The 72,089-nt window shown below is 42.7% G+C and overlaps 1 protein-coding gene and 1 non-coding gene across 3 annotated transcripts; one reads left to right on the plus strand and one right to left on the minus strand.

Moving 5' to 3' along the window:
• Window positions 1-2,939: 2,939 nt before the first annotated feature.
• LECT2 (leukocyte cell derived chemotaxin 2) lies at window positions 2,940-17,513 on the minus strand. Of its 2 annotated transcripts, XM_068980943.1 has the most exons (5): window positions 17,444-17,513; window positions 14,843-14,950; window positions 12,816-12,912; window positions 11,093-11,238; window positions 2,940-3,216 (listed from the first exon to the last, which is right to left on the minus strand). In XM_068980943.1, the coding sequence occupies exons 2-5, from the start codon at window positions 14,886-14,888 to the stop codon at window positions 3,050-3,052; spliced, it is 456 nt and encodes a 151-aa protein (XP_068837044.1). In that variant the 5' UTR covers window positions 14,889-14,950; window positions 17,444-17,513; the 3' UTR covers window positions 2,940-3,049. The 2 variants fall into 2 exon arrangements, with proteins under 2 accessions (XP_068837044.1, XP_068837043.1); XM_068980942.1 differs by lacking the exon at window positions 17,444-17,513 and having other exon boundaries at window positions 14,843-15,097.
• A 21,551-nt stretch (window positions 17,514-39,064) lies between these two features.
• Window positions 39,065-39,136, plus strand: TRNAW-CCA (transfer RNA tryptophan (anticodon CCA)). Its single transcript has one exon. It is a non-coding gene; the product is annotated as a tRNA-Trp (tRNA).
• The last annotated feature ends 32,953 nt before the right edge of the window (window positions 39,137-72,089 follow it).

Consider the following 72,089-nt stretch of genomic DNA (forward strand, 5'->3'; position numbering starts at 1 on the left):
AATATACTTTACAAAATATTTATATTAGAAACTAAGAGTACAATCAAAGTAGAGATACAGAGGCTGGCTTAATTGTACTCTATTTTTTAGCAGTATATAAGATCATGTTATGATTCAGTAAATAACTTGTAATTTCTAGTACATTTTGAATTCTACTTTGTTGTATTAACTTGGGAGAAAATGGGCATTAGATTAACATTAAATAACACTAATTCATTTTATAAAGGTACTGTGATTGTAATTGGTTAAACACACTACTGAGATAAAAAGTAAATTTTTTAGAGGGTGTTGTGAGGGAATCAGCATTTACTGGATATGTTTACTGTGTATCTGAAACTATGCCAGATCCTTTGCAGAAGTGGTTGTTTAATTAGTAACGCAGCCAAAACTCTCTAATGGGTATGATTAATTGCCTTTAAGATGAATATGGATCCTTAAAATGACCCATAACACCCTACAGGTTCTGGCTCCTGGCTTCTCCCTGCTTCTTTGACCTTGTTTCCTCCCACCAGGTGCCCTTTGCCCTTCTGTTCTCATCCTCTTTCAGTTCCTTAAAATTGCCATGCACCCTCTAGTCAGAGCGCATTTGTACATATTCTAGGCAGATTTTAAAGTCATATGTTATTAATATGCCCTGAGTGTGATAAATGTTGTCACAAAAATGTAATAATTCTTCCCTGTCCAGCTATGGCCTCTAAAATTGACCACTTATCTTGTTCTTCCATTAAATTACTTTCTTTCAGAAAACTCAAAACATTTTCTAAATAAAGATGGATTTTATAGTCATTTAAGCTAATATATGACACCAAAATTGTAAGTAGATGTTATAATCACCTTCAATAAAGAAAATTAAGTTACTCAGGGCTGTTACCTCCCTGTCATTTGAACCTGTGCAGTACTTTAGACTGAACATTTTAACACTCAAACCTAAAGGAAAAGCTTCTGATACAGTGCACCAGAGGGCGCTATATTCTAGTGATTCTGAGGAAAGAAGTCCTTTAGTCTAAAGTTTGCATTTACGTTCAACAGATAGGAGTGCCTGTGGGAGGCTAGGCAGAAAGCAGCATTTTTGCTCTTTGGAGAAGCCGTCTGTGCTGGGTAATGAGTGTGGTTTCTAAAACAGTCACTTCAGAAGGTTGATTATTTAGAAGGCTAAGTGTATATGTCATTGTTCAAACATTTTAGAGCTCCTTTTAAAATTGCCTTTGAAATCTGTATGCTGTTTCCTTTTTTGTGATCTCAATGGGAGCACAGGCTTTGCCTTTTGAAGAAAAATGTAATCTTTGGGAATGCCCTAAAGTTATTTGGCACTAGGGAGATGAATAAGGTAGATGATCAAACCAGACAGTGCCGGTGTTGCAGTTTTCTTCTTTTTAACCAAAACTTAAACTCTTAATTTTCTAGCCTTGTATAAGATGTTATGACGCAGTAGAGAAGGGTATCTAACTGGATATGAGAAAGTACTGATGGTGTTGTATAGACTCTAGACTATCTGAGAGCCGTCAGTGAGTCTTCTTCCTGGGTACCCACCTGAGTCTCGTTGCCTCCATAACATCTTATCATAATGATAAATACTCGTGAAGTCACCTCCCAACCATAAAACTACAGCATTGATAGTAACTTAAATTTTTCTATGTGGTCCTTCCCTATCCAGTCCTGAGATAACTAGTGTTGATTATTTGCTCGATTTCCTTTTTATATGTTTTTTATCACATATACATGTGTTCCTAAAAATTCTGTTTTGGCTTTAGTTGCTTTGACTTTATAAAACAGTATCATGCTATATGCCCTTGTGAGCTTTTTTAATGATTCATCTATTTTGTTATGTTTAGCTGAGGTTCATTTATTACAACTGCTGTATAATATTCCATTTTGTAACGAAACCACAGTTTATCCACCTTACTATTGACAGGCGTTTGAGTTGTTCTGAGTTTTGCTATGATAAATAGTAATATTATGAACATTCTTGTACACAGGTGCTAGTATACCAATGCAGCCCCTTCTCTTTAGTAAAAAAGTTCAGTTGACTGCATTTGTAATAGCATAGCTACACTAGGGACGGAGTCATTCTACTGGAGTTTTCTACATTCCAAAGAGTTTAAGCAAAAATTCATGAAAGTTTCCAGAAGGAGGAATTCACCTCACTCATTTCTTACTGACTGACCAAGATCTACAGAGCTGTATTATTTCTGGTCCTTTGAATAGTCATATGGTCTTATTTCCCTTTTATACTTGTTGTCAGCATAACCAGGAAAGAGTCATAAGGATATACAATGATGTGTAAAAATAAGTAGCTGTTACAGGCATATGGCTCGATGAGGCTGACGGGCTTGGTTGCATGAGATACTTCTGGTCAGGGTAGATCTCTTTCTCTTTTTTAGTATTCCTTGTAATGTAGACTTTCTGAAATCAGTGTTCCACATTACCTTGTATTACTATCATTCATTACCTGGAAGATCGACAACTTATATAGAGTGTGGGAATGTGGGGATGTAAAGACTGGCAAATTCTGTCTTATCCATGTAAACTCTTCACCCTCCAACCACTTCCAAAGTGGTTGGGAATACCAATACCAAAACCTGAGGGTATTCCTGAAATTCTTTACTGCCTTAACTCAAAAGAAGCCTTGAGTTTATTCACTTGGTAGTTATGAACTTTTATGTGTCTAGCATTATTCAACACTCTGATCTTGTGCCCTAAAAACACTTCAGGTTTTTTTTTTTTTATATTTTCAAGCAGAAAGCTAGTTTTAGAAATGTCAACATTGCTGTTGGCACCAGTTTGAATTTGTATGTTTGTTTTTCCTATTTATTTAGGACTGAGAAATCTTTCAGAAAAAACACACCCCTGATCCCATAGATTACGGATCAAACCTGAGAGATGAACTGACCCTCAAAACATCAAAGTGGCAATGAGTTGAAATCAAAATGCTTTTTTCTTTCTTTCATTCATCATGGTTCTCTTTGAGCACAAATTTATTGAAAAGCAGGATAGGTGCCTAGGTTTTAAGAAGATGGCTGTCTTTTTAGAAGATCGGCTTGTCCTCCATCTATAGGTACACAGTAGGATCACTCAAGTCACAGTTTTCAATATGTATGTGGGACTGTATTCCAGGGTAAACTTTTTGCAAGGGCAGCAGAGTGCCCAGTTTTTCTCCCTTCTTGATAGAACCTTTATATTTAATTGGCTTGATGTAGAACATTTTAATGCAGAAACCTAAAAGAAAAGAAGAAGTAAAATTATTCATTTTCTAGGTTTTAGTAGCTTTGAGTCAGAAGGTTTTTTTTTTAAAGAAGAGCAGAAATGAAAAAAAAAGACAAAAAGAAAAGAGGATTGATTGAACTCAATGAGCGAACAGAAGAAAAATGACAAAATCATATCAGAAATGAAGACTAAAATTACAAGATGCTGAAGGAAGAATAGGCTCAAATCAGTAGTCTAAAAAGCCATTGAAGAATAGCTGAGAAACACCAGCTAGCTGAAAAAATTGACCCAGACCAATGTCAACTTCAAGACAGATTCTGATAAAACAGTTAGACTTTTAAAAACAAAGCAAAATAGAAATAACAGGCACAAGAATACAAAGCTTTCTAAATACCAGAAGAAAAAAAAGGCCTGTCAGAGAAATAGAAATAATACCATTATAATACCATAATTATAAAATAATAACAGTGTTGGGACCAAATATATGAGTTGTATCTATAAATGTTAACTCATGTATTAAAAAGATTTTCATATTGGCTTGAAAAACAAAATGAAAATCTGTGCTGTATACAATTAGATAGTCACTGAAAAGGTATAAAAATTCAGGGCTGGGAAAGATTTACCTTGCAAATGGAAGAAAAGGGAAAGCAAGGATTATGATCTTGTTATCTTCAGGCCAAAAAGCACTGAAGCAAGACAAAGAATGACAATTATAATGCTAAATCCAACCAAGATACAATAGTTAAAACTATCCAGGCACTAAATAACGTAGAAATCATCATATAACACAAAAATCCTATAAAGGAGAGATTACAGGAGACACAAGGAGAAATAGAAAGCCAGTGGTAGTAGAAGACTCCGACACATCTGGTGTCAGTGCAAACCGGTCGGGTGGACAGGAAGCATAAGCAAGGCTATAGGATCCTGTCCAGCACAGTCACTGCTAGCCACTGACTAGTCAGCACTTGAAATGTAGCTAATTTGAATTAGATATACTTTAAGTATAAGATACACATTGGATTTTGAAGACAGTACCCCCCCAAAGTTAAGCATTACTAATTTTATATTAATTGCATTTTGAAATGATAATAATTTGGAGATCTTAAAATATTAAAATTAAGTTGTAGTTTCTCTATTTAATGTGGATGCTGGAATATTAAAATTACATATGTGGTTACAGATGGCTAACAAACACATGAAAAGATGCTCAACATCACTGATTATCAGAGAAATGCAAATCAAGACCACAATGAGGTACCATTTCACACCAGTCAGAATGGCTGCAATACAAAAGTCTACAAGCAATAAATGCTGGAGAGGGTGTGGAGAAAAGGGAACCCTCTTACACTGTTGGTGGGAATGCAAACTAGTACAGCCACTATGGAGAACAGTGTGGAGATTCCTTAAAAAACTGCAAATAGAACTGCCTTATGACCCAGCAATCCCACTGCTGGGCATACACACCGAGGAAACTAGAATTGAAAGAGACACATGTACCCCAATGTTCATCGCAGCACTGTTTATAATAGCCAGGACATGGAAGCAACCTAGATGTCCATCAGCAGATGAATGGATAAGAAATCTGTGGTACATATACACAATGGAGTATTACTCCGCCATTAAAAAGAATACATTTGAATCAGTTCTAATGAGGTGGATGAAACTGGAGCCGATTATACAGAGTGAAGTAAGACAGAAAAACACCAATACAGTATACTAATGCGTATATATGGAATTTAGAAAGATGGTAACGATAACCTTGTATGCGAGACAGCAAAAGAGACACAGATGTACAGAACAGACTTTGACTCTGTGGAGAGGTAGAGGGCGGGATGACTTGGGAGAATGGCATTGAAACACGTATAATATCATATAAGAAATGAATTGCCAGCCTAGGTTCGATGCAGGATGCAGGATGCTTGGGGCTGGTGCACTGGGATAACCCAGAGAGATGGTATGGGAAGGGAGGTGGAAGGGGGGTTCAGGAGTGGGAACTTATGTACACCCGTGGCGGATTCATGTTGATGTATGGCAAAACCAATACAGTATTGTAAAGGAAAAAAAAAGATTACATATATGGCTTTTATTATTACTATTGGTGGACAGTACTGTTGTAGAAAATCTAAGCGAAATCCATAAACTGCATCTTGTATACATAAGTTAAACAGAATATGTCCAAGAGTGCTGCATTGGTACTAATACAACTACTAGTATAGCAGTTCAAGAAGACCTAAATAAATGGAAGATATAACGTGCTCATTGACTGGAAGACCCATTACTTCTCAGACATCAGTTCTTCTCAGTTTGATCTGTATAATCAATGCAAACCCAATCCAAGACCCAGCAAGATTTTTGGTGGAGATTGACAAACTGCTTCTGTAATTTATTTGGAAATTCAGATAACCCAGGACTTGCCAAGGCAATCTGAAAAAAAGAGCAAAGTTGGAAGATTTATACTATTAGAGATCAAGATGTATTTTATAGCTAAGATAATTAAGACAGTGCAGTACTGCTGGAAGATTAACCAACTGGCCAATGAAACACAGTAGAAAGATCGTAAACAGACCCACATATATGCAGACCCTGATTTATGACAAGATACTGCTGTGCAGTGAGGAGAAATCGGCATTGGCAAGTTAATGGTATGGAGTCGGTTATCTATAAGGGAGAAGAATTTGATTCTTCTCATTCCTTACACAAAAGCCAATTCCAGATGGATTATAAATCTAAATATGAAAGGTCAAGGAATAACGCTTGTGGACAAAAGCCTAGGGTGAATATCTTTAGGGCTTCAGGGTGGGCAAATGTGTCTTAAACAGGTGATAAAAATGTGTTAACAGTAAAGGAGGATATTACTAAATTGGACTGTATTTAAAATAATAATTTTGGTTTATTAAAAAACATTTGAAAAGTGAAAAAAGAAACTCAGAAGATGGGAGAAGATAGTTATAATACATATTTGGCAAAGAACTTGTGTCCAAAATACACAAAAAGCTCCCACATACCTCTAAGAAAACTCTAGGCACTTTGCAAAATATATGAAGAGGCACTTCACAAAAGACAGTATTGATGTTACAAATAAATATGAAAAGGGCTCAATACCATTAGCCATAGGGAAATGCAGATTAAAGTTAAAGGAGATACCATTACACACTCATGAGAATGGCTGAAACGAGTGAAGCAGGTAACGCCGAGTGTTGTGTATGGGGCAGCTGGAAATTTCACACACACCTGGTGGGAGTGTGAATGAACAGCACCACTGTGGGAATCCAGGTGGCAGGATCTGCCAGAGCTGCAGATACGTCTGCCAAATGACCTAGCATCTCCTCTAGCGTCTGCCAGTTGCTGAGTGTAGATTCCAGCTATGCATTCTGGACTGGGGAAGTTACTACAAGGGGGTCATGTGGATGCACTCGGTCCACTTGTAAGATGGACCCTAGCGAAAATCTGTCTTGATCACCTGACTCCATAAGCCCTAGTCAGGGACCACAGTGGCCTTTTGTGTCTTTAGGAATTAGTGTCAGTTTTAAGTGTCTTCATCTCCAGTGTGCAGTCATCCTGCCAGAAGGCTAGAGCTGGTCCCTTTGAGAGCAGCTACAAGTAAGGTTTATAGTATAAATTTTTGACTTTGTGACAGCCCTTCTTTAGAAAGGCTCAGCCTCCCTTTCATTCAAGAGAGCCCCAGGACTGTAAACTGACTCAAGTCTGGGAATCAATTGATAGCGTTGGGGGAAGATTTTCAGACCTAGAATTGACTGAGGTCAGAATTTTTTGTTTATCAGACCTAGAGTGTTTCCTTTTACACAAATCAAATAAAGCTTTAGAATGCTGCCCATCTATTTGGTTCTAGGTCACCGTGTTTAACCAGACAATGCCATAGATCCTTGATTCTGATGCATCTGATGACTGTTTCACCTCTGCTCCCTATTGGGTAGCCATGCCAACCTTGACTGCTCAGTGGAGTCCTTTCAATGGCAGTAGTTTCTCTTATTTCAAGCCTAGAGAAGATGGCCTCCAGATAGCTCCTTAAGGACGTGGCCTCCCTAGCAAAGTGTTTCTCATAGGCTTGGTGAGAGGAGTGTCACTGAACCCACCCCCAGCAGGAATGCAAATTTATGTTCATGAAAAGACGTGTACTAGAAAGTTCATAGTAGCATTTTCCTAATTGCCTAAAACTGGATACTGCCCAAATGTCCATTTAGAGCATGATTAAATAAACGAACATACATGCATGCAGTGAATGCTATAGGTAAATAATGAGTGAATCTCACAAATATGAATGAATCTTACAAACATCATGGTAATAAAAGAAGGCCCCCACTCAAGAGTATGCTGTTTAATTCTATTTAAGTCATTTTCAAAAACTAGGCCAAAAAAAAAAAAAAAACAACCCTAAAAGGTAGTACAAGGGGCCTCTGGGCTGCCGCTGTTGTACTTTTTCTTGAAATAGTGTAACCAGCAGGTTACACTGGTGTGCTTGCTTTGTGGAAATTCATAGAGCTGGGCATTTTTGCTTTGTGCACTCTGCTGTGTGTATGTTCTACTGCAGTAGATTTAAAACAACCGAGTAAGAAGCCTAGGGCCTGAAGTACCAGGAACTTTACCTGGAACATAGAGCTTCTGAAAATGTTTTTGTTCAGTTGCTAAGTTGTGTCCCACTCTCTGCAACCCTTTGGACTGTAGCACACCAGGCCCGTCTGTCCTCCACTATCTCCCGGAGTTTGCTTAAATTCATGTCCATTAAATTGGTGATGCTATCTAACCATCTCATCTTCTGTCACCCTCTTCTCCTTTTGCCTTCAATCTTTCCCAGCATCAGGATCTTTTCCATTGATTTGGCTCTTCGCTTCTGGTGGCAAAAGTATTAGAGCTTCAGCTTCAGCATCAGTCCTTCCAATAAATATTCCGGGTTGATTACCTTCAGGATTTGATCTTCTTTCAATGCAGGGGACTCTAAAGAGTTCTCCAGCACCACAGTTCAAAAGCATCATTTCTTCGGCGCTCAACCTTCTTTATGGTCCAACTATCACATCTCTACATGACTACTGGAAAAGCCATAGCTTTGACTGTATGGACCTTTGTTGGCAAAGTGATACCTCTGCTTTTTAATACACTGTCTAGGTTTGTCATAGTTTTCCTTCAAGGAGCAAGTGTTTTTTTTAACTTTATGGCTGCAGTCACCATCCACAGTGATTTTGGAGCCCAAGAAAATAAAGTCTGTCACTGCTTACAGCTTTTCCCCATCTCTTTGCCATGAAGTGATGGCACTAGATGCCATGATCTTAGTTTTTTGAATGTTGAGTTTTAAGCCAGTTTTTTCACGCTCCTCTTTCACTTTCATCAAGAGGCTCTTTAGTTCCTCTTCACTTTCTATCATTAGAGTGGTATCATCTGCATACCTGAGGTTGTTGATATTTCTCCCAGCCATCTTGATTTCAGCTTGTGATTCATCCAGCCTGGCATTTCACATAGTGTACTCTGCATATAAGTTAAATTAGCAGGGTGACAATACATAGCCTTCTCATACTTCTTTCTCAGTTTTGAACCAGTCAGTTGTTCCCATATCCAGTTCTAACTGTTTATTCCTGACCCACATACAGCTTTCTCAGGAGGCAGGTAAGGTGGTCTGTTATTCCCATCTCTTTAAGAATTTTCCACTGTTCATTGTGAGTGACACAGTCAAAGACTTTAGCCTAGTCAATGAAGCAGATGTTTTTCTGAAACTCTCTTTCTTTCTCCATGATGAAACAAATGTTTCAATTTGATTTCTGGTTCCTCTGCCTCTTCGAAACCCAGCTTATACACCTGAAAGTTCCTGGTTCGTGTACTGCTGAAGCCTAGCTTGAAGGATTTTAAGCATAACCTTGCTAGCATGTGAAATGAATGCAACTGTATGGCAGTTTGAATGATCTTTGGCATTGCCCTTCTTTGGGACTGGAACGAAAGCTGACCTTTTCCAGTCCTGTGGCCACTGTTGAGTTTTCCAAATTTGCTGACACGTTGAGTACAGCACTTTAACAGCATCATCTTTTAGGATTTTAAATAGATCAGCTGGAATTCTTTCACCTCCACTAGCTTTGTTTTTAGTAATGCTTTGCAAGGCCCACTTGACTTCATACTCCAAGATGTCTGCCTCTAGGTGAGTGACCATATCATCGTGATTCTCTGGGTCATCAAGACTTTTCTTGTGTAGTTCTTCTGTGTATTCTTGCCACCTCTTCTTAATCTCTTCTGTTTTAGCTTACCGTTTCTGTCCTTCATCATGCCCCATTCTTGCATGAAACGTTCCCTTGATGCTTCCTTTTTTAAAAAGAGATCTTTAGTCTTACCCATTCTATTTTTCCTCTTTCTCTATTTTCCTCTATTCCCTGGCATTATTCATTTAAGAAGGCCTTCTTATCTCTCCTTTCTAGTCTCTGAACTGTGCACTCAGCTGAGTTTATCTTTGCCTTTTTCCTTTGCTTTTCACTTTTCTTCTCTTCTCAGCTATTTTAAGGCCTCCTCAGACAACCACTTTGCCTTCTTGCATTTCTGTTTCTTTGGGATTGTTTCTGTCACTACCTCCTATATAGTGTTATAAACCTCTGTCCATAGTTCTTCAGGCACTCTGTCTCCAGATCTAATCCCTTGAATCTATTTGTCACTTCCACTGTATAATCATCAGGGATTTGCTTTAGGTTATATCTGAATGGCCTAGTGGTTTTCCCTGCTTTCTTCAATGTAAGCCTGAATTTTGCAATAAGGAGTTCATGATCTGAGCCACAGTCAGCTCCAGGTCTCATTTTTGCTGATGGTATAGCACTTCTTCATCTTTGGCTGCAAAGAACATAATAGATTTTCATATTGACTACCCAGTAATGTCCATGTGTAGAGCTGCCTCTTGCGTTGTTGGAAAAGGGAATTTGCTATGACCACTGCATTCTCTTGACAATATTCTGTCAGCCTTTGCTCTGCTTCCTTTTGTACTCCAAGGCCAAACTTGCCTGTTGTTCCAGGTATCTCTTGACTTCCTACTTTTGCATTCCAGTGCTCTGTGATGAAAAGGACATCTGTTTTTGGTGTTAGTTCTAGAAGGTCTTGCCAGTCTTCATAGAACTGATGAGCTTCACCTTCAGCATCAGTGGTTGGGGCATAGACTTGGATTAGTGTGATGTTGAATGGTTTGTCTTGGAAATCAACTGAGATCATTCTTTTGTTTTTGAGATTGCACTCAATTACTGCATTTCAGACTCTTTCTGACTATGAGGGCTATTCCATTTCTTCTAAGTGGTTCTTGCCCACAGTAATAGGTATAATGGTCATCTGAATTAAATTTGACCATTCCCGTCCATTTTAGTTCACTGATTCCTAAAATGTTTATGTTCAGTCTTGCCATCTCCTGCTTGACCACATCCAATTTACCTTGATTCACGGACCTAACATTCCAGGTTCCTATGCAATATTGTTCTTTACAGCTTTGGACTTGACTTTCACCACTAGACACATGTACAGCTGAACATTTGAAAATAGTTCACATCAACTCTTGCAGAAATGCCAACATTTTCCAGTTGTGGAACTGGTGAGTGAAAGCATCTCTTCATTATAGCTAATATTGCTGAAAGTGATTTTGCTTGGAGAATGTTAAGCAAAGCCATGTGGACCTCAGGAGGAAAGTGCCCCAGTCAGATATAGAGCTAGGTGGGGAGTGTATGTATAAAAAAGATGACTGTAGTGAAAGTGGTGAAATGTCTTGGAAAATGTGTGGGCTGTTTTAGGATAGTACCCTTGTCCTTTAGTTCCTAGGTTTTGTTCCTTTGAAAGAAGAATGAAACTTCTCTGTATAGAATACACATTAAATAAGCATTAGAGATCTCCACTATATGCCCCAGGTACATACACCACTTCTTACCTCTTCCAGAGATCCGAACACCATTATTGATGGCATTTTTGTTTTTATAAGGTTTCTCCTGGCCCATGATCTTTCCGGTGAAAGGTGCATAAACAGTAGAGCCATCTGAGCACAGGACATCTACACCCTGGTGAAGCTTCTGATTTCTAGGATATAAATAAGAATGAACAGACTAAAGAACTGCCCTGGGAATTTTATTGCCCAGGAACAGGGGTTAACCCACTGTACCCAATCCAGGGTATCAAAAATGTTGGGATGTCCCAGGTTTCCTCACTCTGTTTAGTCACTTTTCACCTCCCTCTTTGCAGATATTCATAATCATGTTGTAAAGGTTAAAGCATGTAAGATAGTATTTGTTACACAAGAAGTGCTTTAAAAAATGTTAGCCGTTATTAATATATGGCATCTGGGAGAGATGAGGCAATCAATATAAGTAAATGTTACCTGAATCTTTACATCTGCAAGACCACTTAGAAAAGAGTTGACTTTTTATGGGAACCTATTATATAAAAAGAATCATAGTCTTTTTTTTTTTTTCTCTCAGTGATCCATACAGATCATTTATTGTATATGACATTTTAATATAGTGACGGATACCTCCTGCATTTATTAAACTCTGTGGAGCACAAATGCAAAATGATCCCAGGTTGTAAGGTTTCCTGAGGTTGCCTCTAACAGTCCTCGCTCTTCCTGCTCTTACCAGGCTCTTCTCCCTTCTAATAGGCCTCCTGAGAGTCAGATTCACCAGGATTGTTGGCATTGTGTGTATAGCAACATAGAGCAGGCTCCACGTGAGGAGCCAGTAAGTTATTGAATGAGTCAAGTGCATAAACTTTAGGGTTTATGAACTAACTGAGCCTTAATTTTGGCAGTTCAGGGGCCATTCCCCTCCTGTGTCCCATTTCTCAGCTCTATTCCATGTATGTGAGGTTGCTTTGTGAATAGTATCTGTGTGAGTGAGAGTTCTGTGATTAGAGTGGTGATTGGTAATGCAGTTGGTGCGTGTGCTATACACACTTAGTTGTGTTTGACTCATTGCGACCCCATGGACTGTAGCCCACCAGGCTCCTCTGTCCATGGGATTTTCCAGGCAAGAGTACTGGAGTGGGTTGCCATTTCCCTCTCCAAATGCAGCTGGACATGTTGCTATTTCATCAGAAAGTGGCACTCCCTAAGTAGTACTGGGACTTGTTGAAAATTCATAGTATGTCCCTCACTGTCTGGAAGAGATTACCTGCTTAGGGCCAGCCTTTGGTATTTACCTCCCAAAGCCTGGGTCAGCAACACCATGGTCTGCTGGCAACAAGAGCTAAAGGCCTGAATCCTAGTTCCCCAGCCTTTAGCCACCTTAAACTGTGTTTGGCTGGTGCCTCAACCGTTTGGTGGTGCCCCAGTTCAAGTTCCTCTTCTATAAAATGGGATGGTAAAGTTTGGTTTTCACTTTGGAAAATCCAGGTGAGATGAGTCAACATATGAAAACATTGAGAGAGAAAACACGGCTCTCCTCTCTGTGGTCCTTATTCAGTGCTCTGTTCTCAGTTCAGAGCCCACAGCTGAAGCCCTGTTCTTGGAAGTTGCTCCAGACATGGTAATGTAACTGGTTTTGCCTCTGAATTTTCCTGCTGTCAGAAGGGAAAGGATGGTGAGCACTTGTGGGAACTTACAGCAAGGACACTGAGCAAAGAGGCTGAGCTGAAAGAGTGCATGTGTGAAACCCCATTACCTCTGAGCCGTGTACTGGCCACAGCCATGACCATCACATGTCCGGATCTCATTGGAAGACTTGCCAGCACAGATAACAGCCCATGGTCCAGCCAGTGCTGAAAAGGAAAAACACGAGAAGCAGCTTTCCCGACCACATATTCCCAATATCCATCACCCTCATGTCTCCCAGTAGATTCAAAAATTCTCTTTTCATTATACTTATTCTCTGATTTTTTCTGTAGTTTATGGGATGGCCTGCCTTCAACTCCTGATTCAGCTATAAAATGGCCCTTTTTTCCCTGGCCATGGAAGTTTGTTTTCTGACGTGTAGAGTATTTGTAAGTTTATTTACAAGTATTCACCTTTATTGTTATTATTTGTTTTATATTATCCACCAAACAATGTTGTAGATTGTGTTTTTTTCTTTGCTTATGACTTGGAGTGGGGACCTCTATGTTTAGGTTAAACAAAATAATTGAACATCATGGCTCAAAGAAGTGATTCTAGAGTAACTTTGAAATGTTCTTTATTTTTAGTCTTGATCCAAGAAGATGTTTGAATTTAAGGAAAAACAAACTATGAGTTAGCAAAACTTATTTAACACTAAATGGATCTCTTTCATATTCGCTAACATAGAAGAGGAGATTCTTAGAAATAAGAACATGTCAAACTAATTTAGCCTAGAGTGGAGTGTGAAGAGAAGGTGGGAAAGTGAGTAATAACAATTATTTGAAAAATTGAGAAGCCGTAACACATGGAGGGAGGGGGCTGGCTGTCTTCATGTATTTTGTGCAAACGTTCTGTGTAACTGCTCATTATTAGAGTAAGCACTTGATAAATGTTCCTTTAAATTGTTTCCTGGATTTCTAGTTATTTATATTCACAGAGAGTTGCATTAAGAAACTCATTGTTTTACTTCAAAGCAAACTAACAAAAATGGAAGCAAAAGCAGGAATCTGCTAATTTGGCTGTTGATTATATTTAAAGGTGTTTTGCTATTCATTAATATATGTGTTATGAAAAGAAGCTACAGGATATGACCGTTAAGCATATTCTTGAATATACCTCTAAAAGGTGGTTTCACAAGTCTTATGCCTTTGGACCAAGCTTCAAGTCACTTTGGCCCTAATAGTTATCCTTCAGAATTGAGGCATATAGTAGTTTATTAATGTATTCATTTGCTCTTTTGCTATGACAGGGGATGTTCCCCTTGTCCTAATCCATACCAATTTTTGTGTCAGGGGTTTTCTAAATCAGATTCTCATACAAACTCTATTTTCTAATTTTGTTCCAATTAATTCGAAGCTAAGATTGTTTTTTCTTTTCTGCTTCTCTCATTAAAGAAATAGAACATTCAGGTGGAAATCATTGATAACCACTCCTGACCTTGTGTATTCTTCCTATTCTGCTTTTTTTTTTTTTATTGTGGTAAAAGTCACGTAAAACATACTGTGTTAACCGTATCTAACTGTGCATTTCAGTGGCATGGAGTACATTCATATTGTTGTGCAGCTCTTCATCATCCATCTCCCAGCTGTTCACCTTCCCAAATGGAAACTCGGTCCCCAATAAACACCAACTCCCCACTCCCCTCACCGCCCCCCACCGACAGCATCTACCAGTATACCTTCTATGAACTTGACTATTCTAGTTACCTCATATAAGCAGAATCAAATAATATATGTCTGCACCTAATGTTTATTGGAATGCATTTTTAAAGTTAACAATGGATGTTCTGCACAGAGACAAAGCTGCTTTTTTCCCCTGTGCAATACGGTAGGTTCTCATTAGATTTCTGTTTTATACGTGGTAGTGTATACATGTCATTCTCAGTCTCCCAGTTCACCCCACCCTGCCATTACCCTCTTGGTGCCCATATGCTCGTTCTCTGCGTTGGTGCCTCTATTTCAGCTTTGCTTCCTATTCCACTGTTAATAACCAAATATACGTTTCTGTTGTGGTTGTAATGTTAATGCCTTTCAAATCTATCCTTGGAATCGATTTTTAAAAGTCAGCCAGGATTCTAAGACAGTAATTTTGACTTACCAGGTGAAATCAGAGCAGCCAGAAGGAGGGTTCCTGTGGAAAACATTTGTCTTTGTCTCTCTAGAATGCTTCTTTCTTCCTCTGACCCTTAGGCTTCCCCCACGCACTCTGTGAAGAATATTCCAGTCTGAATTAGTATTATCTAGCTATTTAACCTTAGAATTCTGCATCTCTCATATCTTCAATTTGGTACGAGACCCAAAAATTTACGAGAATGGAAGGAGTCAGATTTTAATACTCTGTGGACGGCTAGGTAGGACCTACGTAAAAGCTTTTCATCTGAAGAAGCTAACTTTATTGGAAATGCTGAGTAAATATTAACAGACGTGCTAAGGCTGGGTAAGAGTGGCTTTTCTCTGGGCTGTGACTGGTGGGGGAGGCTATCCACATGAGAAAGTGAGTAATTAATATTGTCTGCTGGTAGATCAGTCTTTCGTTCCCTGGATAGGGTGTATTTCAGAAAAGAAGGTGAATGATGTATGACCTTCTATAGTGTAGTCTTTACTATGTCCCTTGGGTTTTTTTTGGAGGATCAGTTAATTTTATCTGTGTAATGTTTGCAAATACTTTTATAATTTTGAGAAAATTATCTTTCTTTAAATATGTGATTTTAGATGTTTGCTAGTTTGTAATAATGAAAAATTAACATCCACAGTACCCATAAGTAGAGAAAAGGATTAATGATATAGTCATATGATGGAGTATAATAGCAGTTGGAATATATATTGTCATTCCCATTTTCCAGAAGAGAAAACAAAGGCACAGTTTGAGTAGGTGAATTCACTCAAGACCACATGGGGAGGACGTAACAGATTTGGGATTCAAACCTATGGGGAAGAGGGGAAGTTTTGCTGTGTTAGAATCATCTAAAGAGATTCTCTCTTAGGCATTGGTCATTTATCCACAGCAGTGGTTCTCACCCGGAATAATTTTGTCCCCCAGGAAACACTTGGCAGTGTCCAGAAATGTTTTTGGTTGTCACTGCTACACAGATGCTGTTGGAACATAGTGGGCAGAGGCCAGGGCTACTGCTAAACATCATACCAGACATAGAACATACCCCAGGGCAAAGAATTATCTGGCCCAAAATGTTCATCATGCCAAAGCTGTGAATCCTTGATAGGACGTATGCTGTGCTGTGCTAAGTCACTTCAGTCATGTCCGACTCTGTGCCCTATGGACTGTAGCCCACCAAGCTCCTCTGTCTATGGGATTCTCCAGGCAGAAATATTGGAGTGGGTTGCCATTCCCTTCTCCAGGGGATCTTCCTGACCCAGGGATGGAACCTGCGTCTCTTATGTCTCCTACATCGGCAGGTTCTTTACCTCTAGTGCCACCTGGGAAGCCCAATCTGAAGTATACCTAACAATTTCTTTGTAACGAGAATGAAGAACATGTTGAATTAAATTTGTCTAGGTGTTAACTGACACTTTTTAAAACATCATGATGGGAATCAGCATGTTAAATTACTTAAACTATATTCCTAAATTTACATAAAAAATTACCAGCTTCCAATAATTATAATGTTAGTTATTGAATACAATAATTAAACTCCATTATGTTTAAGGAAATAATATGGGAGTTAAAGCAAATATTGTTTATAAGCTAGCTAACTAAAGATTTGTTCTGAGCAAAGCTGGCAAGTGTCCATTTAGAAATGGGCTCTCAGGACCAGAAGGCACCGTCATTGTTCTTTTTGTATAACCAGTGATTATAAGGTACGATCAGATGGTTGCTACATGGTCGAAGCCTTTTGATTAGAAACACTGATCTGTTAATAGACAGCTTTATCTTCTCTAAGCTATACTTCATAAAGAAATACATGTGGAATTACAAATTCTTGTTGGGCTACAATTATGGGTATTTAACTTTTTCAAGCAGAGAAGGCAATGGCACCCCACTCCAGTACTCTTGCCTGGAAAATCCCATGGATGGAGGAGCCTGGTAGGCTGCAGTCCATGGGGTCGCTAAGAGTCAGACACAACTGAGCGACTTCACTTTCACTTTTCACTTTCATGCATTGGAGAAGGAAATGGCAACCCACTCCAGTGTTCTTACCTGGAGAATCCCAGGGACGGGGGAGCCTGGTGGGCTGCCGTCTCTGGGGTCGCACAGAGTCAGACACGACTGAAGCGACTTAGCAGCAGCAGCAGCAACTTTTGCAAGATGTAGTCAGCTATCAGCACTGTAAGTTGGTTTCACATTTCTCTCCTACTCACCCCCAGCCCCCTGACACCACCCCCACCTCCACCAACTGTGCCCCGACTTGTACCTTATGCCTTGATCTTTTTATTTTTTTTCTTAGTGTTTCACTCGCACAGAGTCGGACACGACTGAAGCAACTTAGTAGTAGTAGTAGTAGTAGTAGTAGTAGTAGTAGCAGGGAGACCCGAGATGAGAAAAAATTCAAAACTGGCTATAATTCAAATTTGAGGGCAGCAGTGATAAAACTGTTCTTTTCCTATATTGAGATGAACTAAGTTACTTTCAGCACTTTCGTCTCCTCTCTTGTTAGAAAAGCTTGAGATAAAGTCATGTAAGTGTGCTCAGTCGTGTCCAGCTCTTCGTGGCCCCGTGGACTGTAGCCCGCCAGACTCTTACCCCGTTGCACGGCTCGACTGTTTCCTGTCCTGTCTCTGCTTCTCTGTAACTCTGCCTTCTGCTTCCGATGAGGTAGGTGGTGAACGTGTGCTGAAATAGCAAAGTGACAATGCTGGCCAATGGCAGGAGGTTATGAACAGATTGATTCTGATATGTTAATAGTTTGTGTTCATCTTGGTCTGTTTGGGCTTCTGTACACACCATCAGAGACGGGGTGGCTCATAAACGTAAGAAATTTATCTCTTACAGTTCTAGAGTCTGGAAGTCCAAGATCATGGTGCCAGTATGGTCGGTTAGCGTATAAAAACCTACTTATCGTCCTTGATTGGAGTAAATTTCCCTTCATCCAGAGTCTGAACCTTAGTCTTTTTGTTGTCTAAGACTTTGACTCAGGGAGAATGATTCGAGTTCTTCAGATTATAGCTAGCTAGCTATCTTAATAGATGATTTTCAGCAGAGATGACTCCTCTCTAATGGGAGGATGTGCTCTCTTCGTGTTAAAACCCTTGGGAAAGTGGCTTGATGAATGTGGAATGAGAACAGAAAAGACAGAATTTTAAGTGATTCTCCAACCAACCATATGGTCTAGTCAGAAATCTTTCCTTTTCCATGATAAAATGGACTAGAAAATGTATCCTCCTTGAGTGACACCAAATGGGTTAATAAACATCTTGCTCCTTGATTTCCTTCCTGGCTTCCTAGGCCCATGTTTTTCAACCAGGATTACTTGTAGGGGGGCCAGATAACAAAAAGCCAGAGGATAAGCATGGTGACATGGGTTGTCAATATTTCTTTCAGATTTGGAAATGGGGCAAAAGGAAGAGGAATAAAACAACATACTTTTTTCTATTTACATCATTTCTTTTACATTTATTAAGTGTAATTCTGTGTGATACACAGAACAACTCCCTCTCTCAAATTTAGATACTAAACCCTAGACCCTGTGATTTATAATGTTACATGGCAAGCAAGAAACAAGAGTGCGAATGAAATTATAGTTGCTAATCACCTGACAACTATAGTTTAGTGTATATTTATATACATAGAAATATGCATGTTTTATATCTGCTAACATAGCTTGATCTTATTTTAAATTGAGACTTTACATATCATAAAATTTACCCTTTTAAAATGCACAATTCAGTGGTTTTTTAGGGTATTCACAAAATCATATATCCATGCCTCTATCTAATTCTAGAGCATTTTCATCACCCCAAAACACAAAACCTGACGCACGAGCAGTCACTCCTCATTCCCTACTTTCCCCAGCCCCTGGCAACTATTAGTCTACTTTTTCACTCTCTGAACTTGTCTGTTTTGGACATTGTATATGAATGAAATCAGAGAATATGTGATTTTTCATGTCTGGCTTCTTTCACTTAACATGTTTTCGAGGTTCATTCACATTTTACCATGTGTGAGTACTTTATTTCTTTTTTATGACTCGATGATATTCCATTGAATGAATAGACTCTGTTTTGTTGCTCCATTCATCAGTTGATGAACAGTTGGATTATCTCCACTTTGGACTATTAGGAATAACACTACTATGAACATTCATGTACAAGTTTTTATCTGGACATATGTTTTCAATTCTCTTGGGCATATACCTAAGAGTGGGATTGCTGGGTTATATGGTATCTCTGTATTTAGCTTTTGAGGAACTATTAAATGGTTTTCCAAAGTGGCTGCATCAGTTTACATTCCTACCAGCACTGAGTTGCAATTTCTCTGCATCCTCACCAACACTGGTTATTATCTGTCTTTTTAATCATAGCTACCCTAGTGGATATAAAGTAGTATATAGTTGTGGTTTTGACTTGAATTTTTCTCATAACTAGTGAACATCTTTTCATGTGCTTTTTGCCCTTTGGTCTATTTTCTTTGTTTTTTAAATGTCTATTTAAATCCTTTGCCCAGTTTTAAAATGGATTATTTATCTTTCTATTGTTGAGTTGTAAGGGTTCTTTATCTATTCTGGACACAGAATCTTTGTTAGACAGATGATTTACAAATACTCTTTTCCCATATGTGGGTTGTCTTTTCATTTTCTTGATAGTGTCCTTTGAATCATAGAAGCTTTTAGTTTTAATGAAGTTAAATATATCTTCCTCCTGCTTTGGCTACTCATGCTTTAGATGTCATATATAAGAAATAGTTATCTAATCCAAAGTCATGAAGATTTATGCCTATGTTTTATTCTAATAATGTTATAATTTTATCTCTTGCATTTAGGTTTTTGATCCATTTCAAGTTAACTATTTTGTATGGGATGAAGTATAGGGTTCAAATTTATATTTTTTTGTATGTAGGTGGCCAGTTCTTTCAACATTATTTATTAAAAAGACTGTTATTCCCCCTATTTAATTTTCTTGGAACCCTTGTCCAAATTAATTTGGCTGTTCTAGACTCTCAGTTCTATTTCACTGATCTATATGTATATCCTATGGAAGTACCACACAGATTTGATTTGTAGCTTTATCATAAATATTGAAATCTGGAAGTATGAGTCCTCCAGCTTTTTCTACTTTTTCAAAATTGTTTTGGTTATTCTGGATCCTTTGCCTTTCAGTGTTACTTTTAGAATTATCTTGTCAGTTACTGAACCAAATTAAAAGGTAGATGAAATTTTAATAGAGATTGAGTTGAATCTGTAGATCAATTGGGGGAATATTGCCATTTTAACATTATAAAGTCTTACAACCTTTGAACATGGCAGGGAGGTCTTTCCATTTATTTAGGTTCTCTTTAATTTCTTTCAATAAGTTTTGCAGTTCCACGGTATATATCTTGCACTTCTTTAGTTAAGTGTATTACTAAGTGTTTTATTCCTTTTGATCCATTATAAATGAAATTGTTTTTTTTTAATTTAGTTTTTAATTGGAGAACAATGCAAATAAGCCATAATTATACATTATCACCTCCTTCTTGAGCCTTCCTCACCTCACCCCATCCCACCCCTTTAAATCATCACAGAGTGTCTGGCTGTGCTCCATGCATTATATCACAACTTTTCACCACCTATGTATATTGGAGAAGGCAATGGCACCCCACTCCAGTACTCTTGCCTGGAAAATCCCATGAACAGAGGAGCCTGGTAGGCTGCAGTCCATGGGGTTGCTAAGAGTCAGACACGACTGAGTGACTTGACTTTCACCTTCATGCATTGGAGGAGGAAATGGCAACCCACTCCAGTGTTCTTGCCTGGAGAATCCCAGGGACGGGGGAGCCTGGTGGGCTGCCGTCTCTGGGGTCGCACAGAGTTGGACGTGACTGAAGCGACTTAGCAGCAGCAGCAGTGTGTGTATGTCTGTGCTACTTTCTCCATTCGTCCCACACTCTCCTTCTCCCACTGTGTCCACAGTCTGTTCTCTTTATGTGCATCTCTATTCCTTCCCTGAAAATAAGTTCATCAATACCATTTTCATTCCTAATATATAGAAACACAACTGCTTTTTGTATATATGTCATGTATCCTGCGAGCTTGCCAAATTAGTTTCTTAGCTGTTACAGATTTTTTTCATGAATTCCTTAGAATTGTCTATATACAAGTTCATTTATTCTGAAGACAGTCTTTTTTATTTATCTGTTTACTGCCTTCTTTTGTGTTCAATAAATATTTTCTATTGTACTTTATAATTTCCTTGTCATTTCTTGTTGCAGCATGGGAACTCTTAGTTGTGGCATGTGGGTTCTGGTTCCCTGACCAGGGGGTTCTAGTTCCCTGCTTGGGGAACATGGAGTCCTAGGTGCTGGAGCACCAGGAAGTCCCATCCTTGTCATTTCTTTTGCTGTATACTTTTGAGTTATTTCCTTAGTTCTTGCCCTGGTGATTATAAATTAACTTACAATGATCTAGTTCAGGTTAATACCAAATTAACTACAGTAGTATACAGAAACATTGTCCCTATATGGGTCCACTTTTTCCCTCTTTCTTTGTGCTTTGTCATATAAATTATACCTCTATACATTGTATGCTCATCAGTATACAGATTTATATTCATTGCTTTATTTACTTTTGTAGTTTTATCAGTACACTCTGTTTTTTCCACAAAGATTCAAGTTACTGACTGGTGTCCTTTGATTTCAGCTTGAAGGAGTTCCATAACATTTTCTCAGTTAACAAATTCTCATTAACAAATTCTCTCAGTTTTTACCTAGGAAAGTCTTAACTTATCCCTCACTTTTTTATCCTTCATTTTTTAAAAGGATCAGTCAGTTCAGTCGCTCATTCGGGTCCAACTCTTTGTGACCCCATGGACTGCAGCACACCAGTCTTCCCTGTCCATCACCAACTCATGGAGCCTACTCAAACTCAAGTCCATTATGTCAGTGATGCCATCCAACCATCTCATCCTCTGTCGTCCCCTTCTCCTCCTGCCTTCAATCTTTCCAGCATCAGGACCTTTTCCAATGAGTCAGTTCTTCGCATCAGGTGGACAAAGTACTGGAGTTTCAGCTTCAGCATCAGTCCTTCCAATGAACATTCAGGACTTATTTCCTTTAGGATGGGTTGATTGGATCTCCTTGCAGTTCAAGTGACTCTCAAGAGTCTTCTCCAATACCACAGTTCAAAAGCATCAATTCTTTGGCACTCAGCTTTCTTTAGAAAGCTGGATGTGAGAGTTGGACTCTCACATCCATACATGACTATTGGAAAAAACTATGGCTTTGACTAGACAGACCTTTAAAGTAATGTCTCTACTTTTTAATATGCTTTCTAGGTTGGTCATAGCTTTTCTTCCAAGGAGCAAGCATATTTTAATTTCATGGCTGCAGTCATCATCTGCAGTGATTTTGGAGCCCCCCAAAATAAAGTCTCTCACTGTTTCCATTGTTTTCCCATCTATTTGCCATGAAGTGATGGGACCAAATGCCATGATCTTAGTTTTCTGAATGTTGAGTTTTAAGCCAACTTTTTCACTTGCTCTTTCACTTTCATCAAGAGGCTCTTTAAAGGATAATTTTGCCAAATACAGAATTCTTGGTTGACAAGTTTCTTTTAGTACTTTCGATATGTTTCTTCTGTATTATACCACTGCCTCTGGCCACCGTGATTTCTGATGATAAATCAACTGTTAGCCTCTTTAAGAATTCCTTGTTTGTGAAGAACTCCTTCTCTCCTCTTGCTTTCAAGAATCTATTTTTGGCTTTTATTTTTGAAAGTTTGATTATGATGTGTTCAATCTTTGCATTTTTGAGTTTATCTTATCTGGATTTTGTTTATCTTCTTGGATGTGTAGTTTAATGTTTTTCATCAAATTTGATAAATTTTCAGTTATTATTTCTTTAAATATTCTTCCTACCCCTTTCTATCTCTTCCCTGTCCTCCTGGGACTTCCATTATGCATATACTGGTATTCTTGGGGGTTCCCCACAGTTCTTTAAACTTCTGAGTTCATTTTTCTTCACTCCTTTTTCTTCCTGTTTCTTGGACTGGATCATCTCAATTGACCTATCTTCAAGTCTCTTAATTCCTTCTTCTCCCTGCTCAAATCTTCTTTGAGCCCCTCTAGAGAATTTTTTAATTCAGTAATTGTGTTTTCCAACCCTAGAATTCTTATTTGGTTTTCTTACATATAGTTTCTGTTCTTTATTGAAATTCTCTATTTGTTGAGACATTGTTATCATACTATACGTCTTTATACATGATTTCCCTTACTTTGATTATTTAAAGTAGCTGATTTATAGTCTTTGGTATGTGGGATGTCAGGTTTTCCTAAGGGCCTTATCTATTGGTTATTCTCTGGTCCCAGTCCCTACATGAAGTTGTATGGCCATGACCCCAGGAAAATGCTTATACCTGTGTAGGATGTAAAGGTCCTCCTTTTTTCTGTCTACTGCGTGCTAAGGGCAGAGGGTCAAAAATGAGAAGGCTGCTCCTCACAACTCTCAATTTACCATGTCTGCCTTCTCTGCTCATAGCCATTAATATTTTACCTAAGATTGCTCTCAAGAACACTTGCGAACCAACTGATTCTCTGTCTCTCGCAGACCTTTGTAGCTAAAAGACAGTGGTGGTCATCTATGCCAAACAAGATCATTCTAGCCTTTGAGATTTAAATTGGACTTGAACTTTTACCAGTGAAGCTGTTCTTTATCTCACTGGATACAAATATGCAAAAAGCCTATTTATTTAAATCTGCTTTTTCAAATGAGAGTCTCCTGATTTTAAAATCCTGCCAGAGAGTTTTGTGTTGGAACTGACCATTTGATTTTAAGTTTTCACAATGTACTAAGCCCCGTCAATAGACGGTCCTTACTCTATCAGATACTTACAGACCCACAGTGGGCATATTTCCTCACTCAGTTTCACCATCTGGTAGTACTTTGACCAACAGAAAGCAAACATCCCAGGGCCACCTAGGGAAACAAAGACCGAGATTACCCCCAAGCAATGGTAAACAGATGCGACTGGCCCACTGAGCTTTGAACCCTGAAATTGCACCACACACAGACATAGAGTGTTGCCAGAGGTTACAACACACACATTCTTGGCGCCATTGCTCAGACTGACTCAGAACAGCTGAACATCTTAAAGTGAGTAATAAATGAATTATGACAATGGAAGAAATGATGCTCTCCTGTTTGGGGAGTACATTGCCTCTCCAGCTACTGATACCTTCTAAAAAAGGAACGGTCAATATAAATAGCTGTCAGAGTTACAGCACTACTTCACTGTTCAACAGCTCTGGCTCGTGCTTCGTGAGTGGTTTGTACAAGGCACTCAGCTAAGTGCTGTGAGAATGCAAAGATGATTAGGGAGGCAGGCAAGCAGGAAAGACAGAACAGGGAGGGGTCAGCCCTGGATGTGAGAATGAGGGGGGTGCAGGTGTGGCTGGAGGGAAACAGGTAGGGGGAGTGTTGATGGTCCTGTCATCGGCCGAGCCCATGAGGCATTTCAGACGGCCTTGTGAATCAAGACTAATCCCACTGTTTGCTTATTTCTAATAAAAAAGGTGGAATTTTAAAATTTCTTTTCGTCCTAGGGAGATCTGGAATTGCTGCAGGAATATTTGTGTTGGATGCTGTGAGAGAGGACAGGGAAGTCATTGTTGGGTGTTTAGATATTTGTGCAAAGACTAGATACACTTGTGTTTTCAAATTTTACTTTTAAATTGTTTTATCAGAATATATACCAGAGACATAAAACAATTTTTTCCTGTTATTGCTAAATAGGAACTATCAAAGAAAGGAACTTGGTTGGACCTGATAGAGAGTGTGACCTTCAGACTAGATGACTCTACCTAAACCTTTGCCAGACAGCACGGTAAATAGAACTTTTCAGGGAAAGTATAACAGTCCCAGCCTGGAAAGTATCCTTTGTAATTCCAAATCCAGAGAATTTATTTCTGCTGGAGATGTTGTTTTCTCTCTGCAATTAACAAAATGATTTGCACTTTTATTAGGGTTCTGCAGAGAAACAGCACCAGTAAGGGGGGAGGTGTGTACACAAAATAACAATATATTTTTTCTATATATATATATATAGTAACCCTCTGTATACTATGGGCTTCCCTGCTGGCTCAGTCAGTCAGGAATCTGCCTGCAATGCAGGAGACCCGAGTTTGATCCCTGAGTCGGGAAGGATCCCCAAGGATGCGAAATGGCAACCCACTGCTGTATTCTTGCCTAGGCAATCCCATGGACAGAGGAACCCTGGTCGGCTATAGTCCATGGGGGTCACAAGAGTTGGACATGACTCAGCAGCTAAACCACCACTACCATACTATATTCTAAAAGAGAGAGTGTATGTTATTTTAAGGAATTGACTTATGTAGTAATGGAGGCTGGCAACTCCAGAATCTCCAGGACAGGTGGGCAGGATGGAGACTCAGGGTTGAATTGATGCTACAGGTTGGAGTCCAAGGCAGTCTGAGGGCAGGTACCTAAGGTACCTTCTTTAGGTACCTCTATCTTTTTTCTCTCAAAGTCTTCAACTTGATTGATTCAGACCTTCCCACATTATAGAGTAAGTTACTTTACTCAAAGTCTGCTGTTTCAAGTGTCAATCTAAAATATACCTTCACAGAGACATTTATATAGTCTTTTGACAAAATATCTGAGTACCATGACCTATCCAAGTTGATACACAAAATTAACTAGCACAACATTGTAGCACCTTTTCTTCAGGAATTAAAAAATTAACTCTGTGGTTTGACTTCCAAGAGTTGAACCAGGACAGAAGGAAAGCTTGGCATGCCATGGGAGCTTTCAAGGGACTTCAGAAAATTTCATTCTGTTGGTTTAATTTATGGACACTTTATATACTCAATTACAATCTCACTGAAAACTTTTCTTATAGTCTGTTCAATTTAAGACCTTTGATGAGGAGTTAGAGAAGAAATAAGACATAATGAAAATAATGGAGCCAGAGGGGGGAAAATCCCTAATCCCCACGTTTCATTAGCATGTTTTTTTTGCATTTTGTGAGCACGCCACACATCTTTCTATTTTACCAGTGCCAAATCATACAGAAACAGAAGGGCTGTTAGAGCAAAGAGTGGGTGGTATGTGGAGCAAACAGAGAATCTCACAAGGGAGGGAGCGTGCATTGAGGTTACCCTGCAGCCCCTGCGTTTTCATAACAAATAGCAAATAATACACAGTTCCAGTTTATCATTTAAGAGCAAAAAAAAAGAAAAAAGATTAGTTAAAAAAAGATTTTCTACCCCATAGTTTTTGAAACAGAAATCTGCTACATGAAACCAAAGTGAAGAAGTGAAGTGAAGTAGCTCAGTCGTGTCCGACTCTTTGCGACCCCATGAACTGTAGCCTACCAGGCTCCTCCCTCCATGGGATTCTCCAGGCAAGAATACTGGAGTGGGTTGCCATTTCCTTCTCCAGGGGCTCTTCCCGACCCAGGGATCGAACCCAGGTCTCCCACATTTCAGGCAGACGCTTTAACCTCTGAGCCACCAGGAGCAAAGAACCTAATTATAGTCTAAACCTGAGGATGTGATGTGTGAAGGTGAGGGGGTGATCTGGAACATGGAGGGAGAATAAGTGGCAATAAACATTTTCAAGGGGGACAAGTTACGCTGGAGCCCATGTAGAAGGGCCTCAATCTTCTGAGATGAGAGGCATAGAAAATGTGAGGGTGGCAAGGAAATGTCCGCAAGAATGAGATTGAACGTGGTTTGGACTGGTCACTGATAAATGGGAAATGAAGAAAAGGATCGCCAAGCAGCCGGGACTCAGGAGCTCCGTCTCTGTGATGCCCCACGAGTGTCCGACTGGCCAGGACTGGGAGCAAAGGGAGGCCCCAAGATAGCTAACGCGTAGAGTTGACAACCTTGATTGGAAAGGCTGACTGTGAGATCTAGCCTGGATAGAGAGGCAAGAGAGAAGCCAGCTAGGGATTGGGAGAGGTTTGGGAAACTAAAGTCACGAGGCGATGAGCCATGAGAGGACTGCTCTGAACACCCTCTTTCTCTCTGTGGAACTTCCTCCTGCCTCGGCCCCCACCCTGCATCCTTGTGTGTTTGCCTTTTCTGAACACTTGTCTTCCTTTCTTTCTACTTCAGTGCCCGTCCCAACCTTAAAGGATGGACCTGTCTCAAGTTCTGTCTGCTCCATGAAGTTCTAGCTGTTTCCAGATTTGTCAGTAGCCCTTCTTGAGACTCCCTCCAAACTTTTTTCTGGGGCATTTAATTTATTTCAGAATTACAGTCACATACTCTATACACTGTGTATATCTCATTTCCTTGTGAAGATGTGCAGCTTCTCAGGGTATAAGAGTTGAGTCACATGCTGCTTTTATTTTCCTAACATGGTTAAACACTGTTTGAACACAGATACTCTTAACGTTTCAAATATTGTTAATTATCCAGAAAATAAGTGGCATTACTACCATCATACTTGGGGGCTTCCCTGGTGGCTCAGATGGTGAAGAATCTGCCTGCAACACAAGACACACAGATTCAATCCCTGGTTGGGATGATCCTCTAGAGGAGGAAATGGCAACCCACTCTTTCCCATGGACAGAGGAGCCTGGCGGGCTACAGTCCATAGGGTCTCAAAGAGTTGGACATGGCTGAGTGACTGACTAACGCACACACACATACACCATAATACTTGAAATGACTTGCTGGATTTTGTCAGATTTTTTATACTTGAGAGTTAGTACTATGCTCTCTGGTCACTCATGAGAAGTTCAAAGTATCTGTCAAGTAATTCTTACTTCCAATATAATTTTTCTCTCTGAATGATTCTGATTCCAATAAAGTATTCATGGGGGTTCTGATTCCAATAAAATATTCATTAATAAAATATTCATGGGATCCCAAGCATTTATTTGCACAGCTATTAAATGACAAAAATCAGAAGACCTAAGACTTTGTCCAGACGGTTTATGTTTTCTTGGGTTAAGGATAGAGCAAGTTTCTACTTTCTTTTCATATGGCGATCGGGATCTTACAACAAGCAAATATGACATGGTAGGTTATGACAGAGAACCATTGGTTGTAGTAAAAAGATAACTTCTCCGTGTTGACCAGAATGGCTGCCAGAAGGTCGGCTCTGTCTCTAGCTAGCTGATGGCCTTGGACAAGACACTGCCTTTTTCTCCTGTTTTCCTAGTCGGGAGATGCACGCGTGGACTTTGGGCTTAAACAGCGTGGAGCTGTTGGAACCCCAGCAGCCAGCAAGTCTGCCTCGCCACCGCGTGGCCTTCCGCTAGTGGGCGCCATGGAGCAGACTTCAGAGCTTCGGCCTCTTCCCCCGACAGAAAGCCTGCATGCGATTCCCATCTGGACTGACTGACTTGGGTCTCACACAGAGCAGGATTGTGAAAGTCGTTGGCATAATTCGATTCCATCAGCTCTTCTAAAGGTCTTCCCTGGCCCTCTGGTTCTGAGTCATGCCCACTCTGGAAGCTTGCAGTTTTGCTACCACAGCCTGTTGCCATCGAAACAAGAGTTGATCCTTTGTGGAAAATGCTGATCCTTTCAGTGCTTGGCTCTCTTCCTTAATAGGGCAATTAATCTTTTTCTACATAGTGAAGGAAGCTTTCAGCTTCCCTGGGCTCCTGGACTGGTTTTCACAGGCAAAATCTTAAAGGTGACTTAAATTGTAGAAATTCAGAGCAAAGGGAAAGTTTAGGAATCATTCCAGCCAGAAAAATGTCAGTCCAGAGAGGGTAAGTGATTAGTCCAAAGCCAGGGAGTGATGCAGGGATGCTCCCCGGGGATAACTGTGAAGCAGGGGTAGAACCAAAAAGGGACCCTTGACCAGGTTATCTTTCATTACCTTAACTGTCTTCTCAGGCACCTTCAGTGATGTGGAAGGTATGTGAGTTGCAACTTGCTGTAGTCTGTTTTTGTGTAAATATCCTTCATTTTACCTTTAATGGCAACTCATTAGATGCCAGGTGCGTGACAGTTACCGTAACGTAGTGTGTGTGTCTGACTCTTTGCAACCCCATGGACTGTAGCCTCCTTTGTCCGTGGAGATTCTCCAGGCAAGAATACTGGGTTAGGTTGCCATGCCCTCCTCCAGGGGATCTTCCCAACCCAGGGATCGAACCCAATCTCCCATTTTGCAGGCGGATTCTTTACCATCTGAGCCGCCAGGTAAGCCCATGAATACTGGAGCAGGTAGCCTCTCCCTTCTCCAGGGGATCTTCCCCACCTAGGAATCGAACGGAGGTCTCCACACTGCAGGAGGATTCTTTACCAGCTGAGCTACCAGGAATGGCTCAGCTCTGACTACTGTGATACCCATAACACAATATGTTTCATTTAATCCCAGGCTTACAAGGATGGGCTCTGGAGCAGGCAACCTGGGCTTAAGACCCAGCTGCACTTCTCAAGGGCCATGTGGGTTGGGGCAAGTGACATATCCTTCCTGCACCATACTTTTGTCTGCTGAGCCTGGGGATAACTGTAGGACCTCTTTCTGTTTGGTGAGATAAAGCATACTAACCGCTTAGCACAGGACCTGGCCCATAGAAAGTATCCCGCCCAGAAATGGAAGCTGTCACACGTTTATCAGCCTGAGGCATTCGTTGTCTTCATCCTGCTGCTCAACATAAGGACCATCTAAATGTTCCATTTCTTTTATAATGTGAATGAACTACTGTGTGTGTATACCTATCAATGTGTTAACAACCGTATTGTTTTTGCTTCATCATACCAGTGATGTTTTTGTGAGATGAATATGTAAAACCAAAATGATATAATCATCCTTAAAAAATCTATTATTCAAAAACAGCTTATTTTCTCACGATGCCTTTCTTTACCCTCAAATTTTAAAAAGAGAAAAACAAAAAGAAGAAAATATTTCAGATAAAGGTCATCATCACACTTTTTTCTGGTAGCTGTTTTTTGCTTGTTTGTTTATTCTTTTAAGGATTGGCACTCTGTTTATGGCTCTAACCAAATACCTTTCTGGCTTTGAGATTATATACTTTCTAATCTATAGCAGATAACTAATCACAGTTAACTTTTTTTCTTCATAGAAGAGAACAGCAAAGACTGATTTCCCACATCAGTTAATGTGGTGGTGTTGTCCAGAACCATGAGTAATGATAGACCCACTTGTTTACAAGTTACATAAGACTTTGCCTCCTGACAACCATCAAAGTTAACACCTCACTGCCTGAGGATTCTGCTTGAATTTTCAGTAACAGGCTCAGCATTCAAAGCAATAGCTGTTTGCAGCTTGATGCATTTTAAACCTGAAAGCTGGGTTTCTAGATATAAATAGTATGAACAGTTGGACAACAGCGTTACCATCAGGGTGAGATCACTTCCAGGAAACCACTGCAGTGTAGCAATGGGAATAACATCTGGCCTTCCAACAGTTGTGTTTGATTTAGACTTGGACATCCTACATGAAATAGAGGCTGTACTTATTAATGACTTCAGTTTCCGTGTAGTCACTCACTTTAACTTACAAACCAAGACCTCCACAGCCTATTTATTCAACCTACTATGTTTAGGATATCGATGCAAAGCTCCCTTAACTTAGTAATTGTTTGCTTGCCTGTTCCTCCTTGCTGTCCCCCTTCATACCATGCCAAAGGAACACAGACTGAGGGGATCCCAGAGGGCAAATTCTGTCTTTTTTGTTCGATGGTGATAGGCTGGGGCTGGAGAAAATGTCCATTAAATAAGATAAAATGTGAATCTTTTTTACCCCTCTCTATTTCAGTATCTGGATATCATTATAATTTTCCCTGTGTAACAATGAAATAAATCTTCAATTTTTTTTTTCACTAGGTACATGGCCAACCAAAATAAAGACTATTCCCAGCCTTTTGTGGAGCTAGGTGTCAAAGTAGCTAAGTTCTGGCCAATGAGATATAAGTAGAAATAGTACTTGCAAATTGTAGAAAGTGTATTTAAAAGGAGGTTATGAAATCCTTCTTCTCCTTCCTGTGTTTGCAGTGTGATCCTAATAGCTGGAGTTTTCAGCAGCCACTTTGGACTGAGGCAGCCTTCAAACTGGAAATATATCTATAGTGGAACAGCAAAGTAGAACAAGGCTGGGTTTCTGACACCATGAAGGGTCTTGATCCTAGGTGGAGAACCTCTAAAGTATTGTGGAAAGTAGTACAAAAGCAGTGATATAAATAAAACTTTCAATACAGCTCAATGATTGATAAAAAAGAAAGCTCTGTGTAATACCACTTGAGAGAATAAAAATGTATCTTGCAGTGTGAAGTGTAGGAAATGTGTCCATTGTGTCATTTTGCTCATGTTGTTACCCATCCTGTATTTCTACCAGCTTTTTATCTCCTTGCTCTTCCAGTTACTGAAATTGGTGTGCAATAGTTTCCACTATGACTGCACATTTCTGTTTCTCTTCATGTTTGAAGCTTGATTCGTGCACTAATATTTTGAGGCTCTTTTATTAGAGGCTACAGTTTTAGAATACTTACATTGTCCTCTGAACTCAAAGTGTTTTTGAAAGTATTCTCTTGATGTCTGGTAATGCATTTTATTTTGCAGTCTATCTTTGGAAAAACCAAATATATTTAGTGACTTCCATATTATCTTTTTCAATCCTTTCAGCCTTTCTGTATGCCTCTGTTTTAGATACAGCTCTTGTAAATGGTATGTATTTGGGTTTGTAGTTTTAATCAAGTCTTGTAATCTTGGTCTTTTAATTAGAACTTGTTCAACTGTTTTAACCATCCTGAAGAAGCAGGATAGACCTCTACCCAGATTTTGGTTTGAAAGTGGAGACCAATGACAGCATACATACACATCAAGAGGATGTGAAAGATTTATTGCTTAAATAATTGAGACTGCCTGGGAAAGCAGATGAGACCTCCCACGCAGGCCTGAAATGACTTGAGAACAAGGAAAGGAGACTCTAGGTAGGAGATTGTGTTGGTACTGGGATGTCCCCAAACAAGAGGGCTTGTGTGGCTTGAAGCTCCCACTGGCACCTTAGGAGGGAGCACCCATATTTTTATTTGATGTAGAACAGAGGGCAAGAGGGAAGGCAGAGACTGAAGAACTGTCAGCAAACATCCCCAAATGGAGGCAGACTTTTTCTACCTAAACCAATTCACTTAAGGTAAAAATTGATACATTTTGAATTAAATCTACCATCTTACTCAGTGTTTTCTATTTTCCTTGCCTATTCTGTTTATTTCTCCCCATTTTGGCCTTTCTTTTGACTAATTATTTATGTATGGCATTTACCCCTCTCTTAACTTAAAAGTTTTATATAATGTATAGTCATTCTTTTAATAGTTATTCATTGTAGAGATTATAATATATATCATCAAAGTCCAGTCTTCACTGATATCTCTTTCTGGACACTGTTGGTTTTATTTAATACTTTCACTCTGCTGTCTGTATTTTAATGCTTATATCTTTTAAACATACAATGCATTATTATTATTTTGTGCACTAGAAAGTAATTTCGATTTATTCACATATTTTCCATTTTCATTGTCTGTTTCCACATCTCCAGACTCCCATCTGGGAGCATTTTCCTTCTACCTGAAAGATACTTTTTAATATTTCTTTTAGTGCAAAGTAGCTGGAGAAGAACTTACCTCATTTTTTATTTGTCTGCATTTTATCATGTCACAGTTTCTAAAGAACATTTTTTGTGGGTATAGAATTCTAGGTTAGTAGTTATGTTTTTCAGCCCTCTGGAAGTATCATTCCAGAATCTTCTGGCTCCCAGTCTTTCTCTTTAGAAGGCAGTGTTTAGGTCAGTAGGGACTCCATTGAAGGTAATCTGTTTTTGTTGTTTTTGTCTTTGGTTTTCAAGAGGCTTATTATGATATATCTGTGTATGGGTTTTCTTTCATTCCAGTTTTGGGTTCCTAGAGCTTCTGGAATCTGTGGCTTGATATCTTTTATCAGTTTTAGCAAACTCCTAGCCATGGTTTCTTTAAATAGTGTTTCTCTTCCATTCTCTCGGTAACCCCCTTTGGAGACCACAGCTGTGCTCGTGCAAGACTCGCATCTCGTCGTCTGTGTTCATTGCCTCTGCTCTGCCTCCTGTACGCTCTTCTATGTCTTTATTTATTTATTTTTCTTTATGCTTCCTTCTGAAAGGTTTTCTTTTTCTAATCAACACTTCTCAAATTTTAATGTCTTTGAAATTACCCAGGGATTGTTTTAAAATATAGATTCTGATTAACTAGATCTGTAGTGGGGGCTAAGATTCCACATGTTTAAAAAGTTCCCAGATGTTAAAAGGAAAATACTTAAAAACTAGGGAAGGATAAATAAAAGTATGGGCTTTAGTCATTAGGAATGTACCATCCTGCTGGTAATGAGCAGAACCCAGAGTCAAATTCAAGTCTGTCTGATTCAAGAGCCTGTATTCTTTCCATCCAGCTACATAATTTCATTCAATCCACATTAAGAAACTAATTACCAAATGGAAAAATAGGAATATACCAATGTTAGCTCATTAATTGTAATAAATGTATTATCTAATAATAATTGGGTGTGGGATATATGAGAACTATGTACTACCATTGCAGCTTTTCTGAAATCTGAAACTATTCCAAGATAAAAAGTCTACAGGCACACCTTGTTTTATGGTACTTCACTTTATTATGCTTCAGAGATATTACATTTTTTTTTTTTCACTAATTGAAGGCTTGTGGCATTGTCAGATGACGGTTAGAATTTTTAACAATAAAGTATTTTTAAACTAAAGTATGTACATTGTTTTTTTAGACATAATTCTATTGCATTATTCACAGGCAACAGAATAGTATAAATAGAACTTTTATATTCAGTGAGGAACCAAAAAGTTCGAGTTGCTCTCTTGCTTTATTATGGTGGTCTGAAACTGAGCCTGCAGTATCTCCAAGGTATACCTGTATGTGAAAAAAAACACACTCTTACGTCAGTGCTGCTGCTCTACAGATCATAGTTTAAGTAAAGCATTTTGTCAGTTTTTGTCAATTTTCTCTTCAGTTATGTCTAATCTACTGTTAAACCCACTCATTAAGTTATTGATTTCAGTTACTGTATGTTTCATTTCCAAAACGTACATTTGTTTCTTTTTTAAAAGAATTTTTAATTATCTGACAAAAATTCTCAAGCTTGTATACAGCAGAGCTACCTTAAAGTTTGCGTGGTGACTCTAATGTCCAAGCCCTTTCCAGGTCTGTTTGTTCTCTCTATTGTTTCTCTCTCATGCTGTCTGGTCTTTGAGTGGCTCTGGTTAATTTTAATCTTGTGTTGGACATGGTATTTGCAAAATCTTTTGTAGAAATAGAGTACTGAGATGAGGTTATAATTCCAGAGAGGAATTTTCTTTGCCTTTGCTAGATCCTTAAGCATCCCATCAAGTCAGGATAAGCTCTGAAAAGCTCAATCCAAGACTGTGATGCACTCCAGTCCCTGCACCAACTTACCTCCTTTTCTTTCCCTCTACTCTTGGGGTACAACTCTTCAGTGTCTCAATCCAAAGTAAGGGGAATTACTTCCATCTTATTCTAGATGGCAGGCCCTAGATTTCCACTGCTTGATGCCCTAGTCTGTGAAAAGTCTTTTCAGACTCTAAGGGTAAACAGTGGGTTGGATTAGTTCCACCAGAGGCCACTGAGAGGAATGTCCTTCCCTCATTTAAAATGATCACTCTAATCCAGGGACTTCCCTGGTGGTCCGTGGTTGAGACTCCATGCTCCCAATGTAGAGTGCTTGAGTTTGATCCCTGGTCAGGGAACTAAGATCCCTCATGGCACATAATGTGGCCAATCAATAAATGAATAAAACAATCCCTCTAATTTTAGCAAGACACTCCTCTCCCAATTGCTCATAATGTATAAGTCTATTTTTTTAGCCCAAATACCAATGACTTTAAACAGGACATTCAAGAAGACCATGGGTTTCATTCTACATCCATCTTGCTCCTTATCCCAAAAAGGTACAAATTCACACGGAAAAATAAACTTGGAAATGATATGAGCCTTAAAGGCAGAAATTTAAGTCCAGCTGTGTGGTTCTCAAATGTCAGTGGACATCAGAATTCTTTAAAAATATATGTATTTATTCATTTGTGTCAGGTCTTAGTTGCAGCACACAGGGTCTTTCATTGCAGCATGTGAGCTTAGTTCTCTGACCAGGGATCAAACCTGTGCTGCCTGCATTGCGAGGCGGGGTCTTAACCACTGGACTATCAAGGAAGTTCCTAGAATTCTCAATAAGGTTATTGCTGTACATATGCCTGTGTCCTGCCCCAAAGGGTTCTGAGCCCCAGTGCTTTGCTTCCCACACACTCTGTGGAGTTTTTAATGCAGGTGGTCCCTGCAGGTGGAGAGAAGTGGGCAGAGTTCGGAAAGACTGAGGTGGGAGTGCAGGCCGCAGAACGACAGTGACGCTTGTCTTTCCTGGGCTGTGCTTGCTTACAGTCTCCGTCACAGGCAGCAGGAGGCATCTGGATGGATGTGGAGAGGCCTGTCGACCTCTCTGATGAGCCCAACACAGAATCCAGAATGGTCCCTTCCCAGCCAGGGTTTCCAAAGAGACCGAAGGGCAGATATTTCCGTCTGACCCAGCTCAGGTGTGCGGAGAAGCTGGTAGCTGAGCACAGGCCCTCTGCGTGTGGCACACCATAAGACAGTAGGTGGTGGCTGGCACATGGCTCCCTCCTTCGTGAGTAGAGACAAGGCCATCTCCCACCTTCTCTCTGAGCCACAGCTCTCCTCCTGTCACCCCTGTTGTCAGCTCGCTCAGTCAAGCGTGCTTATCCTCTGTTCTGTACCCTCTCCCGGGAAGTGGTTTTGGTTAGACTAAACGTGGCGGCGCCCTAAACTCTGAATGGGTACAGTCACCCCAGTACATTTTCGCCGTCGAGTGGTGGCTCTCCACCCTTCTCATTGTCCTTATTTTATGCTTCCTCTCTCTGCATCACATTTTTTATGTTGCTTTTTCTCTGGATTTCCCATCCTTGCTGAGAACAAATGACATGCTAACGTGTTCAATTGGTGTACGCGGTTGCTGCGAAAGAAAGAGCCAGAATGTGTGAGGGGGGATGTAGGGTAGTGGAAAGTATCCATGGCAGTGTTGCCCTGTTTAGCAAACATGTTAAGGAAACTTATGCTGGGATAATCAAAGCATGATTTAGAGGTACACTTTGGCAGGTCCACATTCAAAACTGGTATTTTCCACTGGTTGACTGCATAGCAAAAATAATATTCATGCACTTTTGTGTCTTGCACTTTATAGCAACAGTGAGGCAGGCTTTCTCAGACTATGGATAATTACCAAAGTGTCTTGTGACTTAGGGGTGTATCCATGACTCATAACAACATCAAATTTCATTTAGGAGAAGAACACACCTTTTTCCCTATGGTAAGATGACCTTTGGCCATCCCTAAATCACCAAATATTTCATTTTTATTGTTTTTTTTCTTTGCGGACTCTGCAAATATGGTAAGATAGAGACCTTTCTATGAAATCCAAAAACACTGAGTTAGTGCAGTCATAATTTCTAACGAGAAGTGCCTGGCCACTACTCACCAGAGCACATCCCCAGTGCTGCTCATCGGAGTCCTCAGGGTTCCAGCAGGAGGTATCTCTGCACGCCTCAGTGCCTTTGGAATTACCTGGAGTGGATGTCTCTTGTCTAAACTTGGCTCAAGTAAAAAGATTAAAAGCAATAGCATGATGCAGTTTTCTGGTTGAAGGTCTGGCTTTTGTGGCTTTGAAACTGACGTCAATTCAGTTTTCTTACACATACAATATGTCAAAACAAGTTAGGCTCTGACATATGACTTCTCTGGGATTTGAACCCTACTTGTCTGCCTAGGAAGTGTGTACTGCAAAGGAATTATGAAATCAGTCTAAGAGGATCTGAGCATGGGGACTTCCTAAGAGGTAGAAATCTCGATCAGCCAGCTGCCAGTAGCAGATACAGCAAGCGACCGCTCAGTGAAAAGATTTGTGTCACTACGGCAACAGATAACATGCTGCTCTTGCTAGTTGTAGACGACTCATTGTTGGGAGGACTTTTTCCTGGTAGCCTGAGTTAGATATATCCTCGGTACTGGTACCTATTTTTTTAAATGCTGTATAGACATAAAAACTGCCCATTATCCAAAGAGCTATAGCTAACATTTTGTAATTTTGTATGTTCTTACAGTCTGTGTGTCTTTTTGTGATTCAAACTAGTTTGTTGCATCTAGGAATATATTATAAACACTACACTGTGCTGATGAAAATAACATGAAAATCTGCTTAGTTGGGATGTCACACAATTGCTGAGCATAAATGCTGAGTACATAGTAAGCATTCAGTAAATATTTGAGGCAATAAAATAGCAAGGACAGCCAGGTCTAGTTTTGGCCTCAATCGTAATAGACATGCATAAGTTTCTCTGTATAAAAGAGGTTGATAATATATATGCTGTTTTCAGTGATTCTTGTAATTAATTACCTCAACCAGAGAAGATTTTCCGATTCATGGCATTTTTGTCATTCTTCATTGTCTATCATTCAGTCTGCCAGACTGAGCCCAGGCTACTCAGGTGGCACAAGCCAGGTGCTGGGTCTGTGACTGTCCTTCCAACCCCAGGGTGTTCCTGTGAAAACACAAATCGTGGGGCCTCAGCCCCACAAGGAGAGAGGCCTGTTCAGCAGCCACCATTCCTGAAACCCCATTGTGCATCCTGGGGGCACTTTGTACAGTCCTGCTTCTTCTGCCCACCCACCTCATCTCTCCCCTGAAATCACAGATAGTCACTCAACTGAGGATGGTGTCTGCGATTATTCAGACACCTAACCTGACTTGGGATCAGCAGAATCAAACCACCTTATCCTGTGTTAGAAAATCTGAGTCACTATTTAAATCATTTTCCAATCCATTTATACCCCAGACCTCCCATGCTGACTGCTGTATCTTTACCTCTTCATTTTCCAAGTAGAAAATCTGAACTACAGCTCTGTGATGCTCAGTCGCATGAAAAGGAGGAAGAAAAACAGAGAAGCCAGAGGCCACATGGAGCAGACACCACCTACTTTATCTTTGAAGCACAAGCGTTTGCCTTCAGAATGACATATTGCAACCCTAGAAAATCATGTCTTGAAAATTATTCCAAACAAGGTTCAAAACATAAACATCAGATGAAACAGACTCAAAAGAGTAAAAACCAACAAAACAGAGAAGTTAAAAAATATTTGAAATGTACACAAAGAGTTGTTTTCTGTACTTGGTGGAGTTTCGGTTTAGCTTACGTGTATCACTTCCCTCTCAAACAAAAGTTTCTGAGGCTGCAGGGCCATGGAAGGCTACTGTGAAAAGGCCCTGGAACATCTCCATTGGCCGGCAAGAGGAAAAAGAGCCCAGGACACACGGACAGAGAAGGTACTGTGAAACCTTCTCCCAGTGGCTCACTCCCCTCCAGCCTGGAAATGCCTGCACACCCCAATATCTGATTTCCCCAAGACCAGACAGTAAGCAATCACATTTGTTGATTAAATGTCAACCTATCTAGAATGTAAACATTCCTTTCAAGTAGCTGTATTACTCCATCCATGAGACATGTAGGAAGTCTGCTGTGTGTCATTTTTCCATTAAAATGCAGTCTTCACAGAATTCCAACCACCCAATACCATCTGCTCCAAATTTTCCTATGATTTATATGACCATGTGGCCAACTCCATGTATAAATATAGATTTTGAGAGGGATCTTGTTCTAATACAAGTAAAAGTAGAAAGATAGGTATTTAATGACATCATCAGATTTGTTTTAGATCTTAGGACATCATATTGTCAACCAGATGTCCATATATCCACATTTATTATTTCATGTCAGTGGAACATAAGAGTGCTTTGGATGTCTACATTCCTTGTGATTAATTCTGAATATTTTACAGAAGTTGTTGGTGTAACAGCTGCTGGCAAGAGAAGAAGATGACCCTATGAACTCTGCTCTGTGGCCAGTGAAACTCAGTGGCCATGCTACAACTCAAGAACTGGTCACATCCCATTCTTTGATTCTCAGATTACCTTTGGGTTGATAGTTTCTTTTCAATGTTATATTAAAAAAATAGAAGTAAGAAGGAAATATGTGGTCATATTTGATGGAGGGCAGAGGGGAATGGCAAGCCGCTGAAATATCAGGAAGTTCCTGTATCAGGGTGGCCTTCTACTCTGGCTGGGAATTTTGTGTTCACTTACTCTGTGGGCTTCCCTGGTGGCTCAGAGGTTAAAGCGTCTGCCTCCAATGCAGGAGACCTGGGTTCGATTCCTGGGTTGGGAAGATCCCCTGGAGAAGGAAACGGCAACCCACTCCAGTGTTCTTGCCTGGAGAATCCCAGGGACAGAGGAGCCTGGTGGGCTACAGTCCACGGGGTCGCAGAGTCGGACATGACTGAGCTACTTCGCTTCACTCTGGCTGCAGTGTGGGGAACACACTGGACATTTGGGGAGCAACAGTAGAAGTGAGGAGGTTGTGCCACCATTCCAGGAAGAGACTGCAGTTGCCTGGACTTAAGCGCTTGGGTGTTCACATGCAGATGGGGAGCAGGAGGCCGGCTCAAGAGAGGAGGAGAAGGCTTGCTGATTCTCCTGGAGCTGAAGGAGCACGTGGGAAGGAGCTGGCTCTCAGGTCCCTGAGTGGTGGTTCCAGCAGTCATTACAGGAAGAGACCCAGGCTCAGAACAGGAGTTCAGTTTTAAATGGACACGCTGATGAGACTTGGCTTCCCAGGTGTCTCAATGGTAAAGAATCCATCTGCCAGTGCAGGAGATGCTGGTTTGATCCCCTGGATTGGGATGATTCTCTGGAGTAAGAAAGGGAAACCCACTCCAATATTCTTGCCTAGGAAATTCCATGGACAGAGAAGCCTGATGGGCTGCAGGCCATGGGGTTGCCAAGAGTTGGACACAACTGAGTGACTGACCACACATGTACCTGTATCCTGGTGAGACTTGAAGAGGAGGTGTCAGCAAGGAGAGCAGGCGGGGTGCTGGCCTCACCCCCATGCACATCTGGTAAGCTCTGCCGTTTTCTGGGTGATGGGTGAGTGTCTGTGTAGATATTTTTTGAGATAATAGACTATGGCAACAGCAACAACAAAAATTACTGAAAAACACTGCAGTAAGTAATGGAGGGTTGAAAAGGGATTTTAGTCAGGGAAATGAGTTCAATGGCTCTACAGTTAAGTAGAGCCACGGGAGCCGTGGGGAGACCCTGGAAAGAGTGTCTTCACTGGCCCCTCACCAGCTGTTTGGACTTGGGTTAATTGAGCTAACCCTCTGAGCCCCTGGTGCTCTGACAGCCAAGTGGAGGCCAGGCTGCCTCCCCAGGAGGGCTGCTGGGAGAGCTGCAATGGACACACCTAGGACAGTACACACTTTACACGCCTGGGTTCCCTTCTCCGTGACTGAGCACCTCCACACGGTTCAGCGAGTGGGCAGCAGGAGGTTCCTTCTGGCAGCATCCCGTGGAGAAGCAGGTAAGTCCTGGCCTGCGAGGAGGGAGCCGAGTCCAGGCACTGGGCTGTGGCTGGTGGGTCAGGGAGGGGCTGGCAGTGTGGGTGATGTTGACGGCTGGGGCGGCGAGGGGGAAGAGGAGCATCGGTGAGGCGGAAGGTGGCCCAGCAGCCCTGTGAGTGAACAGGCCCTGGGTCCCTCGCCCTGGATTGCAGAGCTGTCTCCCCTTCTTTCCTCTATCAGCCTCTCTTCCCCTTTTCGTCTCTGCTGCAGCTCCTGGCCTTAGCTGACCCTCTCTTCCTTCCTCTTCCTGTCTCCTTGCTCCCTGGCTCCCAGGCCTCTCTGTTCTTCAGTTCGCTTTTCTCAGAGACAGACCTCTCTCTTTCTCTCTGGTCTCTCCAGGACTGAAACCCTGCTTTCTGCTCCTGTCCAGCTGCCCCCTCACCAAGATTCAACTTGCAGAGGGTGTCCTGAGTGACAGCAGGAAGGCGGGGTCGTGGCTGGCTAGCCAAAGGCCACATGAGACAGCGTGACCTGGGCTGTGGCCCTCCAGCACTTGGTGCAGACTGGGGTGCCTTTCTTGGGTGGGGAGCCCCATGCCCCTTTCCAGGACTCGGCTCCTTTGGCAGTCAGACCATAAACGGGCTGGTGTCCAGGGCATGTGGATTCAGAGCAGGGGCGTGGGGCTGGACCCACTCTTCCTCTGGGTCATGGTGAGGCCTCTGCCAGGGCCCTCCAGGGTGGACAAGATACCCTTTGGACATCCACATCCAGGCCTCTTCCTGAACACTTGCCCTCTTTTGCCCTCCTCTCCCCTTCTTTCTGGGCTTCCATTGATAAACAAGTCCTCTTTAAGTTGGTTAGCTCACCATTGAAGCTCCTCTGCTGGCGGCCTGGGAGCCCATCTGTCTGGGAGAGAGGCAGACCTGTGTTCTAGAGACCTCCATAGGCATCCTCCTGGGCTTTATCTTTACAGGTCACATGAGACCTCCATTTCAGAAAGGTTTGTTCTGTGATGTTTCCAACAGAGTCTGCTTTGACTTAGAATATACAAAGAATTTTTGAAGTCAACTTTGAGGCCTAGTTTACATAGGATAAAATGCCTTTGTTTTAAGTATAGAGTTTGATGTGTTTTGACAAACAGATACATCATGTAGTCACCACCACGATCAAGGCACAGGACATTTGTTGCTGTTCAGTCACTCAGCTGTGTCTGACTCTTGGCAACCCCAGGGACTGCAGAACGCCAGGCCTCCCTGCCCCTCACTATCTCCCAGAGTTGGCCCAAGTTCATGTCCATTGTATTGGTGATGCCAGCTAGCCATCTCACCCTGTGATGCTCTCTTCTCCTTCTGCCCTCAATCTTTCCCAGCATCAGGGACTTTTCCATTGAGCTGGCTGTTCACATCAGATGGCCAGACTGCTGGAGCTTCAGCTTCAGCATCAGTCCTTCCAAATAGTCCCCTTGAGTCCCTTTGTTACCATTCCCCTGACCCTGGCCCCAGGCACCCACTTATCTGCTTTCTGTCCCTATAGATTCATCTCACTTTTTCTAGATCTTTAGAAAAATAAGTAATATAATATTATTATAAATAATAAAGCATCATGTTTTTCAGATTCATCCACATGATAGCATGTTGTTAACAATTTATTCCCCTTTAAAAAAACAACTGAGCAGTATTCAATTGAATGCAAATAAAAAATTGTTGATCTGTTCACCTGATGATAGATCTTTGGGTTGTTTGCAGTTAGTTATGACTACAAATACCTTTTCAGATTCTGGATGTAGCACCTGGAGTCACGATGGTTATTACCCTTAGAGACTTTGAAATCTTGGCAGGAAGAAATTTAAATGATGTGATACTTGTAATGACTGATTATTGGATGGATTCAAGTGCAGAAATGCCTAGTGTTTGTGCCAGGTGTGATGGAACAGTCGGAGAATGAGTACAGTGGGTGGGACTCAGTGTGTTGGGGGCTGGTTATATCATTGAGGGGGAGGGTATTAAAGAGCCATCAGATGAACAGGGACCAGGGGTCGTGCCTTTGAGAGAAGGCTGTTGGGGGTGAGCATGGAGTGGAACAATCTGGGCAGATCCCCTCAGACCTAGATGAGAGTGTGTGTTCTGTGAGGGGAGATAAAGAGCTGGAAGGCCTTGAACACTGGGATTAGAAGCCCAGTATTGATGTTCCTGGGCAGGAGGTTGGAGTTGCTGCAAGTTTTTGAGCAGGGAGGAGAATGAGTGAAAGCAGTGTTTTTGAAAGATTCCCTCATCTTTGGAGTGAGATGGTTTAAATGAAACACAGGCTGCAAGAAAAGAGACTGGTGGCTGTTGGTTTGAGCTTGTTTTCCTGGTGGCTTCATGGGTAAAGTCTGGTTGCCTCCCCAGGTGCAAAGGTGTGCCTGGTGGTGGAGTTCAGCAGAGAAGTTGCTAAACTTCTAGAAGTTCAGTTCAGCAGCTGGAAGTTGCAGAACCTGCTGAGGCCATGGCATATTAGCGTGCTGTTGCTGCATAACAAATTAGTTCCAACTTAGTGGCGAAAATAATTTTGTTTTTTAATCTTGTGGTTTTCATAGGTCATGCCTAGGTTAGCTGGATTCTCAGCTCAGGATCTGAAATCAAGGTGTTGTCTGGACTAATGTTCTCACTTGAAGCTCAGGGCCCACTTCCAGCCTCATTCAGGGTGTTGGCACAATTCAGGTCCTGCAGCTGCAGGGCTGAAATCCCCATTTCCTTGCTGCCCTAGAGGCTGCCCCAGGTCCTAGCCAGGTGGCCCCCTCCATAGGCCGTTCACAATATGCCTTTTTGCTTTCTTCCAGGGCAGCAGCGCAGTGCCTGCTGCCACGGTGTCTCTTTTACAGGCGTTGAGGTTAAGTCAAGCCCACCAGGATAACCTCTCTTTTGGTTAACTCATGGGACCTTAACTACATCCACAAAATCCTTTTTGCCGTGTAAAGTAACATTGGTTAGAGTGATTAGCATTGATTCACAGGTCTGCTCATGCTCCCGGGTGGTGGTTCCCGGGGGAGGTAGTGGCTCCTGCAGTGTGCCCATGGTGGGGTGGCAGTCTTGGGGACCATCTTAGAATTCTGTCTGCTACACATGGTGGCCCTTCGGACTCCCTGTTTCTCCTCCTGTGAAGAGAAGGACGGATTCTGGGTTAGGTCCTTCCAGAGGTTCTGCCCTGTGTTTCCCTTATTTTATGATTAGAGAGTCAAGTTGGGAGCACAGTTACCTATCACGTCATCCAAAATGTGGTTGAAGATTGTGGGGGCCAGCTGGGTAGAGATGACTGAGAATCACTGAGAAGGGTTTGAGCTGCTGGGAGGGACAGCCGTGTGACGGGCAGGAGGGTAATTGTGGACTGGATGGCTGGAGTAGTGGGGGCGCCCACAGGCACTCTTTCTTCCCTTTCTCTTCTTGTCTTCTATCAGCACACGGTGCGAGTGCACCTCCCCAGTTCCCGGTCGTTCGGCATGGCCATGCGACTTGCTCTGGCCGGTGAAAGCAGGTGTGATGGAAGTCATTCTGAGCAGACGTTTTGCAAGGGCGTGTGTGTGTGTAGTCTCAGTCTCTTTTCCTCTGCTGCAGTGGCTGGCAAGGTTTGGAGTGGCTCCATCTGCCTGGCTCCCTGACTAAGGGGGATGCAGAGCAAAGCTCCAGCCAACCTGCCACGAGCATGAGAAAGAAGCCTTTGTTGTTAAATTAAGCCCCTGAGATTTGGGGTTCTTTGTTATTGCCACATAGCGTAGCCTACCTCTGACTGATACAAAGGAGGGTGTCACTGTTAATCTTGCTGCCACGTCTCTTTTTTGATTGAGGTATAATTAGCATACAACATTATATTAGTGTACTACATAATGATTGACTATTTGTGAATATTGTGAAATGAGCACAACAGTAAATCTAGCTGACCACATTTACAATTTTTTTTCTTGTGAACGGAGCTTTTAAGACATGCTCTCTTAGCAACTTTCAGATATGCAAAATGGTATTATTAACTGTAATCACCATGTTGTTTATTAGATTCCCCAAGACTTTTTTTTTATAATAGCTAGAAGCTTGTACCTTTTGGCCCCCTTGATCCATTTCACCCACCCCCAACTCCTTGCCTCTGGCAACCACTGATCTGTTTGGTGTATCTATGAACTTTATTTTCTTTTTTTATGTTTTTAAGATTCCACATATAAACGAGATCATATTTGTCTGTCTCACCTATTTCACTTAGCACAATGCTATTAAGGTCCGTCCGTGTTGCAACAGTAGCAGGATTTCTTTCTTTTTATGGCTGAATAAGACCCGATTGTGTGTATAGATTACATTTTCCTTATCATTCGTCTGTTGGTAGACATGCAGGCTGTCTTCCCTAAGGACTCTTATCTTAGCCAGGCCCCTGATGTGGTTACTGCTGTGAGCTATAGCTGAGGATCCAATCCAGAAGAAACCTGGAAAAGTGGTCATGTTGCTCTGTGCTCAGGTATTTTCTGGTACTCAAATAGAACCACCCACCTTCTCACTGAGGGAAGATGCTCACTCACACCCTCCTGACAAAGATGCTATTTTCGTTTGAGAACAAATAAGTGTAAGTAGCGCATTGAGAGGAAGCTGCCAGTCAACATCGCCACACCTGATCTGGATGCGTTAGATGCTGTTTACTCGTCATCTCTTTCCAGAAATCTCGATTACCAGGCAGTCTGCCCTGAATCCTCGCTCTCTTCTTTCTTTCCACCTACCATTTGTCTGCCCATCATGTAAGCATCTTTTTAAAAAAATATTATTAACCATTTTTATTTTTATCATTGTGCAGTTACTCAGTCATGTCTGACTCTTTGCAGCCTCGTGGACTGCAGCGCGCCAGGCTTCCCTATCCTTCACTGTCTCTTGGAGTTTGCTCAAATTCATGTCCATTGATTCGGTGGTGCCATCCAACCATTTCATTCTCCGTCACCCCCTTCTCCTCCTGCCCTCAGTCTTTCTCAGCATCGGGGTCTTTTCCAATGAGTCGGCTCTTTGAATCAGGTAGCCTTATTTATTAAATTGGCTGCATGACTTGTGGGAACATAGTTCCCCAACCAGGGATTGAATCCAGCCCACTGAAGTGAGGGCACCAAGTCCTAACCACTGGACTGCCAAGGGAATTCCCTAACCATTATATTTTTTAAATCTTTTGGCCACGCTCACAGCATGTGGGATCCTAGTTCCCCAACCAGGAATGGAGCCCCATGCCCCCTGCATTGGCAGCACAGAGTCACGGCCACTGGATTGCCAGGGAAGGCCACAAGCATCTTTATGACCCTTGTTTTTCTGTACTTGCATGTTGAGGATGGCTTTCTTTTATGGTCTTTTCTGCCACCACCTCCAGAAGGTCACTCAACTGTTCCCTTTTCCTGTGCATTGTGAAGCTTGGTCCCTTCTCTGATGTCTTCTCAAATCGCAGCCACCTTCCTAGAGTTCAAATGCTCTCTGTGTGCTCCCCTCCTCTGGGGACCGCTCCTCTTTGTAGACTTGCCTTTGCAGCCCTCTGCTCCAGGGCTTCTTCTCATCCTCCTCTCTGTTACCTGAGGGCTTCAGGGTGGCTCCTGTTTACCGGGACTATGTACAGTCATTCTCTGACTCTCAAGGCTTTTGTCCCTGTTATGCAACAGCTGGAGGAGGGAAAATGCTGGATCTTGCTGGGCTTTCACACAAGGACCACATGCAGTAATCCAAACTCATCCCAAAGACAGCATAAATCACTGGTGTCTGCAGGAGGGGACCCCCACAAGGAACACAGGCAGAGATCTCCCTGGAGAGCAGGTGCTGCTATGAGAAGAAATGAGGCATCAGAGCATGTCCCCCTGTAAATTCCACCTCTGTGTAAAGTGAATGGAGAGAAGACAGAGAACCTGCCAGTTAGAACAGTGGTAACAGCCAACAGTTAATGAGCACTTGGCATGTGCCAAGCACTCCGTAGATGCTTCCTGTGGGTCATCTCCTACACTCATCATGTTTCCTGTGACATTGCATCCGTCTCGCCACCTGTCCAGTGGGAAACAGGCTCAGAGAGTTTAGGTAGCTTGCCTAAGGTAACACAGCAAGTGAGCAGAGAGCTAGGATGAGACCCTGGATAGGACAGTTCCAGAGCCTGTGCTCCTGCCCAGGGAAGGAGGGGCCCCACGTGCAGGAGGGTGGCCCCCTGGTTGCCAGTGTTTACAATGATTCCCTTGGGTGGGGGTTGAAGCCTGCAGCTCCCCGGGGCCTTCCACCGTCCTCTCGAGCTCCTTTACACAGTTCACACTGATGAAGCTTTGGACTCCTTCCCTGCTGGTCCTAAGAACCTGGAGCCTCAGGATCCAGGCCACAGGTTCCGGAGTTGGCTTGCCTCCCATCCACCAGAGGTGGTGAGAGGTGAGCTTGGGTTTACAGCCCCGAAGCCACAGGCATCCTGCTGGGTTGGACTGCCTTGTCTTTCAGAGTCAGGGAGAATTGAATTATTCTTGCGTCAACTCCCCTGACACCCTGAAAACTCTAGCCTCCCTGCCTCCTTCCTCTGCAGCTTTCCTCTGCTTATAAAATGGAAAGCAGATTGCCCTGGGGGCTCAGGCAGGCCCAGCATCTGCGGTGTGTGAGGAAGGGAAGAGCCATCTGCTTCTCATTGACCACAGAGGAGCCTGGTTAGACAAAGGGCCAGTGTGCAGCCCGCACCCACCGGAGCGGCCGCAGCCATGACCCTGGGCCCGCTGCCGGGCAGGCTGGGGAGGGGCCCTCCTCTGCCCCACAGGCCGGACTGGGAGCGCGTTTCCTAGAGTGTGGGGGTGGTTCCACCTCATTGGGCTGTTTCTTCTTTCTTTCCTTCCTAGAAAGATGGGTTTCAGCTGTTTCCCCAAGACTTCTGGTAACCTGATAAAGTGATACTTAGTATGTGTGTTTTAATGTAATGGAATGGAAGCCACATTCAACGCAGAAATCCTAGAAGAATAAAAAGCAGCAAAAACTAGTGACTGTCCCACTGCCAAGGGTCTTGGTGTGTGTTCTGCCTGTCTGTTTTCCATGAGTATTTTCAGCATTGTTTTTAAAAATAAGAACCACCTAAAGCAATGGTCCCCAACCTATTTTGGCACCAAGGACCAGTTTCACGGAAGATGATTTTTCCACAAACTGGGGACCAGTGAAGGGGATGGTTTGGGATGGTTCAAGCACATTACATTTATTGTGCACTGTATTTCCATTTTTATTGCATCAGCTCTACCTCAGATCATCAAGCATTAGATCCTGGAGGTTGGGGACCTCTGACTTTAAAGCATATTGCAGAGTTAGGCACTGTGCTCAGTACTTTGCCTGGAAGATCTAAAGGCTATAGGCTGTAAATTTAACCCTGTAGGGTCAGTACTTTTCTGAACAGCATTTTTATGAAGGAAGATACTGCAGTGTAGAAGGGGCAGAAAATCCTCCCGGGGAGGTGGGTTGGGGTCAGGGCTCAGTTGCAGGCTGGATGCTCCAGACTGCACGGCCCCAAACTAGCCCACAACATACCTGCGCATGGAATGTGAACTGGTTTGTGCTATTTTCCAGTAAACAGTAGGTCAGGACCACTTTCCCATTCAGTCTGTAGTCCTCTATACATGTTTCTAGCTGTGTATGTCCCATTCCATAGATTTACCTTGGCATGTTTAGCCAATCCCACGATTTTGGATTGTTCCACATGTTATCATTATAATCCCAAGATGATCACTCAGTGCGAAGGTCTTTAAGCCCATCTCTCACGATTTGGCAGTAATGGGATTTCTGTGAATGGGCATGCATACAAGGAAGAGTTTTGAAAGATTTGGCCAATTGCACTTAAGAAAAGTTGTAATTGCAGCCGTGTGTTTTATAATTTTTCATCTATCATATAGGCAAGGGTTTTTAAAATATCTTTATTTAGTTAGTTTTGGCTGTGTTGGGTCTTAGTTGCAGCCCACAGTCTTCTCTCGAGTTGTGGCACATGGGCTCCAGAGCAGCCTCTGGGCTCAGTTATTGTAGCGTGGCCCCCATGCTTAACTGCCCTGCAGCACATGGAATCTCAGTTTCCTGACCAGGGATCAAACCCTAGTCCCCTGCATTGGAAGGCGGATTCTTAGCTACTGGACGACCAGGGAAGTCCCCAGCAAGGATTTTTTTTTTCAGTTTTTCATTTTTTCTAGTGATCAAACTGCTCTTTCTCATTCATTCATTGCCAATTTTAATTTATTCTTTTAGAAAGTTGCTGCTCATAGTCTTTACACAGTTTTTGCTTTAAATTGATTTGCAAAAGCTTGTGGCATTAAGGATGTGGGGTTAAGGACCCTCTGATGCCTTTGCAGATACACGTCTCAGTTTGTCGTCTGCCTTTTCTTCTTGCGTTGTGTTTGTCTTTTTGTCAGGGAGTTTTAAAAATGCTGTGAAGCTGGTCTGTCAAACTTCTTTGTACTTTCTTCCTTTGCAATTTGATTTTTATCAAACTTCCTTCTGTCTCCCCAACAATATTATATAAACATTACTATTGAATATAACTTTTATCCTGTTGTTGAAAATCAGACTTGTCACAACATGAGTTAAATTACTGAGACGTCAACATGGGCAACTCTGATGGAAAAGAGTAAAATGAAGAAAGCTTATCAGCTCATGGCCCAGGAAAACAAAACTGAGAAACCCACGGACAGTGACACCAAGATTTCTACTCGCATAGTTGTTATTTTATTTTATAATATAAGATAAATTTATTTGTGTTTGTTTTTTAGTCTGATTTTTCACATTTGTCAGGAAGAGCTCACCATTTCTTATCTAATTAGTAGAATCCATTAATGTTTTCTTCAAATATTAGAAAGTACTGCTTCATTTAACTCATAATTATTTATAAAGCTAGCATTTAATGACTTTAAACATTTCTTTGCATAGAACCACACTCAGTGTCTGTATGTTCAGATTTAAGATATAATCTCTGTCCTGTCACAGAATTCAGATTCAGGCAGTGCCATCCCAACCTCAGCATCCAGTCCTCAGTCCAGACCGCTGGGTATCTTCTCAGGTTCTTCCCCATGAGAAGGAAAAGAAACATTACGGGCGAACAAGTTTTACGTAATTTCTAACTGTGAAACCTTTAAAAATGAGGTAACTTACGCATATACATGAGGAAAGACATCCAAAAACACAGGATGTCTGTGCTGTTTTGAGTCGCTCAGTCGTGTTCAGCTCTCTGCGACCCCATGGACTGTAGCCCACCAGGCTCCTCTGCCCATGGGATTCTCCAGGCAAGAATACTGGAGTGGGTTGCCATGCCCTCTTCCAGGGGATCTTCCCAACCCAGGGATTGAACCCGGGTTTCCCACATGGCAGGCGGATTCTTTACCTTCTGAGGCACCAGGGAGGCCCTTAGAGATGATGTAACTTACTCATATACACGAGGAAAGGCAGCCAAAAACCAGAAAGGAGCGGCAAAACGTGTACATGAGTGATCCATGGTGCTGCTGGGAAATGCCATGGCACAGTGTCCGTGTTATTCCAATGTTACATTTCCCTGGCATCTTTCCTTCCTCCCTCTGATCTCTTCTAATCACATCCATTGGCTAAACCCACCCAGCAGCCAGAAAGCAAGAGAGCCCAAGCAACGTGGCCTATAGACAGTACAGATTCGGGGTCACTAAGCAAGGTCGAGAAAAGTGAAGAATGGTCCTGGTGGTAAGCAGGGGCACAGATAGGATAGATCATTTAAAAAATTAAAAATCACTCAAAAGTCCACCTTCCAGAGGTAACTTTGCTTAATCCTCTGGTAGATTTCATCAATGACTTTGTAATATGCATTACATTTTTATAGCCAAGATACTAGTACATAGTTGCTTTTTAAAGCATAGTTAATGAAGGAACAGAGGTCCAAATGGAAAACTATTGAAAGAGGGGCTTGATTACAGACAATAATTAGATTTGAGTGGTTTATTAACTTTCCCAGTACATTAAAACATACACATACGTTCAATCGCTCAGTTGTGTCCAACTCTTGGCGATTCCATGGACTGTAGCCCACCAGGATCTTCTGTCCATGGGATTTTACAGGCAAGAATACTGGCTTAAGTTGCTGTTTCCTTCTCCAGGGCTTCTTCCTGACCCAGGGACTGAACCCATGTCTCTTGTGTCTCCTGCACTGGGAGGCAGATTCTTTACCATTGAGCCACCTGGGAAACCCAACACACACACACACACACACACACATGTACACAGTGACCTAAGTCACCCAACCGGAGTAATTTTTTTTTTCATTGTTTTTTGGAGTACTGTTTTTTTTTCTCATTGTGAATTTTTTTAAATATAGAAAGCTAATTTCAAGCTTCGTGACATGTAGACAGTCTTCTTTATTGAACTATGCAGCTGTTCTTTTGTGGACAGAATTAACATTTTTTTATTTATTGGTTTTTAAACCACAATATCCTGAGTGTGTGTTGGGAAAGTGAATGAGTGACCCCTGTATACTGCCTGCTCTGTTTTTTTCCCCAGCCCAGTGATCACTCATTGATCCCCTCATTGTTTCCCATGGAGTTCAGATGTGGTTCAGAATCCTACTCAGCAACCCTCAACACACTGACTTTTCCAAGGTGAGACATATTGCTGTCCCATATGCTTAGCAGTCATTAAGATTAGAACTGTAGTGCCTAGTAGTTTAAGTGGCTGTCAACTGTGACAGAAGATTCCTCCTAAATTATGGGGTGAAAAATATGGCATGAAAAATTCACTTCTTGGTCTCAGTAACATGTCAGAAGCAGAAAAAACAGCTGAGGGAAATGGTGAAGGCCTAAGCCTGAGGTTGCAGAATTCTCCAAGAAAACAATCCGACTGGATCTTGAATTGGGAATATCCATAAAAGAAGTGCACATCCAGAATTCCTTATTCTCACATCCTTCAAGTTGATGATCTCACTCACTGGTAAGTCATTCTGAGTGCTTATATATCCCAGAATGTCAGTCTGTTACCTTTATTCTGAAGGCTATAAAATTACTGGCTCCAACATTCTTCCTTCAAAACCCTCTGAAGCCTGCAGCATATAAAGTGCTCAAGGAAAAGTCTTTATATTCCATGTGAGAAGTTGTTTTTTTTTTCCTTTGGTTCTTATAATGTCCAAGTAAGGTATTCTTTTTAAAATTTATTTAATTGAAGGATAATTGCTTTACAATATTGTGTTGGTTTCTGCCATACATCAGCACGAATCAGCCACAGGTATACATATGTCCCCTCCCTCTTGAACCCCTCTCCCATCTCCTGTCTCACCTTTCTAGGTTGTCACAGCCCCCTGAGTCATGTAGCAAATTCCCAGTGGCTGTCTGTTTTCCATATGGTAGTGTATATGTTTCCATGCTCTCTTCATTCATCCCACCCTCTCCTCCTGCTGTGTCGACAAGTCTGTTCTCCACGTCTGTGTCTCCTTCGCTGCCCTGCGAAGAGGTTCATCAGTACCATCTTTCTAGATTCCACATACATGCATTAATATATGATATTTGTTTTTTTCTTTCTGACTTACTTCACTCTGTATAATAGGCTCTAGTTTCATCCATTATCAAGGCTTCCCTGATAGCTCAATTGAAAAAGAATCCACCTACAATGCAGGAGACCCTGGTTCAATTCCAGGGTCAGGAAGAACCCCTGGAGAAGCGATAAGCTACCCGCTCCAGTATTCTTGGGCTTCCCTTGTGGCTCAGCTGGTAAAGAATCCACCTGCAATGTGGGAGACCTGGGTTTGATCCCTGGGTTGGGAAGATCCCCTGGAGAAGGGAGCTGCTACCCACTCCAGTATTCTGGCCTGGAGAACTTCATAGTCCATGGAGTTGCAAACAGTTTCCCCAGTGAGTAAAATGGAACATGTGTGATGTGTCTGCCCAGGGAGTCCTATTAGAGACTTGGTTCTCAAGTTTTTTTATTGGTGTCTGATCGTAGAGGCACTCTACCTAGCATGTGTCGGAAGTCCAGATTCCCAGCAGGAAAGCAGGTGTTCAGCTTAAACCAGTGTTTGTGAAAACACTTCAGGCAGAGTGAGTCACTCTTACTTACATTTAGGCTTCCCAGGTAGTGCAGTGGTAAAGAATCCACCTACCAATGCAGGACATGCAAGAGACTTGGGTTCAGTCCCTGGGTCAAGAAGATCCCCTGGAGGAAATGGCAGCACGCTCCTGTACTCTTTCCTGGAAAATTCCATCGACAGAGGAGCCTAGTGGCCTATGGTCCCTGGGGTTGCAAAGAGTCAGACACAACTTAGTAAATGAGCATGAACCATTTAGGTCAAATTTTATATCAGTGGAGGGAGCTATTTACCAGCCAAGTTCTCAGATCCCAGTAAGCAGCTGGAGGTCTAAGGATAGCAGCTTTAGGCCTGTTTTGCGAAGTCTTTCCTATGCATCCCCATTTAAATTTAACTTTACTTACATTACAGTGAGCCATTTCAGTGTGCATGCTAAAGTTGTCTTTCATTATTGCTTTTGTTCCAAGTGTGTGTGTTTCTTCCTTAGCAAGTTCTGTACCTCTTGGGTATTTGATAGAAAAAGAGGAGAGTAAGAAAAGAATCTGTCCTTTCCTTCCTATTTTTGTCACCACTTTGCCCTTCTCCTCTGTGTTCTCCTGGTCTCATGCCCATCCTTTGTGCTTGGGTGTGTGTGTTATTTGCTCAGTCGAGTCTGACTCTTTGTGACCCCATGAACTGTAGCCCGCCAGGCTCCTCTGTCCATGGAATTCTCTGGGCAAGAATACTGGAGTGGGTTGCCATTCCTTTCTCCAGGAGATCTTCCCAATCCAGGATCAAACCTGGGTCTCCTGCATTGCAGGGAGATTCTTTACCATCTGAGCCACCAGGGAAGCACCCTCTTCAGTTGCTACTAATGCATTTTTCTATGGTATTAGCTCAGCTTCTTATGGACCTAATACAGGGCTATTTTTTTTGTTGGTGGATTTTTTTTTTTCAGTATTGCATGTAAAACTTTTTCATTGCAAACCTGAGTGCTTTTATTTCAGATGTCCCATGATTACTTTCTAGTTGTTGTTTTTCCCCTTCCATTCATCCTCCAGCAGTTGGAGTGTCTTTCTAGTTCTATTAATTTCCAGTAGAGACGTTGTGGGGGCTCGTGCTTGTTTCTGCCTCTGTCTTCAGGGGTTTCTGTTAAAAGCCCTGCTCAGTAGTTGAGTCATAGATTGTGGCGCAATTTTCTGGCCTTGTTCCTGGTGGCCAGCAGGTTTTTATTTACTGAGCATCTGTTAGCTGAAATCCTCCTTCTCCTATGTCATTGTATAGCTAGCTCTCTGACACATTAAAGAAATGAAGCCTGTAGAGAGGACTGCGTCCTGGCACTCCTGCCCCTAGGCTCTGCCATCCGTAGGCTGGCACTATAGTGCCATGTGGGTGAAGGCTCCCTCTGGGGCTACTGTGGAGCCCAGCTCCTCTGCATCTGCTGTTCACAGGGCTTGAGGAGAGGGTGGCCTTGGAGGCACAGAGCACTCTGGACAGCGTCTTGGTGTTTTGGACTGTGCTAGCCCTCATGTTCCTGGTTTTAGGGCCTGGCTCCCCAGTTTCTTGCCTTACATTTGGTTGAGTATTGATCCCAATTCGCCGAATGAGACTTTTACTTTTTTCTGTGTTGTATCATTTTCATGAGAAGTTAGGAGTGGCTCAGTAGGGGGCTATTAACCAAGCATTGTATCAAAACAAAAAATTCTAAAGAAACTTCCAAATAAGGGACTTAACAGGGGTCCAAAGACTGAAGCACTGCAAGCAGCATGTGGAGCCCAGAGTCCCATTAGGGCGCTGGAACAGATGCGCACAGACAGTGACTCACATCACTCGTGTATTGTGACGAGCACACCGGGAGCCCAGCAGGCTGGGGGTCAGGGATTCTGGCTTCTCGCGCCAGACTCCAACGTGGACTTGCTGTGTGACCTTGGATGAGGCAGGGCTCCCTTCTGGAACTCTCTTGCCTTGTTTACAAATGAGGGGATTGGTCTTGAGAGTTTCTAGCATGCCTCCAGCTCCAATATTCATCATCACTTTAGACTGTTGGGATTCAGTGGGAACACTGTAGAAAGGAGGAAGCTGCTGACCTTGGGCTGATTCACCTCCTCTAGGGACCAAAGAAACAGAAACTAGAGGTGCCTCCCAGGATCCAGTCTGGCCCCTCAGGGCCAGGAAGTGTCCTGTGACCCACCAGGGTTGCCCGTCTCCAGCCTCTCCAGCTCATCTCTTTGTTGCTAGATTTTTTTTTAAAGAAAGATGGTGCATAAATTGTATGACTTTGCAGTTTGCAAAGGTCTTGTCTATTTGACTCATCCAACTTGTTGTATGTGTGTGTTTAATATAGCAGGAAATGGATCTCAGGCTTTTTCCCCCAAGTGAAAAGCCCTTTCATGACTGATTCCTAATTTAAGCATAAGGAGTTGGATGATGCCTCATGTTGACAATGAGCCATGATCGTTTTGTTAGACCAAGTTTAGACAAAGGGTCTAAGGCAAGAGTGAGTAACGTCTGGGACGTTAGGGTGTGCAAAGACCTCAGGACTAGGCCCAGAGCCTCCTGTGCGCCGGGTGGATTTTTGACTTGTATTGGGAATTCCATATTCTCTGTGAGTGTCTGCCGGGCAGAGGTGAGTCAGCACCCATGGTGAGGAGTAAGGTGGCACCCTGCTATCTCATGAGGCTGGTCTTGGATGTGAACCTCCTTGGGGCAAGGGGACGGAGACCTGGAACCTCGGGGACTCCTGGGCTCTGTCCTCCCTGCAGGGACACCATGGACTAGCTGTCCTCCTGAGTAAGCCACAGGCACAAGGCCCTACTACCTCCTGTAATATCTCCTTACCTCAAGCCAGGAGAGCAGGCGCAATCGTTGAATCTAGCAGATTATAAAACACTGCCAGAACCAGATATTCAGGTTAACACAAAATCCACTTGAGAGGCGTAAATAATCTAATTGGTGCTTGACATGCAAGCAGAATAGATGATCACAAGCCCTTTCAAGTACATGGTGTTCCAGCTCTCCCTTCTTTCAGGACAAACAGCTGATACTCCTGCCATTTATACTGGATTGGCCAAAAAGTTCATTTGGGGTTTTCTGTCACATCTTATGGAAAATCCCAAACAAACATTTTGGCCAACCCATTATACACGTGTGTGCTGGTCACTCACTCGTGTCCAACTCTGCAACCCTGCGGATCGCCAGGTTCCTCTGTCCATGGGATTCTCTGGGCAAGAATACTGGAATGGATTGCTATTCCCTTCTCCAGGGGATCTTCCTGACCCAGGGATTGAACCCCAGTCTCCTACATTATGGGCAGATTCTTTATAGCCTGAGCTGCCTGGGAAGCTCCATACCTTAGGGAGAGAAAGGGTGGAGGAATTGCTTTTCAGTTCATATCTGAGAAATGTTGCAAGAGAAGACAATATACACATTCTGTAGGATCTTCCTCCATGGTGTCCCTTGATGTCGCTGCCTGAATGTCTTGTGCAGCAGGAAGACGGTGCTCTCCTCTTTGTTTCCACAGCGGGAGCACAACACTTCCCACATTGACTCGTGTTTGTCTATGTGTCTGTATCTCCCATCAGTCTGCACTCCTGGAGGTTAAGAGCCACATCCAGTTATCACCTCGAAAAGAGCCTATGCAGAGGGCACGCTCAGTAGTGACCTTTTAAGCCAGATAAATGTCAGCTCTAGACAGCTAAGGAACTAGGAGGATGACATTCCCCAGAAGACAAGCTGTATCTGTCAGTCAGAGCACCCTATGTACATTTGATTTATGTGATGGATAATTATTTATTAAGCACCTACTATGTACCAGATAGGGCTTCCCTGATAGCTCAGTTGGTGAAGAATCTGCCTGCAATGCAGGAGACCCTGGTTCAATTTCTGGGTCAGGAAGATCTGCTAGAGATGGGATAGGCTACCTGTTCCAGTATTATTGGGCTTCCTTTGCGGCTCAGCTGGTAAAGAATCTGCCTGCAATGCAGGAGACCTGAGTTGGATCCCTGGATTGGGAAGATCCCCTGGAGAAGGGAAAGACTACCCACTCCAGTATTCTGGCCTGGAGAATTCCACAGACTCTATAGTCCAGGGGGTCGCAAAGAGTCAGACATGACTGAGCGACTTTCACCTTCATGTGCTGGATATTCTTTAGGATACTAAGGATAGCGCAGTGAATAAGACAAATAAGATTCCCACCCACAGAGTTTAAACACAATGGGGAAACAGACAATAAACATCCAACAAAACAACAGTTGTTAAAGGAGTGAAAATAGGATGATAGAGAATAATTGGGGTCCAGGAAGACCTATCGCCTTTCAAGTAAGATGTAAGGATGAAAAAAAGTGAGAGAGAGGAAGGAGCATTATAGGGGAGGAGATAGCTAGTGCAAAGGCCCTGAGGCAGAAGGAAATGTGGCTTCCTAAAGAAACAGGGAAAAGTCCAGAATGGCTAAGGAGTCCAGAGTGGGAGTGGGGAGTGGATGGCATGAGACTGAAGCAGCAGGCAGGCTAGGACCACATCACACAGATTACTCTAAACGCACAAAGGTGCTTTGAGCTGGGTGGAGAAAGGTGGAATGCATCAGTGCCTGGAGCCATTTTGAGAAGATATCATCTGATATCTTGATAATGATATCAAACCAGGGTCTCATCCTTCTATGGGGATGATCCTTCATACTCAACTTATGCTGTTTTTCAGGGAGACAGGTGGTTCTTTTTCCTGGGCTTTTTCCAGGGCTTGCTCAGCCCCCGATGCACGTTTGAACTTGTGCAGTAGTGGGATGGCCCTGGCCCTGGGACTGGGAGGAAGGGAATGGCTATCTTGAGGATGGAAGCCTCAACTTTAGTCTTGAAATCACTGAACACTCTGGATTGTCCAGGGCTGCTGTTTGAGTTGAAAGTGACAGAGGTACTTTGCAAATTTGCTAAAGTCAGAAAGGCAAAGTGTTGCCTGCCAAAACTGACTTTCAGGGTTTGAACTGGCCTCCAGGCCTCAGCATCGGCTGTTGGTTTCCCCACTCTGTTTTTCTCTTTGTATTGGCTTTATTCACTCACATTCCAGGAGAGCTTGCTCCCAAATGCTGTTAGTCCTAAAAGTAGGGTTTGTGTCCTGAAGACCATGCTTTGGAGTAACTTCCTTGAAATTTACTAAGTTCCCTCCCATGCCTCGGAGAAGGTAATGGCAACCCACTCCAGTACTCTTGCCTGGAAAATCCCATGGACAGAGGAGCCTGGTAGGCTGCAGTCCATGGGGTTGCTAAGAGTCAGGCACAACTGAGTGACTTCACTTTCACTTTTCACTTTCTTGCATTGGAGAAGGAAATGGCAACCCGCTCCAGTGTTCTTGCCTGGAGAATCCCAGGGATGGGGGAGCCTGGTTGGTTGCCGTCCATGGGGTCTCACAGAGTTGGACACGACTGAAGCGACTTGGCAGCAGCTGCCATGCCTGGGGCCAGCTGGAGCCCTGGGTTCTATCTGTCTGAGCTCTGGTCCTCGTTTCTTCTGTTTAGGGTGCTCTTTGACTCCTTCATCTTATATGGGGGACACCACATGCTCTGAGAACATTCAGGACTCCCGTCCATGGCATTATCCTGAGGGCACCTGGATGGGCCCCAGCTCTAGGAAATGGTTTGGGGAATAGATCACTGTCTCAGGGGAGCACAGTATTTCTTCCGTAGAATCTCACAGGATCGGGCCCCCAGAATGGTGCCAACATGCTAATTCAGGGTGACTTTTACTCCCATCTTGACATAGAATGAGTTCTGAGCTCTGGGCTATTCTGACCCCTGGGCTCTAGCTGGCTTTGAAGGCCTGAGTGTCAGTCTTTCCTGTTCAGGTTCTGATTGTAGTCTGTAGTACCTGTGGGCAGCAGGTTGGTGGCAGGGGTCCTTCATCCTCTTTCCTGCTTTTGCACCCAGGTTGGCCACTCCAAACTACATCATGTGTCAGGGCCCTTGCAGTGTTGGCCATGCCTATCACCTCCACAAGTTTCTTTTTTTTTTTTTTTTAATATTTATTGATTTGACTGCATTAGGTCTTAGGGCTTCCAAGGTGGCACAGTGGTAAAGAATCTGCCTGCCATTGCTGGAGATGCAGGTTCAATCCCTGGGTCGGGAAGAACCCCTGGAGTAGGAAATAGAACCAAGGAAATATCCCCATGGGACTGTAGATTGCAAAGCATATCAGATCTTAATTGCACCACAGTTGATCTTCAGCGCATTGGGGGAGCTTTCATTGTAGCGCACAGACTCTATTGTTGTGTGCAGGCTCAGTAGTTGTGGTGTGTGCAGGTTTAATTTGCCCTGAGGCATGTGAGATCTTAGTTCCCTGACCAGGGATCAGACCCAGGTCCCCTGTATTGAAAGGCAAATTCTTAACCACTAGACCATCAGGGAAGTACCTCCTTCAAGGGTTTTGAGCCCATTGCTCCTTAGCACCACTGGGCCACAACCATTGATACCTTCTTTTGCACCTACTTGATGTGCTAACTTCATGCCCTCCTGGGTCCTGGGTTGGTTGTGACCCATACCAGACAGGGGACAGGTATTGCTTGTGCAGACGTAGGTGATATACATATAGCTCGCCTCTGCCCACACCTGCCAGCATCTTTCCACCGTACATTGTCATTTACCTCTCCCCCATCCATGACTGGAGATGTATCCCTGGTAAATCCAGGACCTAGTGGTCCAATTTGAAGAAACACAGTCCGTCTACCCACATTAATTTCAAAATAACTCAAATACTCTATTTTTACATTTTGAAGAATTTGAAAGGGATTTCAGTGTACAGTCCACAGCTCTTCCCTACATTTCTCTGGCAGTGAACTCCTAAACCCACGGCTGCAGGGCTTTTCTTCCTCATTTCTCCTCCTCTTTCCCAGTCATTTCTTATCTTGATTTGTTCTGTCCAGTATGGTAATCATGAACCATGTGTGGCTAGTAACCACTTAAAATGAAAGCTGCAATGAATTGAGATGTGCTTCAAGTGTAATATGCATACAAGATTTTGAAGACTTGTTATATAAAAATATAAGTAAAATATCTGATTAATAATTTTTATAGTGCATACACATTCAAATGATAGTTTTAAAATATTTTATAAAATATTATATTTGAAGATGATTTTACCTGTTTCTTTTTGCTCTTTTGATATAGCTACTGTGTGTGTGTGTGCGTGCACACACACATATGCATGTGTGTATTCATGCTCAGTCACATCCAACTCTTTGTGACCCCATGGACTGTAACCCACCAGGCTCCTCTGTGCATGGAATTTTCCAGGCAGGAGTACTGAGGCAGGTTGCCATTTCCTACTCCAGGGGATGTTCCCAACCCAGGGATCGAACCCACATCTCTTGCGTCTCGTGCATTGCAGGCAGATATTTATGTTGAGCCACCAGGAAAATTTAAATTACATGTTTATATACATTTATTACATATTTATAAATATTGTTGTTCAGTCGCTAAGTTGTGTCTGACTCTTTGCAACCCCGTGGACTGCAGCACACAAGGCTCCTCTGTCCTCCACTATCTCCCAGAGTTTGCTCAAATTTACGTCCATTGAGTTGGTGATGCTAACCATCCATCTCATCCTCTGCTGCATGCTTTTCCATTTGCTTTCAATCTTTCCCAACATTAGGGCCTTTTCCAGTGAGTCGGCTCTTCCCACCAGGTGGCCAAAGTATGGAGCTTTGGCTTCAGTATCAGCCCTTAATGAACATAGTTCCTGTTATATTTCTTTTGAACAATGCTGATTTAGATCAATGAAACCTTTATAGTTTTCTCCTTTTCCTCCTCTTCTCTGGTTCTTTTTCCCTTGCTCTGATGTTTTGTTTCAAAAGCACAAAACTTAATGGTCTGGCAGAAACGAAACTCTCCTCAGATGGAGATGTCAAAGGGCAGAGGCTCTAAGAAATACAAACACATTAATTATCTTTGTCCCACCACACATAGATTAAATAGTGTTTGGACCAAAATAGACAGTTTAGGAAATAACAGACTTCACTGTTTATTGAAATGGCTGTCATAAAACTTTACAACGTGGAAAACAAAGTTTGATGGAGGAAAGACACTATATCTTTCCCTCCTAGAACTCTTACCAGTCCACATTTCACTCTAGCATTTAAATTCTTTCATTTACGAGAGAGCTGCTCTCCAACGTCTGTTCTCTCCAGGCTCTCCCACCATCCCATACTTCTTGGCTGACGCAACTCACAGAAGACAATTAGCTCTTTTGATTTAAAATCAGCAGGCAACATTTTCCTATGTCTTTTTTTCTTTCCTTGAGTAAATGTCTGGTTCCCAATCCATCATCACCAATAACTTAAGACTGCCGTTGATTCTTCGTTCCAAGGGGACTGTCCCAAACCATGAGCAATGCTGCCATGACTCACCCTTCACAGAAAATATGTCTGGGTGTTTGGGCAAACAGCCAAAAGGATTGTTTAATCTCACCTGGTGATAAGGGATACTAAGTACTTGGGAATACAATAAGAGGATTTGTTTTAAGCTTTGAAATAGTTTTTTGATAATCTTTTAAATCTCTTTTAAAAAATTGAAATGCAGTGCACAGTGACAGCTAATAGGAAATTTTTCCAATGTCTAAGTGTTCACACATGTAAAAACTTAAATGTGGACTGAATAGATGCATTTGAAACAAAGCATGGCTGAGAAATAATAGAGCATCTTTACTTGATAATTATTCTTTCTAGGTTAAGAAACAATTTACTCTGGGGAGTTAGTTGTAGCCAAAGATATAAAAGCTAACTATTGTTATTAGGCTGTGGTCTTGAAAATCAGAAATAAACTTAGAAAATGGTCTGCTAGGTTCTCCAAGAAACTCAGAGAGGGTGAAGAATCTCTCCGTGATCTAGTCTCTTCTTACTATAGGCTTTTCTTTGCCCATAAAGAGCACCTGTATATCATTTTAGGATTTCTTAGTTATTATAGGGTTTGTTATTATAGTTATTATAGGTCAGGAACAGCGGCGGTAAGGAGATACCCCTCATCCAAGGTAAGGAGCAGCGGCTGTGCTTTGCTGGAGCAGCCATGAAGAGATACGCCCAAGGTAAGAGAAACCCAAGTAAGATGGTAGGTGTTGCAAGAGGCCATCAGAGGGCAGACACACTGAAACCATACTCACAGAAAACTAATCAATCTAATCACACTAGGACCACAGCCTTGTCTAACTCAAGAAACCAAGCCATGCCTGCAGGGCAACCCAAGACAGGCGGGTCATGGTGGAGAGGTCTGACAGAATGTGGTCCACTGGAGAAGGGAATGGCAAGCCACTTCAATATTCTTGCCTTGAGAACCCCATGAACAGTATGAAAAAGCAAAATGATAGGATACCAAAAGAGAAACTCCCCAGGTCAGTAGGTGCCCAATATGCTACTGGAGATCAATGGAGAAATAACTCCAGAAAGAATGAAAGGATGGAGCCAAAGCAAAACCAATACCCAGCTGTGGATGTAACTGGTGATAGAAGCAAGATCCGATGCTGTAAAGAGCAATATTGCATAGGAACCTGGAATGTCAGGTCCATGAATCAAGGCAAATTGGAAGTGGTCAAACAAGAGATGGCAAGGGAGAACGTCGACATTCTAGGAATCAGCGAACTAAAATGGACTGGAATGGGTGAATTTAACTCAGATGACCATTATATCTACTACTGTGGGCAGGAATCCCTCAGAAGAAATGGAGTAGCCATCATGGTCAACAAAACAGTCCGAAATGCAGTACTTAGATGCAATCTCAAAAATGACAGAATGATCTCTGTTCGTCTCCAAGGCAAACCATTCAATATCACAGTTATCCAAGTCTATGCCCCAACCAGTAACGCTGAAGAAACTGAAGTTGAATGGTTTTATGAAAACCTACAAGACCTTTTAGAACAAACACCCAAAAAAGATGTCCTTTTCATTATAGGGGACTGGAATGCAAAAGTAGGAAGTCTAGAAACACCTCGAGTAACAGGCAAATTTGGCCTTGGAATGCGGAATGAAGCAGGGCAAAGACTAATAGAGTTTTGCCAAGAAAATGCACTGGTCATAGCAAACACCCTCTTCCAACAACACAAGAGAAGACTCTACACATGGACATCACCAGATGGTCAACACTGAAATCAGATTGATTATATTCTCTGCAGCAAAAGATGGAGAAGCTCTATACAGTCGACAAAAACAAGACCAGGAGCTGACTGTGGCTCAGATCATGAACTCCTTATTACAAAATTCAGACTCAAATTGAAGAAAGTAGGGAAAACCGCTAGACCATTCAGGTATGACCTAAATCAAATCCCTTATGATTATACAGTGAAAGTGAGAAATAGATTTAAGGGCCTAGATCTGATAGATAGAGTGCCTGATGAACTATGGAATGAGGTTCGTGACATTGTACAGGAGACAGGGATCCAGACCATCTCCATGGAAAAGAAATGCAAAAAAGCAAAATGGCTGTCTGGGGAGGCCTTACAAATAGCTGTGAAAAGAAGAGAGGCAAAAAGCTAAGGAGAAAAGGAAAGATATAAGCATCTGAATGCAGAGTTCCAAAGAATAGCAAGAAGAGAAAAGAAAGCCTTCTTCAGTGATCAATGCAAAGAAATAGAGGAAAAGAACAGAATGGGAAAGACTAGAGATCTCTTCAAGAAAATTAGAGATACCAAGGGAACATTTCATGCAAAGATGGGCCCAATAAAGGACAGAAATGGTATGGACCTAACAGAAGCAGAAGATATTAAGAAGAGGTGGCAAGAATACATGGAAGAACTGTACAAAAAAAGATCTTCACGACCCAGATAATCATGATGATGTGATCACTAATCTAGAGCCAGACATCTTGGAACGTGAAGTCAAGTGGGCTTTAGAAAGCATCACTACAAACAAAGCTAGTGGAGGTGATGGAATTCCAGTGGAGCTGTTTCAAATCCTTGAAGATGATGCTATGAAAGTGCTGCACTCAATATGCCAGCAAATTTGGAAAACTCAGCAGTGGCCACAGGACAGGAAAAGGTCAGTTTTCATTCCAATCCCAAAGAAAGGCAATGCCAAAGAATGCTCAAACTACCACACAATTCCAGTCATCTCACATGCTAGTAAAGTAATGCTCAAAATTCTCCAAGCCACGCTTCAGCAATACATGAACCGTGACCTCCCTGATGTTCAAGCTGGTTTTAGAAAAGGCAGAGGAACCAGAGATCAAATTGCCAACATCCGCTGGATCATGGAAAAAGCAAGAGAGTTCCAGAAAAACATCTATTTCTGCTTTATTCACTATGCCAAAGCCTTTGACTGTGTGGATCACAATAAACTGTGGAAAATTCTGAGAGAGATGGGAATACCAGACCACCTGACCTGCCTCTTGAGAAATCTGTATGCAAGTCAGGAAGTAACAGTTAGAACTGGACATGGAACAACAGACTGGTTCCAAATAGGAAAAGGAGTACGTCAAGGCTGTATATTGTCACCCTGCTTATTTAACTTCTATGCAGAGTACATCATGGGAAACGCTGGACTGGAAGAAACACAAGCTGGAATCAAGATTCCCGGGAGAAATATCAATAACCTCAAATATGCAGATGACACCACCCTTATGGCAGAAAGTGAAGAGGAACTAAAAAGCCTCTTGATGAAAGTGAAAGAGGAGAGTGAAAAAGTTGGCTTAAAGCTCAACATTCAGAAAAGAAAGATCATGGCATCTGGTCCCATCACTTCATGGGAAATAGGTGGGGAAACAGTAGAAACAGTGTCAGACTTTATATTTTTGGGCTCCAAAATCACTGCAGGTGGTGATTGCAGCCATGAAATTAAAAGATGCTTACTGCTTGGAAGAAAAGTTATGACCAACCTAGATAGTATATTCAAAAGCAGAGACATTACTTTGCTGACTAAGGTCCATCTAGTCAAGGCTATGGTTTTTCCTGTGGTCATGTATGGATGTGAGAGTTGGACTGTGAAGAAAGCTGAGCACCGAAGAATTGATGCTTTTGAACTGTGGTGTTGGAGAAGACTCTTGAGAGTCCCTTGGACTGCAAGGAGATCCAACCAGTCCATCCTAAAGGAGATCAGCCCTGGGTGTTCTTTGGAAGGAATGATGCTGAGGCTGAAACTCCAGTACTTTGGCCACCTCATGCGAAGAGTTGACTCATTGGAAAAGACTCTGATGCTGGGAGGGATTGGGGGCAGGAGGAGAAGGGGACGACAGAGGATGAGATGACTGGATGGCATCACTGACTCGGTGGACGTGAGTCTGAGTGAACTCTGGGAGATGGTGATGGACAGGGAGGCCTGGCGTGCTGCAATTCATGGGGTTGCAAAGAATCGGACACGACTGAGCCATGAACTGAACTGATGGGGTTTGCTGTGATTTTGTATATTTAATATTTAGGACAACTGCTTGCTCACATTCGATGAAGAAGAGGAAGTGAAGTATTGAGTAATTAAACAGAATCTCAAGAATTACGCTGATATTTGGTAAGCCATTTCCTCTTCTCACTAGAAGTGTCTAATTCATGCTTTTCCTGAAAAATAGCAAAATTGCAGTCTCATCAGAAACGTTGAACTCAAACTATAAATTTCTGAGTGCCCAGAGATTTTGAGGTGGCATTTTCTTTTTTTTTTTAATAATCTTTAAAAAATTTATTAGTTTTGGCTGTGCTGGGTCTTTGTTGCTGCAAGGACTTTCTCTAGTTGTGGCGAACAGAAGCTACTCTTTAGCGGCGGTGCTGGCCTTATTGCGGTGACTTCTCTTTTTGCAGAGCACAGGCTTAGGGCATGTACGCTTCAGTAATTGGGCTCCTGGGCTCTGGAGCACAGCCTCAACAGTTGTGGCATGAAGGCTTAGTTGTCCCAAGGCATGTGGGATCTTCTTAGACCAGGGGCTGAACCCATGTCTCCTGCATTGGCAAGTGGGTTCTTTACCACTGAGCCGCGGGAACACGAGGTGGCATTTTCTTTAAAAGTTTTTGGAAACAAAGAGCAGTTCAGCATTTAGATCTTTGGTGATTGTGTTGTCCATGAAGAGCTGAATGTATAGGCACATGCAAACAAAGCTTTCTAGGTGTTTGGCCCAGGGGAACAAAGCTCAGTTTCTTTCCCCCTCTGGGCTGAAGTTTCTGTGTGGAGTAGAAATTATACAGCATGCTGGAAACTTTTGTTGAAATACAGGTACTTAAAGTTGGAGGACAGCTGCCTCACCTGGCTCTGGATGAGGCTGGCAGCACTGGTCACAAGTCCCAGGATAGAAGGAGTCTTCAGAGGTCCCTTCCCCAACCCCTCCGCTCTCTGTGCTTGTCCTCAGCCAAGGGTACAAGGTGGCTGTATGCTCCTAAAGACCTCAGGACATCTCCCAGCAGCTTTTGCAAGCTGTTCCAAGCCTAATACTCAAGAGATTTCTTTAAACACATGCTATCAATTTGCCCTGATGTAACCTGGGGCCCTGTGGCGGTGCCTTATTACCACATGTCTAGGTAAGACACAGGGAGAGACTGACTCATTTCAATTTTTGTCAAAATTCTTCCTCAGAAACAATACTTTTCTCAAAACACCTCTTGAGACCTTTGATTTGGTGCTAAGCAGATAAAAATGCAAAAAAATTGCTAGCTCTTTTGTAAATCCTATCATACAGCCTTGTCAGTTCAAATTTGGATCTCAGAGAAAAGTGAATTTTGAATGTGACCTACACTGATATGTATCAGAACTCTTGTCTGAAAAATGGGCTGTTAGAGCCATAAGGAGAGTGGGGACCAAAGCACTAACTCAAAAATACGTCTGCACCCTCATGTTCACTGCAGCATTTTTTACAGTATCCAAGACATGGAAATAACTTCAATGTCCATGGATGGTTGAATGGACACAGAAAATGTGATATGTACATTTATGTAATATGGTGGATTATTATTCAACCATAGAAAGGAGGGAAATCCTGCCGTTTGTGAAAGCATGCGTGGACCTCAAGGGCATTATGCTAAGTGAGATAAACACAGACAAATACTGTATGATCTTGTTTATATGTGGAATCTTAAAATAAGACCAAACCAACTTCTAGAAACAGAATAGATTAGTGGTTGCCAAACGTGGGGGTGGAGGTGAAAGGGGTCAAAAGGTATAAACTGCCAGTTATAAATAATAAGTCCTGGGGCTCTAATGTACACCATTATGACTATAGTCAATGATACTATTTTGCATTGGATTACTAGTTCTTTACCAGATATGTGATTGCAAATATCTTCTCACATTCTGTGAGTTTTGTTTTCACTTTCTTGATATATTTGAAAGTTGCTAGGAGAGTAGATCTGAAAAGTCCTTATCACAAGAAAAAAAGATGTAACTATGTGTGGTGATGGATGTTAACTAGACTTTACTGTGGTGATCATTTCACAGTATATATGTGTGTATATATATATGTATGTGTGTATATATATATATCTCACATCATTATGTTGTACACCTAAAGCTTATACATTGTCGTATGTCAATTATAGTTTAAAAAAAAAGAGTGGGTGCTTGGCAAAGGGTGGGAAATAAAGGGAAGAAGGCCAACAACACTGAAGGAACAGAAGCTGGAACCCCAGTTCCCTGGGGAGGAAAGGCACGTGGTCAGCCCTGCTCAGAAGCACAGGGATGGCGGTGATGTGAGGTGGGGTCCCCCCGTATCCTGTTTCTAGACACTGAATATCTGGCCCTCTGCCTGAATTTTATAAGAGCAAATCGCTCAGTGATTCCCATAGCATGAAGGGAAAACAGAAGAGCAGTCCAAGCCCAAATGCTAATGCAAGTTTCTGCATTAAAAGAGCGTTTATTCGGGTCTTGAACCGAGGCCAGGCCCAGGCTGCCAGAGTGAGCTGGGCGGAAAGATGGAGGCTGTTTCTTTTGAAGTTTGGTGGTCAGGTTTCTGCTGGCTGTGGTAGTGAACATATCTTATCCCACCAAAGTAAAGCTGTTATTTAGAAGGAAGGGAGCCCACATTTGAAGTTCTGTATTAACATTGCTACAAATGATAGAAAACTTTTTGTTTCTAGGCAACTTTTATGTTGCAGAGACCAAAGCAGCTTGTCTAATATGGGTTTTGTCCACTATCTTTACAGTAGTAATTTTAAAGAGCTTGAATTAAATGGAACAAATTGGCTCACCAGATCATCCCCAGCTGTGATGGAGATGCCCCACAATGCTAGAAAAGCTCTCAGGCCCAGTCAGAATTTTCCATGCTCTGGAGTTCTCCTGGGCTTGCCCTTTGCCTGGGAAAGGAGCAGGGCAGGGGGCACAGTTGTGGACCAGAGGTTTTCATGCTGAGCCAAGAGCCAGGATAAACAAGAATGCGTGCGACCCCAATCTGCCCTTGAAGCCTTCAGCCTAAGGGGGCAGCTTGGAAAGGGGAAAGAAGATAGCTCAATGTGAATCCAAAGTAGAAAATAGTTCAGGCCATGTGAAAGCCATATAGAACATATTTTGGAGATGACCACCACACAGAGGGAGACAAGTGGAGGAGGTCTATTTCAGATGTGCCTCAAAAGACGGGCAGGATTTGGGCGAGCAATAGTACAAAGGATAGATCAAAGTGGGTGAGCATGTGGGAAACTTTGAGGTATGCCTGGGAAAGAGCAAGTCCCCAGTTTTGTTGGTAGACGGGGGATCCTTTGGAGCAAAGGCTAGGTGGAAGAGTCAAGGGCAGGTTGGGAGAGTCTGGCTTAGGGAAAGGGCTGTGGCCACCACGGTAGCCCTGGGGAGAGGAGGTGAGTGTGCAGAAGTGAGGCCCACCAGTGCATCCACGACAGTGACTCAGCATCGGCTGTACCCGGGGTTACCCAGGGAGCTTCGAAGCTGTGCTGGGACCGCAGGACCAGAGCTCTGGCTTAACGGGCCCCAGGCAGTAGGATTTGTGAAAAGCACCCCCTGAGCAGTGATTCAGAGATGCTGCCAAGGTGCAGAACCCCTGGCTTGTGGCAGATGGTGATTCAGTGAGGTGGGGCTGAATCCAAATCTTTGTGTAGCAAGGGTCTGTAGAACTTGGCCACACCACATCAGCAGAGCACCTGCCTGCAACTTACTCCTCCTGTGAGGAAAAAATGAGGAAACCTTTTGCCTCTTTCACCATTTTGCTCTGGGATGCTGGGTCCCTGCCGAGGAAGGATAGTCATGCTCACTGATTGGTCGTTTACCTTCAAGGGCAAATGAGGACTTTAAGCTGAAACATGCAGACCCGTGGGTCCCCAGGAAGCCCTTCAGGGGGTGTGTGGGCACATAGTGTGAGCACAATCAATTTTCTCAGCTCCCATGTGTACACTATCTGCCTGAGCACCCTCCTACACAATACTGATTCTCCCATCCGCCTCCCCGCTCCCACTGCCTTGCACATCCTCCAAATACAGTATTCTGCATCTTTGGCAGTTACTTAAACGTATGATAGAAAGAAACCTTTAAATATCAACTTTCAACTTTGGCTCTGCGACTCTGCGGTCTTGGCCCTGTCCCACCCTTTCTGAGGTTCCCTGCCTCCTCTGTAAAAATGGGGCCAACCAGCTCTGCTCTGCAGGGTGATTGAGAGATCAAACGAGGGAGCCCCAGAAGTGGCCTGGCCTGCAGCCAGCTCTGGGTGAATGGCGGATGTTATTTGCATGGTTGGCATCTGGAAAACCATCTTGGCATGTGGTCAGGGCTCCTTGAATGTGAGCGCCCTTCCCTCTTATTAATGGCTCCCAGATTTTATCCCCATGGAGCCCAGCTGTCTCATGGAGGTTGGGAGTGTGAGGCAGGAAGGTTCCAACCTCTCTGGTCTCCCCTTTTCCAACTTTCTCCAAGAATACCTCACAATGCATCTCTCCCAACAGGCCTCCCCTCTAGTAAGGAAGCCTCATGATGGACCTTTCTCCTCTTTGATCATTTGACAGGCTCACTCTAGGTACACCATAAATAAGTCAATGCATCAGTGAGTGAGTATTGGAAACAGGGGTGTGAATGAGGCAGGCATTTCCCCCACCCTCACCAAACTCATGGTCTAGATGTCACCAGACAATTACAACACCAATAGATGCCACAGTAGTAAAAAAAAAAAAAAAAAATAGAGGCCATGCATGAAAAGGCATGAAGGAAGGGAGGGCTTCTTGGAGGAAGTGTGGTGTAAACTAAAATCTAATGGCAAAGTGGAAGCCAGACAGAAGGCTTGTTTCTGAGCAGTGGGTTCATGGGCCCGGAGTCAAGAAAGAGCACGCCAAACTCAGAACAGAAAAGACTTCGTAAACTTGGCTGTGGAGATGAAGGCTGCCCAGTGTTTTCTTCCCTTTTTTTGGTCCCCCCATATGATGGAATGCTCTGGAAAACACAAAGAGTCTTCTACAACTTTTGTGTTTATCCCATATTTGCTCCACTCTGCAACACCACTGCTGACACTTGAATAAATGCTCACTGGGCGCAGACATGACTAGAACAGGAGGTCTCCTGGAGCTTCTTTGGAGATCTCCTCATACCTCCTTGAGCCTGGGTAGCAGTGCATGGAACCCAATCTAACCAGGAAGTGGGCTAAAAGAGCCCCATGCACTGGCCTCTAAGACTTGAACCCCTAGGAAGCCATGCTGTGAAATATCTTTTCATGCATTATTCCAAGATAGGGATGATATAGGTACATTTCATCTTCAGGGAGTATGCACCCCCAGTGGTCCTGGGACTCAGGCCAGCAGCCTGGGCGGTGGATGAAAGGTGTGGCTTGCGTCAACTTGCCATTCCTGTCAGAGACAGGGAAGGGCAGAGAGACAGCAGCAGGGACGGGGGAGCAGGATCATCCATGTAGCCTCTGGCTCCTTCCCTGGCAGGTCCGAACCCATTACCAGCAGACAGTCGCAGCCGTTCCTGCTTCCTCACACTGGCCCTGGACGCACACTTTCCCCCTGCTCCCTCACACGCTTCAGGGCTTTCTCTTCAAGTCCTCACAATTTACTTCTGCTGATGACTCAGGGAAACAAGTTCTAGGTCACTGACAAATCAAAGCCAACTGAGAACAGATTATCTTTTGAGGCATGGAAGCAAGGATTTTCTATGATCTTTCGGAGGATTCCCAGTCACGGCATTTTCCTGGAAATCCACAAGTAAGTGCTACTTGCAGTTTAGAAAGCAACAAACTTCATTCTTACGGTTGTCTCCCAAGGTGGTCAACGACCACACGGTCCAGCTTACTCCCTATCTGCCTGTGGGAGAAGGCCAATGGGATGCCAAACCAATTTATATGCTTCCAGCTTAAAATATTCAGAGTTGACTTTCCCTGTGGTTCGATGAGCAAGGTTGGCAAGTAAAAATCAACAGAAAAAGGAGGCTTTCCCCCAAAAGTCGAAGAGGACAGATGGAAACAAGATGTGAGAAGCCTGGGCTCCACTGGCCTGGCCTCACTGCCTTGGGTCTCTTGGAGCCTGACTGGTACCTTGACCATTATCTGAAGGTCCAAGGCGAAGTTCTCCGTGTGTGGAGATTGGCCACTTGGACTACGCCAGAACCTGCCATTTCCTCAGAACACCTCTTTTTGCTGCTGAAAGAGGCCCAGTTGTCCAATATGAGTCCTTCCGTGAGCATGCTCTTTAGGATGTCCTCCCTGTTAAATCTCAACTGGTGTAGTCACTTCTGACTTCGTTTCATGGTGTGTGCATGCTGCGTGCTTCAGTCGTGTCCGAATCTTTGTGACCCCATAGACTGTAGCCCGTCAGGCTGCTCTGCCCATGGGATTCTCCAGGCAAGAATACTGGAGTGGCTGGCCATGCCCTCCTCCAGGGGATCTTCCCAACCCAGAGATCAAACCTGCATCTCTTTACATTTCGTGCGTTGGCAGGTGGGTTCTTAACCACTAGTACCACCTGGGAAGCCCTCGCCTTAGACTGTAAGCACCCTGAAGTCAGGAGCAAGCCTGCTTCCTTCCCTCTCCTCTCAGTAGCTACAGAGGAGACATTTCATCGATGGTAAGGAAACGGTCCTGAGCTAACGACTACACGTATGCCATTTCCCTAGTGATGAGATGTTTGTCCCCAATCCAGCTCCCATCGTTTTCCATCATTTAGGGTACTGTGATAAGGATGCAGTTCTTTCAAGAGATGCCTTGCCCTGAGGTTCTTGTGTCTGACAGGAATAAACTCCATGGTCTGTGCCCACTAAACACCCTGAAAGGGCCATACTTCCAGCCCAGCAAGTCCTCTGAAAGGAACACACTAATAGGCCATTTTGCTGGGACCAGTAGCTGCCCGCTGAGAGCTGGGGAGGAAGGGCTTTCATTAGTTACTGTCACCGAGCTGACACTATGCCAGCCCCCACATCTGGAAACAGTTACCAGGAAAGAAGAAGCACGAAAGCCCAGGCCTCATGACCCTGCAGTCTTCCTTTCTGCTGCTCTATTTATTAATTTACTGGTTTGGAATGATTAGCTTGGGTCCCCAGGATAAATTATAGGAACCAAAGTTAAAAAGAGGCCACGACTGTCTCCATACTCTATGAAAACAGGCCAAGGTCTTTTTATGGGGTCTTGGATGAACTTTGTATCTAAATAAAAATGTTTTGAAGTTGCGTGTTTTGTTGGACTCCAGTCATCAAGCCAAGCCTTTATAAACTCTGTCTTAAGCCTGGTGTCCCTCTCCCCAACTTGGCACAACTCGGCCACATCCGTCTCAAGGACTCCACAGGATTCGTACCTCGTGGGTCTGAACACACACAGCCCGCTGTTTGCACATCACAAAAACACACTTAGAGATTCACACTTCTTGCCCTGTCCTCCGTTCCACCCCACTTCCTTTAAAATGTAAGCAAGTAGAAGGTTTGGAAGGAGCCTGAACATGTTTGCAC

Source organism: Capricornis sumatraensis, chromosome 9 (assembly GCF_032405125.1).
Source record: "Capricornis sumatraensis isolate serow.1 chromosome 9, serow.2, whole genome shotgun sequence".
NCBI lineage: Eukaryota > Metazoa > Chordata > Mammalia > Artiodactyla > Bovidae > Capricornis > Capricornis sumatraensis.

Excerpts from the sequence above, each read along its gene's own strand:
- LECT2 (XM_068980943.1), bottom strand. The coding sequence starts at position 14,888 with ATGTTTTCCACAGGAACCCTCCTTCTGGCTGCTCTGATTTCACCTG. Across the intron at positions 11,239-12,815 it reads GGCCAGTACACGGCTCAGAG|AAATCAGAAGCTTCACCAGG; the intron begins GTAATGGGGTTT and ends TTTATATCCTAG. Across the intron at positions 3,217-11,092 it reads TGTTCGGATCTCTGGAAGAG|GTTTCTGCATTAAAATGTTC; the intron begins GTAAGAAGTGGT and ends CTTTTCTTTTAG.